We start from the raw sequence: 72,089 nt of genomic DNA, 5'->3' as shown, positions 1-72,089 counted from the left end.
AATATCCGTTAAGTCTAATTGTTCTATTGCATCATTTAGGATCTCTGTTGCCATATTGATTTTCTGTCTAGAAGTTCTGCCACTGATGTGAGTGGGGTGTTAAAGTCTCCTACTATTATTGTATTTCCATCAATTTCTCCCTTTATATCAGTTAGTATTTGTTTTACGTATTTGGGTGCTCCTATATTGGGTGCATATATATATGTTGACAAGTGTAATATCCTCTTCTTGTACTGATCCTTTTATCACTATATAGTGTCCTTCTTTTTCTTTCTTAATGGCCTTTGTTTCGAAGTTTATTTTGTATCATATGAGTATTTCAACCCCCAATTTATCGTTTCCATTTGCATGAAGTATCTTTTTCCATCCCCTCACTTTCAATCTATGTGTGATCTTTGACCTAAAGTGGATCTCTTGTAAGGAGACTATTGTAGGCTCTTATTTTTTTTAATGCAATCTGTTACTCTATGTCTTTTGATTGGAGTGTTTAGTCCATTGACATCTAAGGTGATTATTGATAGATATGTATTTATTGCCATTTTAAACCTTGCTTTCCAGTTGATTCTGTATTTCTTTGTTTCTTTTTGTTTTTTCTTTTGTACTTTGATGCCTTCCTTTTGTATTATGTTTGTGTTCTTTTTTGGTTTCTGTGAACCTATTGCATGTTTTTGATTTGTGGCTACCTGTTTTTCAAAAATGTTAACCCCTTGCTATATCTACTTGCTTTAGACTGATAGTCATATAGGCTCAAACACATTCTGAAAAAAAACCCTACATTTTCTTACTCTCCTCCCCAACATTTTATGATTTTGATGTCCTCTTTTAAATCTTCATGTTTATCATCTTGCTGTTCATTGTGGTTACCATTGCTTTCACAAATTTTTTTTGATTTTTTCTTTTTTTAATCTGTATACTAGCTTAATTTAAGTGATATACTTTCCAATTGTGATTTTCTCATTCCTATAGGTTCTTGCTTCTTTTCTATTTAGAAAAGACATTTCAATATTTCTTTTAAGGATAGGTTTAGTATTGCTGTATTCCTTTAGCTTTTGTTTGAGAAATTCTTTATCTCTCCTTCTATTCTAAATGTTAATCTTCCTGGGTAGAGTATTTTAGATTGCAGAATTTTCCCTTTCAAGACTTTGGATATATTTTCCCCCTCCCTTCTGGCATGCAACATTTCTGTAGAGAAATCGGCTGATAGCCTTGAGGGGGTTTCCTTGTAATAAACTCTTTGTTTTTCTCTTGCTGTTTTTTGAATCCTCTCTTTAACTTTTGCCATTTTAATTATAATATGTCTTGGTGTAGGTCTGTTTGGGTTTATCTTGTATGGGTCCCTCTGTGCTTCCTGTACCTGGATATCTGTTTCCTTCTTTAGGTTTGGGAAGTTTTCAGCCATAATTTCTTCAACTACATTTTTGATCCCCTTTTATCTTTCTTCTCCTTCTGGAATCCCTATTATGCATAGACTGGCATGCTTTATATTATCCCATAGGTCTCTTATATTGCTTTCATTTTTTTTTAATTTGGCTTTCTGTCTGCTGTTCTGATTGGCTGATTTCCATTATTCTATCTTCCAGATCACTTATTCCTTCTTCTGCATTATTCATTCTGCTATTCATTGCCTTTAGTTCAGATTTCATCTCTGCAAATGAATTTTCTAATTTTTCTTGGCTCCTCCTTATAGTTTCTAGTTCCTTTTTATAGTAATCCACATTTCTGTCGATAGCTTCTCTTAATTCCTTCAATATTTTCATTATCTCCTTTTTGAACTCAGTTTCTATTAGACTGAAGAAGTCAGTTTGTTCTTTCAGGGGAATTCTCTTGATCTTTTCATTGGGAGTGGTTCCTCATCTTCTTCACTTTACTTTTATTTCTCTTACTCTATGAGTTTAGGAGAAACAGTTATCTATTGTGGTCTTGGAGGGCTATTTTTGCATGGGAACATCCCTGTGTAGCCTGCATGGGTTTAATGTTTTTTGGTGTGAGGGCTGTTTTTAGTATGGATGCCTGTGACCTCTTTTCTCAGTGTGTGCTGGCTGTTATCCCCTCATTCAGGGATGTGACTGTTGTGGTGTCTAGCTAGAGCTTGCACTGAATGTTGAATGGGGCCTCCTCTTTGCTCTATGGTTGTCACAGCCCTGTTGGGGGCAGGATCTGCTCCCTAGTTGTTGGACTGGAAGCCCCCATATCTGTTTGTGAGCTGTGGTTTGAGGTAGGCAGGATTGGAGCACTCCCACTGAGAGAGAAGCCACTAAGTATTCCTCTGCTGGAGCTGTCCACTGGGGAGTGTGCTCTGTGGTGTCACCTACCACCCGCCTCACAAAGTACACTGTTGTTGGCACTTCCCTCAGACCTGCCTCAACTGTGAGAATGCCAGAAATCGGCCCTGGTGTCCCTCAGGTGTTGCTTTCACAAAACCATCAATGCAGATCCATAGGCACAGATCCACTGAAATCAGGTAACAGGGCCACAGTTGTTGCACACTTGGACCCACCATGGGAGCTATGGAAACAGCCCAGACCCTGGCCATGCCTCCACATATGCACGCCCTATAAGCCCACAGATTCTAAAGCCAGACCTGTCCCAGCTGTGGGAGTACCCATTGTCCACTTGGATGTCCTGCAGGTGCAGATTTTACAGAGCTGGTGGTGACAGTTTAAATCTGTGGATTGCATAGCCATGGGGAAAGGGCTCAGATTTCAGCCCTGCTTCCTAAGTTGAATGGCCCCTGGAGATCAGCTCTGATTTCAGCCCCACCTCTGCCTGTGGGCAACATGCTGGCACTTGCACCTGTGTGCTCCCAGAGCTTGTAGAGGTGGGACCAAGCTGGCTGAGAGCTCACTGAGAAAGAGGCTGTTATGGCAGGCCCTGCCCCTCCCTTCACAGGCCGCTTAAAAATGGTATTTCACTTCTATGGCAGGCCCAGTCTTCTTCTGCATACACCCGTGATTGCAGCCTGTGCCAAACTCCAGCCCCTTCAGGCTGTCTCTGTGCAGCCAATCCCAGTCCTGTCCCCAGGTCTGTCCTCTAATACCCGAGTTTCAGCACCCAGCCCCCACCCACACCAGTGGAGGCACTTATCAGGCTAGGGAGTGCAGGGTGGTGGCACGGACCATCTGTGCAGGTCTCTCTCTGTTCTGCCTGCCGAAACTGGTTGCTGCACTTTCCTCTGAGCTTCTGAAGTTCTCTTCCTGTCCCAGCTGATCTTGCGGCCAGCGAGGGGGCTTCCCAGGTTGCAGGAATCTTTCCTGTTTCACAGCTCCCTTCCAGGGGTTCAGGTCCTGTCCTGCTTCCTTTTATTTTCTTTCATCCTACCTGGATACATGGAGATCTTTCTTTCACTTTTGTGTGTCTGAGATCTGCCAGGATTCAGTAGGTATTCTGTGAGAATTGTTCTGCATGTAGATGTATTTTTGAAGTATTTCTGGGAAGAGGTGAGCTCCACATCCTTCTATTCTTCCGTCTTGATTGGAGCCCTCTGGTTGTTTTTGTGATAATGAGTTGTATGAGATGTTTATATATTTTAGATATTAATCCCTTATTGGTCATATCATATGCAGATATTTTCTTCCATTCAGATATTTTGTCAATGTCTTCCTTTGTTGTGCAAAAACTTTTAAGTTTAATTAGTCCCCATTTGTTTATTTTTGCTCTTGTTTCTTTTGCCTTAGGAGATAAATCGTTGCAATATATATTTTTTGGATCTATGTCAAAGAGTGTTCTGCCTTTGTTCTCTCCTAGGAGATTTATAGTTTCTGGTCTTATATTTAGGTAGGTCTTTAATCCATTTTATTTTTGTATGTGGTGTGAGAAAATGTTCTGATTTCATTCTTTTTCATGTAACTGACCAGTTTTCCCAGCACTATTTATTGAAGAGACTTTCTTTTCCTGCCGTATATTCTTGGCTCCTTTCGTAGATTAATTGACCATAGATGTGTGGGTTTATTTCTGGGTCTCAGTTCTCTTCCATTGATCCGTGTGTCTGTTTTTGTGCCAGTGCCATGCTGTTTTGATTATTGTAGACTTGTAGTATAGCCTGAAATCAGGGAGCATGATAATTTGAGCTATCTACTTTTTTTCTCAAGATTGCTGTGGCAACTTGAGGTCTTTTGTGGTTAATTCCATATAAATTTTAGGATTATTTGGTCTAATTTGGTGAAAAGTGTCATGGTTATTTTGTCAGGGATTCCATCAAATGTGTAGATTGCTTTGTGTAGTATGGACACATTTAACTATTAATTCTTCCAATCTAAGAACACAGGATATCTTTCCATTTCTTTGTATCATCTTCAATTTCCTTCATCAGTGTTTAATAATTTTCAGAGTTTAGGTTTTTCTCCTCCTTGGTTAAGTTTATTCCTAGGTATTTTATTCTTTCTGATCCAATTTTAAACATGATTTTGTTCTGCTTTCTCTTTTTGATAGTTCATTATTAGTGTATAAAAAAGCAACAGATTTCTGTATATTAATTTTGTATTCTGCAACTTTACTGAATTCCTTTATTAGTTCTAATAGTTTTTGGATAGAGACTTTAGGGTTTTCCACATATAGTATAATGCCACCTGCAAATAGGATTTTACTTCTTTCTTTACAGTTTGGATGCCTTTTATTTCTTTTTATTGTCTGATTGCTATGGCTAGGACTACCAGTACTATGTATGTTAAATAGAAGTGGCAAGAGTGGGCATCCTTGTCTTGTTCCTGATTTTAGGGGAAACGTTTTCAGCTTTTCACCATTAAATATGTTAGTCGTGAGTTTGTTGTAAATAGTCTTTATTATGTTGAGACATGTTTCCTCTATACCAATTATGATGAGAGTTTTTATCATGAATGGATGTTGAATTTTCTCACATGCTTTTCCTTTGTCTATTGAGATGATCATGTGAATATTCTCCTTCCTTTTGTTAATGTGGTACATCACATTAATTGATTTGCAAGTGTTGAACCATCTTTGTGACCCTAGAATAAACTCCACTTCATCATGGCATATATATCCTTTTTATATATTATTGAATTTGTTTTTCTAATATTGTGTTGAGAATTTCTGCATTTATATTCATCAGATATATTTGCCTACAATTTTCTTTTTTGTAGTGTCTTTCTTTGGTTTTGATATCAGAGTGATGGTGACCTTGTAGAATGAATTTGGGAGTATTCCATCCTTTTATAATTTTTTAGAATAGTTTGAGACAGATAGGTATTAGCTTTTCTTTATATATTTGGTAGAAGTCCCCTGTGAAGACGTCCAGTCCTGGACTTCTGTTTACTGGGAAGTTTTGTTTTTGTTTTTGTTTTTTTATTACAAATTCAATTTCACTACTAGTGATCGGTCTGTTTACATTGTCTATTTCTTCCTGATACAGTCTTGGAAGATTGTATCTTTCTAGAAATTTGTCCATTTCTTCTAGTTTGTCCAATTTGTTGGCATATAGCTGTTCATAGTATTCTCTCATGATTTTATTTTGTATCTCTGTGATATTGGTTGTTATTTCTCCTCTTTCATTTCTTATTTTGTTTACATGAATCCTCTTTTTTCCTGATGAGTCTGGCTAAATTTTTCTCAATTTTGTTTATCTTAAAAAAAAATCAGCTCTTTGTTTTACTGATCATTTCTTTTTTTTTGTCTCTATTTTATTCATTTCCCTTCTGATCTTTATTATTTCCTTTTCTCTACTGATTTTGGACTTTGTTCTTCTTTTTCTGATTCATTTAGATGGTACTTCATCTTGTTTTTAGGACGTGTTTTCTTGTTTCTTGAGGTAGGCCTGTGTCACTATAAACTTCCATCTTAGAACTGCTTTTGCTGCATCACATGAATTTTGGAAAGTTGTATTTCCATTCTCATTTGTCTCAAGGTATTTTCTGATTTCCTCAATGAATTCTTCATTGACCCACTGGTTTTTTAGTAGCATACTGTTTAGTCTCCATGTGTATGTTCTTTTCCCATTTTTCTTCCTGTAACTGATTTCCATTTTTATATCATTTTGATCAGAAAGGATGCTTTGATATAATTTCTATCCACTTAAATTTGTTAAGACTTGTTTTTTGGCCAACATGTTGTCTATCCTGGAGAACATTCCATGCATGCTTGAAAAGAATGTTTCTTCTGCTGTTTTTGTATGGAATTTCCTATAGGTATGTATTAAATCCAACTGGTCTAACGTGTCATTTAAGACCACTCTTTCCTTATTGATTTTCTATCTGGATGATCTGTCCATTGATGTATGTGGTGTACTGAAGTCCCCTGCTAATATTATTGTCAATTTCTCCCTTTATGTCTGTTAATATTTGCTTTTAGTTAGGTGTTCCTGTATTAGGTTCATATATAACAAGTGTTATACCCTCTTCTTTTATTGATCCTTTTATCATTATGTAATATCCTTCTTTGTCTTTTGTTATAGCCTCTGTTTTAAAGTCTACTTTGTCTGATATGAGTATTGCTACCATGCTTTTTGTTGTTTCCGTTTACATGAAATATCTTTTTCCATCCCCTCAACTTTCAGTCTGTGTGTATCTTTAGCTCTGAAGTAAGTCTCTTGTAAGCAGCATTATAGATGGGTCCTATTTTTTTCCCCAATAACCACCTTTTGTCCATTGAAAACAATTTAGCCCACTGATATTTAAAGTGATTATTGATAGGTGTGTATTTATTGTCATTTTTTTAAAAACTTGTTTTCTGGTTCTTTTTTGTAGTTCTGTTTTTAATTCTTTTTCTAGTTTCTTCCTTTTGGTTTGATAATTTTAAGTAGTATATTTGTGTTCCTTACTCTCTAGTTTTTGTGTATCTATTGTAGGTTTTTGATTTGTGGTTACCATGGGATTCATATATGTTGATCTATAACTATATGTTTTAATCAGGTAATCATTTCAGTTCAAACACATTCTAAAAGATTTACATTTTTAACTCCCATCCTCCACATTTTGTGTTTTTAATGTCACGTCTTCATCTCTTTACTGATTATTCTAGATGATTTTACAAATTTTTGCATTTTATTCTTTGCGCAATTTAACTGGCTGATCCTCAGCCTTTACTATATATTTACCTTTGCTAGTGGGATTTTTCATTTCCTATATATACTTACTTCTTATTATAGCCTTTTCATTTCCAGTCAGAGAAAACCCTGTAACATTTCTTTTAGGGTAGGTTTAGTATTCATGAACTCTTTTAGCTTTTGCTTGTCTCAGAATTTCTTTCTCTCTCTTTCAATTCTAAATGATAATCTTGCTGGGTGTAGTATCCTAGGTTGCAGGTTTTTTCCTTTAAGCTCTTTGACTATATCAAGCCACTCCATTCTGGCCTGAGAAGTTTCTGCAGAGAAATCAGCTGATAACCTTTGGGGGACTCCCTTGTATATAACAGTTTTTCTCTTGCTGCCTTTAAAATTCTCTCTTTAACTTTTGCCATTTTAATTATGGTATTTCTTGGTGAGGATCTGTTTGGGTTCATCTTGTTTGGGATCTTCTGTGCTTCCCATACCTGGATATGTTTCCTTCTTCACGTTTGGGAAGTTTCCAGCAATAATTTTATCAAATACATCTTCTACCCCCTTTTTTCTCTCTTCTCTGGGTCTGTGCTGCCTTTGTCCCTAACAGCTGAGCTCTCCTCTTGGCCACTGTATCCCTCACCCTAGTGTGGAGCTGTGCTGTGGAGTAGGTGGGGCTGGTGCAGGTGCTTAGCATGGATTGTTGAGAAGGCTGAGGGCAGTCCCAGACACAGTCAGAGACCTGGATCACTTATGATGCACTGCCTGAGTAAGCACCAGTAATTGTTGCCCTTACCCTGCTCAGATGCAGCTCCTGGTCTGAGCTGCCTTTGTCCCTCACAGCTGAGCTTTCCCTGCAGCAGTGGCAGCCCTTGCCCCAATGTGAACCTACATCATGAGCAGGTGGGGCATGAGTGGACACTCATCTCAGGCTGGGGTGCACACCAGGGTGGTCTTAGGAAACCAGCCTGCATCCTGTGCAGTTTCAATACACTCTCTCCACCCTGTTTCAGAAGTAAGCAAGCATGTGTGCACTCTCATGAGCAGAGTCCAGGCTTCCCACAGCTCTCCTGTTAGTCCCACCAGTCCTCCAACCAGCCAAGGGGACTTGTTTTCCAGGTGTCAGACCCCAGCCCTGGGGCACCCAGTATGTGACTTGAGCCAATCACTCTCTATGGGAGATCTCCACTTGTGTAACCTCCCTCCTCTTCTGAGTCCCCTCCCAGGTGCACAGGTCCAAATCTGATCAGTTCTCTTCCCTTCCTTACCTAATCCTGTGTGGATCTTTCTTACAGCCTTGGCTGTACAGGAGTCTTTCTGCCAGTCTACAGTTAGTTTTCAGTGAGAATCATTCCACATGTAGATATATTTTGGATGTTTTTGTAAGAGGAGGTGAGTTTTGCATCTTCCTACTCTACCATCTTCATCTCCACAATAATTTCAAATTTTAGTTCGATCGCTCTGACCAATACATTAGCATAAGAAAATTCAGGATCCCAATTAGGTAATAACAGCAAATGCCTACATTGCACTTACCATGTTTTGGCCACTTATTCTAATAATATTACATGAATTAACTCATTTTTGTTCTCACAATAAAAATAATTAGAAGAAATTTGGTAATAAAAACTTATCCTCCTTGGCTTCAACTTTTTTCATACCATGACTTTGGCTGTTATCTTTGTTTAATTAATTCTGTGTTGGATGTTATGACATAATTTGTAAAGGACTCTAATGACAACAGAGCTTGTAAGTCACTAATCAGCTGACCTTAGAGGCTAAGTGTGGTTTGTTTTCCCTGTGTCCCTATAAAAAAGAAAAAAAGTAAAGTAGCCTCAAAAGGAAATTTTCTTTCTTGTCTGTCTGAAAGATGGATCACTTGTGTAATAGTTTGCTAGAGCTGCCATAACAAAATATCAGGAATGGGTGGCTTGAACAACTGAAGTTTATTGTCTCACAGTTCTGGAGCCTGGAAGTTCAAGATAAAGGTGTCAACAGGGTTAGTAACCTCTAAGGACCTCTCTCCTTACATTAAAGACAGCCATTGTCTCTCTGTGTCTTTTCACATTATTTTCTCTCTGTACTTGTCTCTCTGTCCAAACTTTTTTCCTTTTCATAAGGATACCGCCCATATTAGATTAGGGCTTACCCTACCCACCACATTTTAACTTAATTACCTCTGTAAAAACTATCTCCAAATAAGGTCACACTCTGAAGCACTGGGGATTAGGACTCCAACATTTGTTGGGGGGAGAACACATTTTCAATTACAACAACTTGGCTTAAGATATGAGGAGTAATATTACTTTAACATGAAACATCTGAAATCTCGCGTCCTTGTGCCTCCAACTAGCCTGTTTTATCTTCACCACTGATTTGTGTTTCCTCTATCTTTTCTATTCTCTATCCCAAATTCCTTTAATTGATATAAAATCAAGACCCCTGGGCACCAAGTGTCTACATTAATCTATTTGTCAGTCCATCATGAGAAGAAAAGTGGTTAAATATCTTCAAAACAGCATACTAAGAAACATTATTAAAATGAGAATAACTTTCATCCAGGACTAAATAAAACAAGGAAAGTAAGGCAGAACTTAGATCAGGCTATATCTTATACCTTATCATTAAAATTTGATTAGACTAAAGTTGCAAGGTTGTGAAAACAGAGGGATGCGTTAATACGATACTTTAGTACTACTTTTTATGATTTTTAAAGCAATATTTGGTAGACTTGAAAGCTAATGGAACTTTCTGTCTCTCTCCCTCTCTCCCCCACTCCCTCCCTTTCTTACTCGAATGGAGTAAAACTTTAAATAGTAAATTTATTTGGAAAAATAAATAAATTAATGAATTGAAGGTTTGGGAGATTTCTTAACTGCAGCTGCATTAATTAGGAAATATCACTGCTTTGACTTCATGTAGCCATTCACTATCTTTTACTGCAAGTAGAATATGTGTGTTGTCCCTGTTTATTTTAACTGAAATTGACCTCAAACTGTGTTCCATAATGTATTTTTTATGGTTCCTAATCATTTATTAAAAGTATAACACTTTGCCATTCTCATACTTGTGATTTTTAAAAAATTTCTATTGCAGTGTAGTTGATTTAAAGTGTTGTATTAGTTTTTGCTGTATAGCAGAGTGAATCAGTTGTACGTATACATATATCCACTCCTATTTAGAATCTTTTCCTGTACAGGTCATTCGAGAGTATTAAGACGAGTTCCCTGTGCTATAGAGTAAGTCCTTATTAGTTAGCTATTATATATATATATATAGTAGTGTGTATATGTCAGTCTCCCAATTTATCCCCCCCGACCCCAGTAACCATGAGTTTGTTTTCTGCATCTGTGACTCTATTTCTGTTTTGTAAATAAGTTCATTTGTACCATTTTTTTAGATTCCACAGGTACGTGATATCTTATGATATTTGTCTTTCTCTGTCTTCACTCAGTATGACAATTTCTAGGCCCATTCATGTCACTGCAAATGATATTATTTCATACTACTTTTATGGCTGCAGTGAACATTGGGGTGCAATGTATCTTTTCGAATTATGGTTTTCTCTGGATATATGCCCAGGAGTGGGATTGCTGGATCATATGGTATCTCTATTTTTAGTTTCTTAAGCAAACTCCATACTGTCCTCCATAGTGGCTGTACCAATTTACATTCCCACCAACAGTGGAGGAGGGTTCCCTTTTCTCCACACCCTCCCTAGCATTTATTGTTTGTAGCTATTTTGATGATGGCCATTCTGACCAGTGTGAGGTGATACCTCATTGTAGTTTTGATTTGTATTTCTCTAATAATTAGTGTTAAGTATCTTTTCATTTGCTTTTTGTCCATCTGTTTGTCTTCTTTGGAGAAATGTCTATTTAGAGTTTCCACCCATTTTTTGATTGGGTTTATATATATATATATATATATATATTGAGCTGCATAAGCTGTTTGTTTGTTTGTATATTTTGGAGATTAGTCCTTTGTCACTTCATTTGCAAATATTTTCTCCAGTCTGGTGTCTTTTCGTTTTGTTTATGGTTTCCATTGCTGTGCAAGTTTTTTTGTTTTGGTTTTGGGATTCTGGGCTGTGCTGCACAGCATACAGGAATTTAGTTCCCTGACCATGGATCGAACTCATGCCTCCTGCAGTGGAAGTGCAGTCTTAACCACTGGACCACCGGCCAAGTCCCCGTGCAAAATCTTTGAATTAGGTCCCATTTGTTTATTTTTGTTTTCATTACTCTAAGAAGTGGGTCAAAAAAGATCTTGCTGCAATTTATGTCAGAAAGTGTTCTGCCTATGTTTTCCTCTAAGAGTTTTATAGTATCCGGCCTTACATTTAGGTCTTTAATCCATTTTGAGTTTATTTTGTGTATGGTGTTAGGGAGTGTTCTAATTTCATTCTTTTATATGTAGCTGTCCTGTTTTCCCAGCACCACTTATTAAAGAGGATGTCTTTTCTCCATTGCATATTCTTGCCTCCTTTGTAGTAGATTAGGGGACCATACGTGCTTGGATATATCTCTGGACTTGCTATCCTGTTCCATTGATCTATATTTCTCTTTTTGTGAGAGTACCATACTGTTTTGATGACTGTAGCTTTGTGGTATAGTTTGAAGTCAGGGAGCCTGATTCCTCCAGCTCCGTTTTTGTTTCTCAAGATTGCTTTATCTATTCGGGGTCTTCTGTGTTTCTGTACAAATTTTAAAAAATTTTGTTCTAATTCTGTGAAAAATGCTATTGGTAATTTGATAGGGATTGAATTGAATCTGTAGATTGCTTTGGGCAGTACAGTCATTTGGACAATATGGATTCTTCCAGTCCAAGAACATGGTATATCTCTCCATCTGTTTGTGTCATCTGTGATTTTTTTCATCAGTATATTTTTTCTTTTTATTGGAGTATAATTGTTTTACAATATTGGGTTAGTTTCTGCTCTAGAACAAAGTGAATCAGCTATATTTATACATATATCCCCACCCCACCCCTCTAGTTCATCACAGAGCACCGAGCTGAGCTCTCTGTGCTATACAGCAGCTTCCTACTAGCTATCCCTTTTACACATGGCAGTGTATATATTTCAGTGTTACTCTCTTAGTTCATCTCACCCTCCCCTTCCCTCCCCCTGTGTCTACAAGTCTGTTCTCTACATCTGTATCTCAGTATCTTATAGTTTTCTCTGTGCAGGTCTTTTGCCTCCTTAGGTAGGGTTATTCCTAGGTATTTTATTCTTTTTGATGCAATGGTAAATGGTATTATTTTCTTAATTTCTTTTGGCAAATTTAAGAAAATTGAAATCATATCAAGCATCTTTTCTGACCACAATGCTATGAGATTAGAAATCAATTACAGGAAAACTTTTCTTCTCAAACTCTTTCAAAAAATTGCAGAGGAAGGAAGACTCCCAAGCTCATTCTATGAGGCCACCATCACCCTGATACCAAAACCAGACAAAGATAGATAGCACAAAAAAGAAAATTACAGGCCAACATCACTGATGCACATAGACACAAAAATCCTCAACAAAATACTAGCAAACAGAATCCAGCAACACATTAAAGGGATCATACACTATGATCAGGCGGGATTTAGCCCAGGGATGAAATGATTTTTCATTATCCACAAATCAACGAGTGTGATACATCACATCAATAATCTGAAGAATAAAAATCACATGATCATCTCAATAGATGCAGACAAAGCTTTTGACAGAATTCAAAACCCATTTATGATAAAAATTCTCCAGAAAGTAGGCATAGAGGGAACCTACCACAGCATAATAAAGTCATAGTCGATAAACCCAGAGCAAACATCAATCTCTGTGGTGAAAAGCTGAAAGCATTTCCTCTAAGATCAGGAACAAGAAGACAAGGATGTCCATTCTTGCCAGTATTATTCAACATAGTTTTGGAAGTCTTAGCCACAGCAATCAGAGAAGAAAAAGAAATAAAATGATCCAAATTGGAAAAGAAGTAGTAAAACTGTCACTATTTGCAGATGACATAATACTATCCATAGAAAATCCTGAAGATGCTACCAGAAAATTACTAGAGCTCATTAATGAATTTGGTAAAGTTGCAGGATATAAAAACCATACACAGAAATCTCTTGCATTCCTAACAACAAAAGATCAGAAAGAGAATTTAAGGAAACCAGTCACTATTTTAACATATTAATCAATAATTTATTTTATTCTTACTTTATAAAGGAGATTTTGTTTCTTTATAAAGGAGATATAGTTTAGGAATATTATCCAGTGTAGACCTTTTAAATATCTCTATGCCAAACCCCTGATTTAGTGTTATTGTTAATAGGTCTTACCTTAAAAATTAAAAGTAACAATAACAAGCTGGTTATGGAGTAACAACGCCACACTCCTTTGTATGACTTACCAAGAGGATCCTATGAGAATTAAAATAATTCATAAGTATACTGTCAAAAGCTCAGAGATAATAGAAGTAAAACCAATGAATCACTGAAGTAGTAATTAGTAAAAGTTTGTTGTGCACACACCAAAAAGATAGTTTGCAAACCAAGCACACTCAAAGCAAAACATAGAGGCTCATAGGTAATTGTTATAAAGCAGTTTAGTGAGAAGACAGTGACTGCTTATTCTTCAGTGATTGGTTATAATATTAGAAGTTAAGTGATAGGGAATTGGTTAGTTGTTACCTCTTATCAAGCTTGAGAAGAAGTTTAAGTCTTGCTTATGATTTGCAGAAGCAGAAACAAGAAATGAGTCAGGTCAAGCTAGTAATTAAGCTTTGTTTGTATGGCTAAATTGGTTTTGTCTTTTCAGGGAATTTTCAAGTTTGGTCTCTTTTTTATTTTAACAATACTTAGCACATAAATTATCTATAAGTCAGTATGCATTGCATATTTAGTAAAAATAGGAGACTGAAGACAATTTTGGATAAAACTTTTTAGTGACTACTATTTTGCAAAAAGAAAAAATGTACTGTTTAACAATTGTAATTTGATATTTTCCACTTTATGATAAATATATTAGTATAAATCAGATATAATCATGTTGGAAACAAGAAAGTGGTTAAAAATAATATCTCACAAAACAGTGATGTATGTGATTTTTTTTTTTTTTTTTTTTTTTTTTGTGGTACACGGGCCTCTCACAGTTGTGGCCTCTCCCATTGAGGAGCACAGGCTCCGGACGCGCAGGCTCAGCAGCCATGGCTCACGGGCCCAGCCGCTCCGCGGCATGTGGGATCTTCCTGGACCGGGGCACGAACCTGTGTCCCCTGCATCGGCAGGCGGACTCTCAACCACTGTGCCACCAGGGAAGCCCGATGTATGTGATTTTTAAAGTAGCTTTATAAAGAAAATACTTCTTGTAAAACTGATTTGTTGTTTACCATACACAAAGGCCAAGGGAAGAGAAGGTAGATTAGTTTATTATTATTCCACATTTTCTACATCTATTTGACAATAGAATGTTTTTCTCCTATAATACATGTAACAAAATTTCACATCACAGACCTTAATTCAGGAAAGGAGAAAATAATTACAAAACATGAGTAGACTAACTGTTCCTGAAATAAAACTAGTAAAAGTGAAATAAGCAATGTGAGAAAAATAGTCTTCTTGCAAGGTTCCTAGAGCTGCCTATTGCCAATTCCTAGCATATAAAATGGAAATAAGGAATCAATATTATAATAAATCTGACCTGTAAAATATTAATCTTTATGAAAATATTTGAGTGAGTAGGACTACCACTGGATAGGGTCAAGAGGGTGGACCCACTGCCCTAGTGGGGTAAGGAGACCAAGCATTAAGCCACAGAGTGTTATTCTCTGTTCTTGGCACCTAACAGAAATTGCTATACTGAGTTTTGGACTTCCTTGAGACCCTTGACTTTTTTTTCCTTCCTATTCATCCCTTTTAAGGTAGGAATATCTACCCTATACATATCCCCCATTATAACTTGAAAGCAGATAACGTTTTTCTAGGTTGGCAGGTCCATGAGTAGAAAACAATTTTTCCCCACAATGAACCATATCAGAGCTTCACCCATGTCTGATAAATTATTTAGAAGATATACAATTTGAGACTTTTGAATTAATTATATTGAGATGGTATTTTGAACTTAGAGTTGATACTGGAATGGATTAAGACTTGGTGACGATGGAATAGTATGAATATATTTTGTATATAGAAATAATGAAAATTTGGAGGGAACAATGGAAGAACTGTACTGGGTTGAATAATTCTCCCCCAAATTCAAACCATCCTAAATGTGCACACGTGGCATTATTTGGAATAGGATCTTTGCAGATGTAATCAAGTTATGATGAGGTCATGTTTGATAAGAATGGACCATAAATCCAATGACTAGTATCTTTATAAGATAAAGGAGAAGGATATGTGAATGCAAAGAATAGAATCATACAGAGAAAAGACGGTCATGTGAAGATGGAGGCAAAAATAGTAACGATGTAGCTATGAGCCAAGGAATGACAAGGACTGTTAGCAAACCACCAGAAGCTAAGAAGAGGCAAGGAAGGATTCTTCCCTGGAAACTTCAGAAAGAATATAGTGCTGCTGACACTCTCATTTCAGCCTTCTAGCCTCCAGAACTGTGAGAGGACAAACTTCCGTTGTTTGAAGTCATCTAGTTTGTGGCAAACTGTTATGGCAGCTCTAGGAAACTAATGCACTGTTCATCCCTCTGGTTTCAACTGACATTGAATAGCCTCTATGAGCCTTCTCTAATAGTCACAAAGCTAAGTGCCTGTCCATAGTACTTCTCACTTTTCCCTTTGCATTGTCATTCATAGCACTGAATATATTATATGAAAGATCTGTTAATGAGTGTATCTACTTACTCTAGTGTGCCTCAAGGTGACAATTATCTTATTGCTCCTTGCAACACTAGCACCTAGGAAATTTCCTGTCACTAGAACAAAGTTAAAAAAAAGAAAAAAAACTACAGAGGATAACTATTTGGTTACGGTACAGTCACCATGCAACAATCTGTAAACATATGAAGTGTACCCTTCAACAGGTACATTCATATGTCAAAACTCAGCAAAGGGTTATGTAATCAAGACACCACACTGTCTGACTGAGTAAAACATTTTATAGTTTTGATGAAACAAATCTTTATAATTTTTCAGTGAAAGTAGAATGATTTTTGTCCACTGGTGTCCTTACTTGTGACAAGAATAACACTGGCAATGATATAAAGTACATATCAAAATAATATGAAATATTAATATTAACTTGATCATTAAAATAGAAAAGGCTTGTACTAACTGCAATTTATAATACATTTTGACTAGTATTAATGGAGATCACTTTGCAAATGAAATGTGTTTGCTATTTGGCTAACAATTTGCATCTCAGTATTAATTGATTGTGAAAGATAAATATGCAAAATAAAAACAAGCTCATTAAAGACAGACTCACTCCATTATTTTCTTAATTATTTTTAACTGTTTTATATTCTCTTTGCAGAAATAAAACTTGAAATTTGCAAATATTTAAATGCTCATTTTCTTCACAGTTTATAGAAGAGCATCACACAGTGCAGTCACACATAAAATGCTTAAAGAGTGCAAACCCACATTTTAATTATACAGTATCAGCTAAGATAACTCAAAAATATCAATAAACTTACAAAACAATTTCAGGAGAAATGTAAAACTCTATTAGAGTTTTAAAATCAAACAATAGATTATCAAATGGCAAAAGGAAGATAATTTACTGGACTGAAATTTGATAAAATTTGTAAATTAAATAAGTATGTAATTATAAAGCATGATATAATAATTTTCACAAAATAAATCATTTCTCAGCTCCATTCCTTTTGCTTTAGATTGAATTCAGACAATCTATTACTAAAATTTTTTCTATTTTATGAATGCTACCATTTTTGCTTTTACCTCATTACTTACTTCAATTACAATTTAAAATATATATCTAACCGGACTTCTGGTTTCAGTCCTAACACATAAAGAATATGGAAATCAAACCTTTAATACTCACAACAACAACAACAAAAACCCTGAAAACCAATGTATCTTTTTGGACTCAACATGGACTAGAGCTTACAGGGCAAATCACCACTCCAAAGTCTAGAAACACAGGTGAACCCACGTAGTCACAGCAAAGATCTGCTTATCTGGAGAAAAAAGTTACAGGAGCCATAAAATGGTAGCGCCCCTTTAATCATAATATTGCTGAACTGCTAGATGAGTATGGAACCAGTGTGAGTGAGAAACTCCCGGGTGCTACAGTTTTAAGGGAATCCCAAAATTTTGTGGGCTTTAACCTACAGAAATACACACAAGTTCTCACAATAAAGAGTCAGGAAAAATTTCCTCCTGGTGTTAGGAGTGGGAGTGGGAAAAGTAAGTCCTTAGGGCTGCTATAACAAATCATTACAAATGTGATGGCTTAAAACAGTAGAAATTTACTCTCTTGCAATTCTGAAGTACTGAAGCTGAAAATCAGTTTCACTGACCTAAAATTAAAGGGTTACCTGGGCCATGCTCCTTCAGGAGACATGAGAGGAGAATCCATTTCTTCCCTCTTCCAGCTTCTGGTAGCTGCTACATTCCTTAACTGTGACCACATCATTCCAATCTCTGCTTCTGTGGCCACATTGCCTCCTCTTTTATACGCCTCTCTTATAATGACACATATAATTGAATTTAAGACCCATCTGGAAAATCCATGATACTCTTCTTGATGTCAATAAATTAACTTAGTCATATCTGCAAAAAGCCCTTTTCCTTATAAGATAACATTTACAGATTCCATGAATTAAGACCTGATATCTTTGGGAGGCCATTATTCCATTACAACACTAAGCATTTTGAAATATGCACAGAATAGTCTCTATAACAATGAGCTAATCCATAAGAAAAGACTTAACTATAGTCTTATCCCACCTGGGGAAGAACATTTATCCCAAAACAGCCCCATTTAGTTTTCCTGTCTCACATAAATGGGAAGAAGAAAAAACTATTCAAATAAAGAAACACTTGTAAAGGTCACAGCTCAGAGACACAGGCCTTTGGAAACACTGAGATTTAATTATAAGATTACAGAACTTGTTCCTTCCCTCATACCATACCACCACACCAACATTGCTCTAGTATAGTAGCAGTGGATTATAGCTGAAACATTCCAAGATGCAGACTCACTGAGGAGGAGTAATTAGAGAAGCCCAAAACTAAGATAAAAACAAGGACACAAAATGAAGGCTCTGGAATCTCTAGTTACAGAAAATATTAAGGGGTCCAAATTCTATCTGTATTAACATAAATCCTCACTTTAGTGGCCTATGTAACTTAGTTCCTATTGCCTGATATATGTCCTACTTTCAATAAAAAATTAAAAGACATTCTAAAATGCCAGAAAAATTAGTCTGCAAGGAGAAACAAGAAGGACCAGACTTATACATGATATAAATGTTGAAATTATCAGCTAGATAAAATGACAATGTTCAATGTGTTTAAGGATCTAATGAAAAAGTAGATCAAATGCAAGAAGAGATGAATACTATAAACAGAAACATGAAAACTCTAAAAAAGAATCAAAAATAAATGTTAGAAATAAAAAGCGGTGTATCATACCCATAACTTTGAAGGACTCATCTGTAGGATGGACATGGTTAAAGGAATAATCAGTGAGCTTGGTCAATAGAAACTTCCCAAACTGAAATGCAAATAGAAGAAAATTTAAATAAAAGGATGCAATGTCCAAAACAGTGGGACAATTACAGAGGTGGAACATAATCATAATTGGTGTACTATAAGGAGAAAAAAGAACATAGAATTATTTGAATTAATGCTGATTGAGAATATTCCAAAAGCAAGGACCATAAGACAGTGAACCTAAAAAAAAAAAAAAAGAGAATCCAAATAATTAAACAACAATAAAGTACATCTAGGATTATCATACTCAAAATGTAGGAAACCAGATGTAAAGAAAATCTTGAAAGGAATTAGAGAAAACAAATACACTCAAAACAAATACATACATTTAGAGTAACATGGATAAGAAACTCATGGGGCTTCCCCCCAAAACCATACAATCAAGAAGAGAATAAAATGAAATATTCAAAGTACTGAAAAAAACCTAGAATTCTATAACCAGTAAAATTATCCTACAAAATTGAAGGAGAAATAAAGACTTTATTAGAAAAAAGCATAAGTAAATAAATTACTGAAGAAACTCATTGCCAGCAGACTTATATGGAAGAAATATTTTAAAAAATTCTCCAGGATTGAAAATAATTAGGTCAGAAATTCAGATCTATATTAAAAAGAAATAGTGTACAAGGGGAATAAATGAAGAGAAAATGAATTATTTTTTTCTTATTCTTAACTGATCTAAAAGATAATTTTAATGTAATTATAATAATCATTTATTAGGTGATTATATCATAAAATATGTGAAACAAATGACAGCAATGTAGTAAAGGAGATAAGGGAGAGAGAATAATATGCTATATCTGCACTACAAGTGAATTTAAAACATTATATATACATATGATTTAAATAAAGCATGTCTAAATAAAACTTGACACTACAAAGTAGAAATCTCAAAAGAAATTTTTAAAATGTGAACTAAATTAAAATGAAGATAGAACATCAAAATTATGGGATGTAGTAAAAGTGGTGCTAAGAGGAAAAATTTTACCATTAAATACATATATTAGAAAACAAGAAAGAACTAATCAGTAATCTTAGTGATCATCTTAGGAAGCTAGGAAAAGAACAGAAATTTAAGTCTAAATCAAGAAGAAGAAAAGAAGTAATAAAAATTGAAGGAGAAATTAATGAAACTGAAAACAGAAAACAATAAATCAAGGAAACCAGAAGTTGGCTCTTTGAAAAGTTCAGTAAAATTGATAGATAACCTCTAGCCAGGGAGAGAGAACAGATTACCTGTATCAAAATTAAAATAATGAAATGGGGGCGTCACTGCTGGTTCCACAGGTATTAAAAGGAAAGACATAGAACGCTATGTACAGTGTATGCAAGCTTATTTGATAACTTAGATAAAATGTACTTATTCCTTAAAAGAGATATGTTACTAACACACACAAAAGGAGGAATAGATAATCTGAATAGGCCAGTAATTATTATTGTAGGCAGAATGATTTTAAAGTTGACACTAAAAGGCAGAAGGTTTAGAAGTGTCAACACAATGCTCAAGAAGAACAAATTTGGAGTACTCACGTTCTCCAGTTTCAAGAGTGATTATAAAGCTACAGTAATCAACATGAGTGAATTGACACATAGACCCATGGCAACAGACTCACACAAATACAGTGAACTAGTCTTTGAAAAGTAGCAAAGGCAATTCAATGGAGCAGGGATGGTTTTTTCAACAAGTAATTCTAGAAAAATTGGATGTCCATAAGCAAAAAAAATAAATAAATCTAGGAACAGATTTTACACCATTCACAGAAACTAACTCAAAATGGATCATAGACCCAAAAGTTAAATGCAAAACTATAAAACTTCCAGAAAAAAATAAAGAGAAAAATCTGTGAGACACTGACTCTTTTAAATAAGTTCTTAGATGCAACACCAAAATTATAAAACATGGAAGAAAAATTAGTAAGTTTCACTTTATTAACTTAAAATCTACTATTTGCAAAGGCACTATTAAGAAGTTGAAAAGACTAGCCACATATCGAGAGAAACTGTTTGCAAAACATATCTGATAGAGAACTTGTACCTATATACAAAGAACTCTTAAAACTCACCAGTAAGAAACCAAAAACTTCAATTCAAACATGCAAAATATGTTAATAGACACCTCTCCAAAACAGATATTCAATGGTAACTAATCATGAAATTATACTCAAAATTATTTCTCGTGAGGGATTTGCACAATACAGCAATAATATAACACATGTACCTATTACAAAGATACCTATTACAACTGCTAAAATCCAAAAACTAGCAATACCAGTTGCTGATAAGCATGTGGAGTAGTAAGAACTATTTATTATTCTAATTACATGATATTCTGGAAAAGGTAAAACTATAAAGATGGTAAACAGATCAGTGGCTGCATGGGGTCCCCATGAGTATGTGGGAATAGGTTGAATAGGGGAAATGCAGAAGAATTTTACTATGGTGAGACTATGTGCATAAGACAGTAATGGTGATTACATGAAACTACAGATTTGTCAATACTCAGAATTTTAGAGCATAAAAATTGAACTTTAATGTATGAAAAAATGTTAAAGTCCTATAGAAGATCAGGGGATTCCAGGATAGAATGCAGAATATTAAAATCAATAACTGTATTAGAAATGCATTAAATAACTTCACTGGAAAGTGTACAAGAGATTAGCAATCCAAGTGACTTTGGAAATGAGTGTAATCCATAAGACTAAAGGTAAAGAAAACTGCACATAAGAACTATATCTAGATGATAGTCATTTCTATCAACTAGAAATGACTATCAAGTGGGGTGTGGGTTAATAATTCTGATACTAAAATACACATATACTAGCATTCAAGAATTAAGTAAATGGGTGGACAATGGTAGGAATCAGTTTCCTCACTTTGGGAATAGGAACTTACAGATAGAGAAAGATGCTAAAATGATACATGTGGTAATGAATACTGATGTCTCTGACTCTAATCAACTCATGCTTAACTTGATGTGAATACCATTTAGAAATATATATAGATCTCTACATACATAGAATTGTATTGTTTAGCACACAGTTGAGCTGGAGAAAGATCTGAGCTGCCAAATATTGGAGTAATTGATTAAAAACAAAAAGCCAATATGAAAGTTAAGGCTTTAATCACTTACTGCCATGAAAAAAGCAAGAATCTAAACAGGAGAAAGTACAAGCACCCCCATTTCGTTTTCCCCCAACAAATGGTTTGCCAGTCAAGGGTCAGATGGCTCAGCAGAGACATGAAGGAATCCTCTCACTGTGGATGGATCCTTAAACAAAAAGTTTTTTGCAGATTTATGAACCCTGAGGCTGGGGGTAGGGGGAGATAAGATAGTAGGAAGAAAGGAGAGGGCTACAGGTAGAAAAGTACTGAGTATTGAGACAGATTCAGGAAACGTGTCTTCAAGGTATATCCCCCTGCTCCCCTGATAAGGAGGTGCCTGAGGAAGACCTTGGCTGAGGACCCCAGGTAAAGAAACCTAGGTATGAATGCACCGGGCATTCAGCATTGTGTATTTTATCTTGTCCTACTATCATCCCTCTCTCTATGTTCTAGAGTAAAAAACCAACAGCCTAAAATTACAGTGAAAAGCAGCAGCATGACAGCATTAAACCTGCAAATGGGATAGAGCTCTTTCAAAGCCTCATTCTCGTCAATATTTGACCTGTCTGGTAATTCCCTAAAAGATGCACTTAAAAGGCTTGTATTTATTTGACCTAAATCCGAGTTAACCAATTGCAAGATAAATTTTCTTGGTGGGCATTTGTTGAAAACGATCAATGGCAATTGTTTAACATTACCGATGCCTGAGGCAGTAACAACTGGGACAAACAATAGACTAACAAAAAGACTTAAATGGAAAAGCTGGGAAAATGAGATGTCCATACAGGGCTTTGAATAGCTTTGACATATTCCTAGAAGGGTATGCACCTGTGAAGTTCTGAGTGCTTGGCTGAGGGTTGCATGCAAGACATAGTCCATGTGCAGAAATCCTCAGCAAAGAATGGAAGCCTAATTAATCACAGACATTTAAGGGATTCTCCATAAAATCATTAGCTGCCCAATAAGGTAAACAAGCAGAAATTTAAGTGGCAATGCAATTACAAAAATTTACATAATTCAGAAAAGTCACTAAACAAACAGCAAAAAACAACAAATGCTAGAGGGGGAAATATCTGATTTCCAGAATTGCCATATTATATTATTTAACAAATATATTTTAAAACACAAAATATAAAAAGAAACAAGAAAGCGTGGCCCATAAAAGGAAAATAAACAGTCAATAAAAACTGTCCCTTAGGAAGCCAGATGTTGGACTTACTAGACAAAGATAGTGAATCAGTTAAACATGTTCAAAGAACTTACAGAAAACATACCTAATACTAAAGCAAAGAATTATGTTTATCAAATATAGAATATCAATAAAGCATTAGAAATCATAAAAAAGAACCAGATAGAAATTCAAGAAGTTAAAAGCACAATAACTAGCACATAAAATTCATTAGAAGCCCTCCAGAGTAATTTTTACTTGGCAAAGGAAAGAAACAGCATACTTGATGAGAGCTCAACAGAGATAATCTCAATTATCTCAGTTAATCAATAACAGATTATGTTACTCAGATAGTCTCAATTATTTTAGTCCAAAAAATGGAAAGAAAAAAGAATTAAGAAAAATATAAGAGTCTCTGAGATCTGTGGTGAACTATGACATGCACCAACATAGACTTATTGTGATGAACAGAAGGAAAGGAGAGAGAAAAGTGCATAGAAAGAATATTTGAAGAAATAATGGACCCAAAGTTCACAAGTTTGACGAAAAATGACAGAAACTATAAAAGCCAGCAGGCAGTGGGATGACATAGTCAATGTAATGGAACAAAAGTCTGTAATTCAATAATTTTATATCCAGAACACCTATCCATCAGAGGAGAGATTTAGGGATTCTCAGATAAAGAAAAACTGAGAATTTCATTGCTAGCAGACTTGCTAGCATTGATAATTGATAATTATCAATTGATAATTGATATCAATTGATAACATTAAGAATCCTTCACACTGAAATAAATGACACTAGACAATTCATAGAATCCACTGGAAGACAAAGTTACCAATAAAGGTAACTATATACATAGATTTTGCAGCTCTTTTTTCTCCTATATGAATTAAATGACAGCTACAAAAAAGCAATATTTATAAATCTTTGTTGATTGCATTGTAGTGTATAAACATGTAATTTGTATGGCAATAGCCACACAAATAAGAAAGAAACAATGAATATAAAGGAAAAACATTTTGTATACTATGGAAAATGTTAGTATTAATTGAAGAAGACTGTTATAATTTAAGATGTAAATTGTAAGAGCTAGGACAACCATTAAGAAAATACCTGAAAAAACATAGTGAATTAAATAACAGGTGAGTGAAAATGGCAAACTAGAAAAACACCCTTGTGATACAAGAGAAAGCAGTAATTGAAGGACAGAGGGAGAAATGGGACATAAAACAGGTAGAAAGCAAATAACAAAATAGAGGATATAAATCCTACCTCATTAGTAATCATGTTAAATTTTAATGGATTAAACTTTACAGTCAAACAGAAAAGACCTGCAGGATGAATAAAAATACAAAATCTAACAATATGTTGCTTTCAGGAGACACATTCTAGACTCAAAAACACAAACAGAATGAAAATAAAATGATAGAAAAAATATTTCATGCAACAGTAATCAAAAAAACCAGGAGTGACTAGTATCAGAAAAAAATAGACTTTAGCACAGAAATTGTAACTAGGGACAAATGGGGTCCCTAGATACATGGGGTTTTAATGTTAATGGGGTCATTTCATTAAATTATGTAAGACTTGTAAACATATATGCACCTAATAATAGATTTCCATAGTACATAAACCAGAAATATAAACTTAAAGGGAAATAATTTAACAGTCACATCTGAACACATAATTCCTCATTGTCAATAATGGATTAATTATATAGGAAAAGGATCAATAAAGGTTTGGAAGACTTGAACTACACTACAGACCAGATAGACATATACATATCCACAGAATACTCTAGCAACATCAGGAGAATACACATTCATCTCAAGTGCACACAGAATATTCTCTTAGATTATATGTCAGGTCATAAAATGTCTCAATAAATTTCAAATAAATTAAAATCATATACGTTCTTCTAATAATAGAAGAAATTATGAGAACCTGAATAATGTTTTCCAAAATAACTGCTGGGTAAAATAAGAAATCACAAGTGAAATCATAAAATAATTTGAGAGGAATGGAAAGGAAAATACAGCACATCAAAACTTATTGGATGCTAATAAAGCATTGTTTATGAGAAATTTATTGTTATAAATGTTATTGTTAAAATTCTTTCTTAAATCAATAACCTAATGTTCTCAATTAAGAACTAGAAAAATAAGGGTAAACTAATCCCAAAGCAAACAGAAGAAAGGATATAAAACAAGAGCAGAGATAACAGAATAGGTGTTATATAAATAAAAGATGAATTCAACAGAACTAAATGTTAGTTCTTTGAGAAGATCACCTAAACTGACAAATATTTAGATGAACTAACCAAGATAAAAAGGGTGAAGACTCTAATTTTATAATCAGACATGAAAGAGGGGACACTGCTACTGACATTATAGAAATAAAAGGGATTATATGGGAACACTATGAATAATTGTATTCCAAAAGTAATAGAAAATCTAAATGAAATGGGGAAATTTCTAGATGAACACAAACAACAAAAACTAACTCAACAAGAAAAAGACAATCTGAATATGCCTGTAAGTAATGAGATTGAATTAGTAATCAAAAAATATTCTACAAAGAAAACCCTTAGACAAGAAGATTACTGTAAAACTATACAAAATATTTAAGATGAATTAATGCTGATACTTAATCTTTTCCAAAAAACAGAAGAGGAAGAAACATTTCTTATCTCATTCTATGGGTCCCCTATTCCCTTGATAACAAAACCAAAGATATGACAAGAACAGAAAGTTATAGAACAGTATCTCTATGATATAGATGTAACAATCCTCAATAAAATGTACAAGCCAAATCCAGAACAATATTAAAAGGATTATACACTATGACCAAGTGGGATTTGTCCAAGAAATACAACATTGTTTCAACACATGAAAATATATAAATGTAAAATACCATGAAAATAGAACAAAAGACATGAAAATGGTCTTAATAAACAATGAACAAATTTTGACAAACTCACAGCAAACTTGATAATTAACAGTAAAAAAACAAAAGTTTTCTTCCTAAAATCAGGAACGAGACAAGAATGTCCTCTCTTGCTACTTCAATTCAAAATTATTCTGTAGGTTCCAACCCAAAAAATTAGAGAGGAGAAAATAAAGAAAACACATTTCTAAAAAACACATTGCTAAAATCACACTTAATAGGATTGGATTTGTTTCCCCTAAGGTCAAGAACAAGACAACAATGTCTGCTCTCAGTGCATCTATTTTATCAAGTCTTGTAATATAGGTTCTAGCCATTAAAAAGAATAGGAATAAAAGGCAACTAAATTGAAAAGAAAGAACTAAAACTATCTCTATTCACAGATAACATGATATTGTGTATGGGAAATCATAAGGATCCTCAAAAAATAATTAGACCTATAAAGAAATTTATCAAAACCTCAGAATACAAGATTAATAAACAAATAAATTGCATTTACATACACTGGCAAAAACTGTCAGAAAATAAAACCAAGTTAACATTTTCATCTATAATAGCATCAAAAAATAAAATATTTAGAAGTAAATTGAATAAAAGTAGTACATGATTTTCATGTGGAAAACTACAGAACACTGTTAAAAGACATTAAAAACTAAAATGAATGTAAGGGCATATTGTGTTCATGGATTGGAAGACTTAGCATTGTTAAGATAGCAAATCCCTTAATTAATCTACAGAGTTAACACAGACTGTATCAAAACTCCAGGTGATTTTTTGCAGAAATTTCTAATCTGTTACTAAAATTCATATAGAATTGCAGAATACACAGAATAGTCAGAACAAACTTGAAAAACAAATTAAAAAGCCAAATAAAAATATTTAGAAGTCTCACTTCCTGATTTTAAAACCTAAGGCAAAGCAACAGAAATCAAGGTTTCATGGATTAGCATAAGGATAGACATACAACAATTAAATAAAATTTAGAGTGTAAAAATAAAGTCATTCATTTATGTTTAATTAATTTTTCCTAGGGTATCAAGACAATTCAATAGGGAAATAATAGTTTTTAATAAATGTTTCTGAGAAACTGGATATACATATTGTATATATGCAAATGATGATGCTGAATCCTTACCTTACACAATATACAAAATAAACCTCTAGATGAATCAAATTATAAGAACTAAAATTATAAAAATCCTTAGAAAATATACACCTGAATCTTTCTGTTGTTGGATTACATGATGCTTTCTTTTATGCAACATCAAAACACAATCAACAAAAGAAAAATTAATAAACTCAGCTGCATCAAAAAAATTTCTTTCTAATATCTGCAAATCAATCCGTCTGATACACCACATTAACAAGTTGAAGATTAAAAGCTATATGATCATCTCAATAGATACAGAAAAAGCTTTTGATAAAGCTCAATATCCATTTATGATAAAAACTCTCTAGAAAGTGGGCATAGAGGGAACATATTTCAACATAATAAAGCCCATATATTCAAGCCCACAGCTAACATCATACTCAAAGGTGAAAATCTGAAAGCATTTCCTCTGAGATCAGGAACAAGACAAGGATGCCCACTCTCACCACTTTTATTCAACATAATATTAGAAGTCCTAGCCATAGCAATCAGACAAGAAAAAGAAACAAAATGAATCCAAATTGGAAAGGTAGAAGTATCAGTAAAACTATCACTGTTCACAGCTGTCATGATACTATACAGAGAAAACCCTAAAGATGCCACCAAAAAACTAGTAGATCTCATCGCTGAATTTGGTACAGTTGCAGGATACAAAATTAATACACAGAAATCTATTTTCCTTTTATGCACACTAACAATGAACTATCAGAAAGAGAAATTAAGGAAACAATCCCATTACAATAACATCAAAAACAATAAAATACCTAGGAATAACCTACCTAAGGAGGTAAAACACTTGTATTTGGAAACTATAAGACACTGGTGAAAGTAATTGAAGATGACACAAACAGATGCAAAGATATAGTGTGTTCATGGATTGGAAGAATTAATACTGTTAAAATGTCCATACCACCCAAGGCAATCTACAGATTCAATGCAGTTCCTATCAAAATACCAGGGGTATTTTTCACAGAAATAGAAAAAATAATTTAAAATTTTGTATGGACACACAAGAGACTCCAAATGGTCCAAACAATCTTGAGAAAGAAGAATAGAACTAGAGGAATCATGCTCCCTAACTTAGACTATACTACAAAGCTACAGAAATCAAAACAGTATGGTACTGGCACCAAAACAGACACATAGAACAATGAAACAGAATTGAGACCCAGAAATAAATCCACAAACTTATGGTCAGTTAACTACAACAGAGGAGGCAAGAATATACTATGTAGAAGACAGGCAGTTCAATAACTGGTGTTAGGAAAACTGGACAGCAACATGTAAAAGAATGAAATTACGACATTCCTAACACTGTATACAATAATAACTCAAAATGGATGAAAGATCTAAATTTAAGGCTGGCAAGGGACTAGAAGGGAACATAGGCAGAACCTTCTTTGACATAATCAATTTTTTAAAAATATGTCCCTTAAAGCAAAGTAAATAAAGCAAAAATAAATGTACAAGCTTTTGCACAGCAAAGGAAGCCATGAACAAAACAAAAAGACAACCTAAGGAATGGGAGAAAATATTTGCAAATATGACTGATAAGGGATTAATATCCAAATATATAAAGCATTCACACAACTCATCAAAAAAACAGCTTGATTTAAAAATGGGCAGAAGCCCTGAATAAACAGTTTTTCAAAGAAGATAAACAGATGGCCAACAGGTACATGAAAAGATGCTCAACATCATTAGACATCAGAGGAATGCAAATCAAAACCACAATAAGATATCACCTCACGCCTGACAGAATGGCTATCATCAAAAAGACTACAAATAACAAATGTCGGCGAGGATGTGGAGAAAAAGGAACCCTCATACACTGTCGGTGGGAATGTAAGCTGGTGCAGCCACTATGGGAAACAGAATAGAGGTTTCTCAAACAACTGAGAAAAGAACTACCATATGACCCAGTAATTCCACTCCTGGGTATATATCGCCCCAAAATGACAACACTATTCAAAAGAATACATGCAATCCAGTGTTCATTGCAGTATTATTTACACTAGCCAAGATATGAAAGTAACCAAAGTGTGCATCAACAGATGAATGGATAATGAAAATGTGGTATTATGTGTATGTGTGTGTGTGTGTGTGTGTGTGTGTGTGTGTGTATATATATATATATATATATACACATATACACACACACACACACACACACACACATACACATACATACCATGGGCTACTACTCAGCCATAAAAAATAATAAAATTTTGCCATTTGGAACAACATAGATGGACTTGGAAGGTATTATGCTAAATGAAATAAGTCAAAGACAAAAACTGTATAATATCACTTATATGTGGGATCTAAAAAATAAAACTAGTGAATATAACAAAAAGGAAACAGACCCACAGATATAGAGAACAAACTAGTGGTTACCGGTAGGTAGTAGGAAGTGGGAAGAGCATGATGGGAGAAGGGTGTTAAGAAGTACAAACTACTATGTGTAAAATAAATAAGCTACAAGGATATATAGTACAACACAGGGAATACAGCCAATATTTTATTATAACTATAAATGGAATATAACCATTAAAATTGTGAATTACTATGTTGTACACCTGAAAGTTACAATATTGTACATCAAATATAATTCAATTAAAAATAGGGCTTCCCTGGTGGCACAGTGGTTGAGAGTCTGCCTGCCGATGCAGGGGACACGGGTTCGTGCCCCAGTCTGGGAAGATCCCACATGCCGCGGAGCAGCTGGGCCTGTGAGCCATGGCTGCTGAGCCTGCGCATCCGGAGCCTGTGCTCCACGATGGCAGAGGCCACAACAGTGAGAGGCCCGTGTACCGCAAAAAAAAAAACTAAATAAATTAAAAATAAATTTTTAAAGTGTGCTTCAAAGACACAATCAAGGATGTGAAAACATAATCCACAGAATAGAAGATGATATTTGAAAATTACATGTCTGATAAGAGGCTAGTGTTCAAACTATATAAAGATATCTTACAAATCAACAATAAAAAGACAACTAATTGAAATTGAGCAAAAAGTTTGAAGAGACATTCTTCCAAGGAAAATTTATAAATGATCAATAATCACATGAAAGAAAGCTCAACATCTTTAGTCATTGGCAAAATAAAAACTAAAATGTGGGTGTGACATCACAAACAATGGCAGATTACGAAGTTCCAGGAGTTGGTCTTAACACCAAAACAGCAATTAAGTTGTAAAAATTATAAGAATCAACTATTTTGGAGCTCCAGAGCCTGATCAGACACTTAGAGCAACCAGGGGAGTGCTTGATGAAGGGAGAGTCTGCATAACTCTGGTAAGAGAGAAGAATGTGCAAACCTGCTACCATTCACCATTTCTCAGGTTTACTCTGGCCATAAGGATGGTGGCCTACATTCTTAGAATGGCTGGTGTCAGAATGGAGAGTAAAAAGACAACCTACAGACTGGGAGAAAATATTTGCAAATGATTTGACCGACAAGAGCTTAATTCCCAAAATATACTAATATACAAACAGCTCACACAGCTCAGTATCAAAAAAAAAAAAAAAGAAAACCAATCAAAAATGGGCACAAGACCAAAATTTCTCCAAAGAAGACATACAGATGGCCAACAGGCACATGAAAAGATGCTCAACATCACTAATTATTAGAGAAATGCACCCAATCAAAAATGGGCAAAAGATCTAAATAGACATTTCTCCAAAGATGACATACAGATGGCCAAAAAGCACATGAAAAGATCATGTCAACATCACTAATTATGAGAGAAATGCAAATCAAAACTACAATGAGGTTATCACCTCACACCGGCCAGAATGGCCATCATCAAAAAGTCTGCAGACAATAAATGCTGGAAAGGGTGTGGAGAAAAGAGAACCCTCCTACACTGTTGGTGGGAATGTAAATTGGTACAACCACTATGGAGAACAGTATGGAGGTTCCTTAAGAAACTAAAAATAGAGCTACCATATGATCCAGCAATCCCACTCCTGGGCATATATCTGCAGAAAAGCATTATTCAAAAAGACACATGCACCCCAATGTTCATTGCAGCACTATTTACAATAGCCAAGACATGGAAACAACTAAATGCCCATTGACAGATAAATGGATAAAAAAGATGTAGTACATAGTTCAATGGAATATTACTCAGCCATAAAAAGGAACAAAACAATGCCATTTGCAGCAACATGAATAGACCTAGAGATTATCATACTAGGTGAAATAAGTAAGACAGAGGAAGACAAACATCATATATTACTCATATGTGGAATCTAATTTTAGAAAATGATATTAATGAACTTATTTACAAAACAGAAACAGGTTCACTGATTTCAAAAACAGACTTATGGTTACCAAAGGGGAAATGTAGTAGGGAGGAATAAATAAGGAGCTTGGGATTAAAATACACACAGTACTATATATAAAATAGATAACCAACAAGGACCTACTTTATAGAACAGGGAACTCTACTCAATATTCTGTAATAACCTATATGGGTAAAGAATCTGAAAAAGAATGAATATATGTATAACTGAATCACTTTGCTGTACACGTGCAACTAACACAACATTGTAAATCAACAATGTTTCAATTTAAAGAAAGAAAAGAATGGAGAGTAAAAACCTGTCCTCCAAAATTGGGGTTGTGTGTTTTGGTGAATTTGTCATTTTCAGTGCATCAGTGTAGGCTCGTGCTTTTGTTTTGGCCTCCTCTGCTGGCAGCAGCTTCCCCGACACTATCTCCTGTAAGATTCAAAGAAACCAACACACTTGTAATTAAATTATGTATACATTTGTTTATGGCTCCAGACATTTAAGGACATCCCTTGTAGGTAACAGCCTGACTGAAGAGATAATGGAACAGAAACATCAGTGATCCATCACAACAATATATACAGACTAGGCAAAATTAGTTTGGAAAGCCACTATACAAATGGGTGACTGCATCCCTCAACAAGTGAAAAAAAAGCAGTCCCTGATGAGGGGGTGAATCTGATTTCCAGAGTTACCACATTAATGATACTCAAAACATCCAGTTATTTAAAAATCACAAAGTATACAAAGAAATAGGAAAATATAAATCACTCACAGGAAAAGACACAAACCACCCCTTAGGAAGCTCTGACATTGACATTACTAGTCAAAGAACCTATATCAACTATCTTAAATATGCTCAGTGTGCTAGGAAAGAAAAATGGGAAAAGAAAGAAACTTAGGGAACAGATGTATGTACAGATAGAGAACGTTAACAAAGAGAAATTGTAAAAAGAGCTAAATAGAATTTCTGGGCCTTAAAGTATAGAATTCTGGAACTGAAAGTAAAATAATTAAAATTAAAAGTTCACTAGAGGGATTCAACAGATTTGAGCAGGCAGAATAAAGAATCAGGAAAATTGAAGATAATAAGACACTCCAAAGAGCAGGCAAAGAAATTAAGAAAAAATGAACAGAACCACAGAACCTGTTGGGTACCACACAGTGCACCAATATATGGATCACTGGAGTTCCAGAAGGAGAAGAGAAAAAGTGGCAGAAAAAAATTTGACAAAATAGTGGAAGGAGACATTCCAACTTGGATGAAATCTATGAATACACACATCCAAGAAGCTCAATGAACTCCATACATGAAAAACTCAAAGAGTCTGATACATAGACATGTTATAGCCAAATCACCACAAGACAAAAACAAGGAGAATTTTTAAAGCAGCAAGAGAAAAGTGAATCATACATCCAGGGGCCATCAGTATGATTAAGAGTTGATTTATCACCAGGAATCATGGAGACCAGAAGAAATGGGATGACATAAAGTGTTTTAAGTTTAAAACAAAAACAAACAAAAGACAAACAAGTACTCTGTATCTGGAAAACCATCCTTCAAGAATGAGAGAAAAATTAAAACATTCTCAGATAATCAAAAGCTAAGAAATTTTATTATTAGTAGACCTCTCATATATTAAATGCTAGAGGCAGCCATTCACACAGAAATGGAATGACACTAGCCACTAATCTGAAGTCATATTAAGAAATAAAGGACTTTAATAAAGGTTACTGTACAGTAAGTCCCCTACATACGAACCTTCAAGTCGTGAACTTTCAAAGATGCGAATGTGCATTCAGATGTCCAATCACGTAAGTTAGTTCACATGTCTGGAGTACATTGTCACATGCGTGCATCCTCTACAAGTGGTTGTGCTTTTGCGTACTTTACTTCTGTGTGAAAAGTATTATAAACCTATCATGGTTCAGTACTATATAGTTGATTGTGTTAGTTGAGTACCTAGGCTAACTTTTTTGGACTTAACGAACAAATTGGACTTACGAACGTGCTCTCAGAATGGAACTCATGTAGCAGACTTACTGTATATGTAAATATGAATGTTAGTATTATTTTACATTTAGTTTATAACTCCTCTTTATTTCCTATATGACTGAAAGGCAAATACATAAAATAATAATTATAAATCTAGATTAATATTCACACATATATAGCATTAATCTGTGAGAATAACAATATAAAGGAGGTAAGAAGGAGATGTATAGGAACAAAATGTTTGTATACTATTGAAATTTAGTTGGTAGAATTCAAACTGTGTTGTTAACACACACACACATAAAAGGAAAGTAGAGGGGGATCAAAATTTTACACAACAAAAAATTAACTATTACAAAAAGACAGTGATGGAGACACTGAGAAACAAAAAAATATACAACATACAATAATCAAATAGCTAAGGCGGAAAGAAGTCCTTAACAGTAATTACTTTAAAAGTAAATGTAATAATTTTTTCAATTAAAAGGAAGAGATTTAGGAATGGATTAAAAAATAAGATCCCTCTATATACTGTCTATAAGAAACTCTGTTTTAGATATGAAAACAGACAGAGGTTGTAAGACTAGCAACCTATTATGAATTTGTCAAGTTAACCTTTATCAAGGGGAGGAGAAGGTGCCAGATGGTACGTCACCATTCAACAAAAGACCACAAGAGGAACTGAAATAGAGAAGTTTATTACTCACAAGTCCTGGAGGGAGTATCTGGTATAATCTGAGGGACCTGAAGGGGAGATCAAGACAGAGTACAGAAAGAGAGAGGCAGGACCTGGAGCACATGCGTTTATTAGAGTCCATGGATAGAGTGCTTTGGGGTTCCTGGGCTAGGGCTGGATTGGTTAATTCAAACTAAAAGGGCAGGGTTTTCGTAAGTTATATGGAGGTCTTACCTAGGGGGACATAAACAAATCGCAGTGGAAGGCAGAAGAGACTGTTTAATCACAAGAGCTGCTGGGAAATCATATAAGGAACTTACATTTGCTTGTGACTCTGCAGGCTGCTGTTTAGGGCATGTGCTTGAATGAGGGGGCTAGTGTCAGTTTAAAGTCACTGCAGGTTTCTTGGCCAAACAAAATGGACACCAAAGCAGTAATACCATGGAGTAGTTTAACTCAACTCTTGACACAATCCTATTAAAAAAGGGACAAAGCCCTTGGGTTAAACATTATCCAAAGAAGATATACAAATGGCCAATAAGCACATAAAAGATATTCAACACCATTAGTTATTAGGGAAATGCAAATGTAAACCACAATGAGATAGCACTTCAGACCTACTAGGATAGCTATAATTTTTTTTAATTCAAATTAAAAAGTTTTGGCAAGGATGTGGAAACATTGGAACCCTCATTTATTGCTTGTGGGAATATAAAATGTTACAGCTGTTTAGAAAATCGATTTGAAAATTCCTCAAAATGTTTATCATAAAGTTACTTAATGGTCCAGCAATTCCCAGAAAGTCCACCAAAAAACACTGAACACATAGGTCCACGCGAAAACTTGTGTACAAATTTTTACAGCAGTCCTTTTCGTAATAGCCAAAAGGTAGAAACAATCCAAATATCTGTCAATTGATGAATCTATAAATAAAATATGGTATATCCATATAATAATGTTATTCAGTCATAAAAATATAGGGATTATTGATAGATGCTACAGCAACAATGAATCTTGAAAATATCATGTTAAGTGAAAGAAGCTAGACATGAAAGGCCAGACATTGCAGGATTCTGTTTATAAAAAATGTCCAGAATAGGCAAGTCTATAGGGATAGAAAGTAAATTATCAGTTGCCAGGCAGAAGAGGGGTATATGGAATAGGTGCTAATGGGTACCTCATTCCTTCTGGGGTGTTAGAAATGGAGAATTAGATAGTGGTGATGGTTACACAACTTTGTGAAGGTACTAAAAACCATTAAATTTTACACTTTAAAAAGGTAAAGTTTATGCTATGGGAATTACATCTCACCTTATATATATGTAAATAAAGTATGTATGAAACAATCTGTATATATTTTCATATATATACACATATATATGAAACAAAACTAAAACTGACAATTGATATGTTTTACCCCTCCATAAAGTTGAGAGAGAGGTTGCATATCCAGAATGGCCACTAATGCTTAATCCTACATCATGAAGATGGTCCTAACCATGAGAATCTTTGTGTTCTGTATTCTGTGTTAACTAAATAGGTATGAGAATGATTGCCATTCTGAGATGTCAGGATGTGAGGTATGATTGGCTTTATATCCTTACAAAGCTGATGTACATGCTTTGGAGCTGGTGATGTTCTTAAGTGAGGGAAGGTATAAAAGATCAATTTCCTTGTTCAAAAATGCACAAGTACCCATTAATCATCTTTCTCTGAGATTAAAATGGATTAGAGGAGAATATTTTTCTTTTAATCCTAAAAACAAATATTCCCCGAGTCCACTAGAGGAAAATTAATTTTACTGCATCTCCTTAAACATTTTCTTAAAAATTTTTTTAAGTATTGCACCTACACAAATACAATGTTTTGATTTCATTCCAGAGATACAATTTATAAAGTTTATAACCTAATAAATATATAAGCATGCATTTAACAAGTTGATTTTAGAGAGACATAGTGTCAATAACCATGTCCTTATGTGATTTCTAAAAAAATAATTCAGTCTGAATTTCTTTACACTGCTTAGATTTCCCATGCTAGAAAATCTGTTTTAAAAATAGCACTTAGTGTTCTAATTCTCCTAATTTAGTGTCTGGCAGCTGCCCACTTGCAACTATGTAAATACCAAATTATTCCATCTGATTATCAATTGCTTCATTAGTTTTCTGCAGGTTAATTGCATTTTAGATCATACTTTCAAGTTTCATATTATATCAGCAATTTTCTAGCTCATATTTAATACAAGCAATTTAATCAAAATGTTGCAAGTGTAATCAGAGTACAGTGATGGACATTTTTTCTTTATTAAATATCTTGCACCCCCCCACAGCTTATACAACATAAAGTGTTCATTAGTTCCTAAACAGTACCTCTGTGTTTTCACATTAATGCAGCTAATATTTGGATGTGATGGCAGGGGAAATAAAACAAGACCTCATAATTGCCATCACATTTCTAGACTCTTCACAATTCACATCTTATTCTGAATATTTATTTATTTCTATAACAGCACCCTTTCTCTCAATAGGAAAGCTGCACTAACCTCTGAACTGATTTCCTGCTTCCATGTTTGTCTTGCAACTCTCCCTACTCCACCCCAGAACTCTTCTCCATTTAGGGTTCTGACTATCAAGTTAAAGATGTAAATGGGATCATGTCATTCCACTACTCAAAATCTTCTAGTCACTACCTATTTTCGAATAAAATCAAAATCTTTCGATGGCCTACAAGCATGGATGTTATCTGCACCTCCTCATGATTCTGATTTTATTACCTTCCCGCTATTTTAGATATACAGTAACCTTTATTTTTTGGACATTAGGCCAAATTTGACAATAAGCCCATTCCCACCTACACCAGTTCTGCTTCCTCTGCCTGGAATTATCTTCTGATATCTACTTAGAGTACTACATCACATCATTTTACTCCATGATATGCTCAAGTAGCTCATTAACAGTGAGGCCACTCCATTCCTAAGCAATTTTACATCTCATAGCTTATGTTCTTTTCCTTGTGTCGATCTTATTTTCAGCAAGCTTCTTCCCTTAGCCCTAGGGTAGCTACAGCAATGTCAAGCGTAATGTCACTTTAACCTCCTATCTAGTAGGAAGAATAAGTAGGTGTCCTGAGTCTGTCTTTCTCTTACACTAATGATAACAGGATGAACTGTGGTCAAGGGGATAGGATTAGAAAAAAAAAATTGCCTGCTTGTGAAATTGAGAACAGGTTAAGTCCATCCAAACTGAGTGAGCTAAAAATGAGGAATAGACAGTTTCCCACAGAGATGAATATATTCTTTTATCAGTATGTGAGTAGATTGAAGACAGGAAGAAACAAACACTTTGGTAAATCGGTAGTGTGCAAATATCCTACTAAAACTAAAAATGTATATGTTTAAATAAAGATAATATTTCAGAATTCCAAACTTTTATAAGCTTATTGGAGAAATATTGGAAGATCAAGGAAATCAGTGTCTTGTTTAACTCAAAAACCTAGAGAAAATTTTTATTAGAATTTTGATACATATGGACAATATAGATACTCTAAAGTGCTTATTTGCCATTTGTGTAAATTTTGGTTTGTCCGTTTTAATTAATGTTTGCTACAGTTTTACTCTTAAAAAGTATAATCTCAAATAATATCTTATATTTTGGCACTAAATTTGAAAACATAAAGAAAACTTTCTTTGCTTTCGTTCATAACAGAAATAATGCTATCTTGTTCACACTCCTTTTTACCACTGTTTTCAGCCTTTTTTCTCAAGAATTACGTTTTCTCATTGTATTCTTGTACATCCAGTCATGAATTTCTGTCTGCCTTAATTTTATTTGTCTTTCTACAAGAGATCTAAAGAACCAAGCCCATCAAAATAGAAGAGTATCAATAAACTATCACCAGCCTTTACAGGAAAAAGTTAGTGTATTTGCCTATTCCGTGTCCTTTTTCGTAGCATATCTGAGAAATGATTATATTAAAAACAGGCCCAGAGTTAGGCAGTAATATTGAAAATGACAGTAGGAAAAGGAAGTAAGTTTGTCATGGAGAAAACACTAGCATGGACTAGTCTTCTGTTCATAACAGGCCTGGCTGGAATGTGGTCGGTGTTCATTTCTATTATGTTTATTTTCTAATTTCCTGAATAGCTATCAGCTTGAACATTCTTTTAAAGATAGAATTATTATTGGAGGAATATGAAAGTTGTTTACTTTCTTTACCTTTTATGATTTTTAGAAAAATCATTTATTTATATAGGTGTGTATATATATATATATATATATATATATATATTTGGCCGTGTTGGGTCTTCGTTGCTGCGCACAGGCTTTCTCTAGTTGCAGTGAGTGGGGGCTACTCTTCGTTGCGGTGCGCGGGCTTCTCATTGTGGTGGCTTCTCTTGTTGAGGAGCACGGGATCTAGGTGCATGGGCTTAGTTGCTCCGCAGCAAGTGGGATCTTCCTGGACCAGGGCTCGAACCCATATCCCCTGCATTGGCAGGCAGATTCTTAATCACTGCGCCACAAGGGAAGTCCCTACTTTTCTTATTTCACCTGTTTTTTCCTTAGGAAATGTATAAAGGCAAAGATAGGAAAAGTATAAATTATTTTTAAAGATATCTCATACATTTATTAAGTGATCTGCACCCTTCAAGTACAGAGATGTGTCATATTATTGCTTTAAGTAAACACTCAATGTACATTTAAAAAACTTGGTTTAGTTTAGTTTTCTTCAACTAAAAAATTACGGATTCATAGTTTTCATATTTGGTAGATGAATATTATACTATTAAGAGCCAAGTAATCTTGAAATACCTGAGTAAATTTATTAAGTGAACAAAACTGGGCCTTTTAATCATTTGCAGTTAGGGAAGAAGAGGAGATCATAGCTAACTAAAAGAAAGATTATTTCCCAATCATCTCTTTCTCAGTCCAATATATTCTTGTATAACAAAAGATGCTGCAGTGGTGGTGGATTACGTGTCCCAGCAATGTCCCACACAAGTGTTGTCAGGTTAAAGGAAATTTTACTGACCTCCTGTCAAGATGCAGGAATAGCAAAATACACGCACAAGGAAGGCTAATCCAGAGAGTAACCTGCAAGTTCTCTCTTCTTGGCTTCTCAAATGCACAAATAGGTGATGAGCTCCCTGCCATCTTGCTTACCTTTCTTTGAATTGACCTTTATTCACAATTACTTTAATATTCCATTCCGAGTTTGTCTTTGACCCCCCTCCAGAAGGAAGCATGAATGTGCACTTCCAGTTCCAAGGTATATGTAAAACTATCACAAAATCCATAATTTTATGCTCATTACTTTCCTGTTTCAGTTATACAGACCCTAAATTCTCTAATCTCATATGCTTGTAAAATGAATTAAGAAAAAGAAGTAACTCACGTTTATTAAATTGGGAAATACTAGTAAACACAAGGGACCCTCACTCTTACCTGTGATTGTAAGATTTCTTTGCTATAATGTAGCCCAAAGCAATAGAGGGAAAAAAGGGGAAAAAAAACCCTGAGTCAATAAGTGTTTTGCTTTTGAAAAAAAGAGATAAACATTATGTACTTCCATGCAGCTGTCAAACAACAGAGAAAACTGACTTAATTAGGATAAACTCAAGGTCAGTTTACAGGGCTAGGCATTGATGACTAAAATGTCACCTATTGACCTCCTCAAATAATTAGATTCTCCATTTAAATAGTCACTGAGAATGCATTTTAAAAGGCAAAATAACTGCCATTAAACCATTCTGTTTTATTTGAGGTCTCAGACACTGTTTTGTCACCTCCATAGTGTGCTGTTAGTAATTTAAATAATTAAGCTTTGGAAGATTGGTATGTTAATTTAAACTTCTCTGACAATTGTTCTTCCTGTTTTTTTGCCATGTGTCATTGCCAGTAATTTCATAAACTGTGGAAGCCGTGAGGAAAGAGTTTATAATTTGCAATGAATTTCTCTTTCTGTTGAAAATGAGAACGATTATAAAATTTTATTTAGCCATTTATCCAAGATGGTAATACACTACACCCAGGATTATAGGCCTGTAAGTTTGAAATCTTTCAGTGATTTAATGCTACTGTCCTCTTCCAGCTCCATGGTAACCTGATTATACTGTCTTGAAGTAGTAAACATACTGCCTGATATCTAAATACATGCAGAACTTTTGCCAAAGTCACAGCATTTACTTATGAATTTCAGTGGTGTCGGTCAGGGGAGTGTCAGTGAAAGCCAAGGCTTTAACTTGAGTCTTGATACTGATCACCAAAAGAACTTGGCTGGAGATAATGTCTTTAAGCCACAGATTTTGCAGGTGAATTAGCAAATTAAAGGTGACAATATGAATTTTTTAAAAGTCTGAATAAATGCAAGTGTAGGCAGTAACCCAACCTAGGAATCAGAAGACCCAGAACTAGGCCATGTTCTATACTTTGAAACTTTGGGGAGAAATACATTTACCTTCCAGAATTTATTTACAGAGATTTTGATTTAATATGAAATGAGAAAGTATAGGACCTACTATAAAATGCAAATATAGTTAGGTACTTTTTTTTTTTTTTTTTTTTGCAGTACGTGGGCCTCTCACTGTTGTGGCCTCTCCCGTTGTGGAGCACAGGCTCCGGACGCGCAGGCTCAGCGGCCATGGCTCACGGGCCCAGCCGCTCCGCGGCAATGTGGGATCTTCCCAGACCAGGGCACGAACCCGTGTGCCCTGCATCGGCAGGCGGACTCTCAACCACTGCGCCACCAGGGAAGCCCAGTTAGGTACTATTAACAGATGGGAAAAGAGGCTTAAAGAAATACAGTATTCAGTACAAGTTAGTAATTGGGAGGATAAGGATTTAATACCAGGCCATTGGATGTCATACATAAGCCACAAGCTTAACTTTTTACACAACATTATATTTGCTCCAAACTGATAATTTAGGGGTCAAGTAGTGGAGGTAAAGAAAACTCAAAATGAATAAGTCATCTCAAATATTCCACTTTCTTCCTTTCCCAGAAGTGACCTAACTCTCTTTATCTCTTACTGGCCAGGGCCATTCACTCTGGTGCCTACTAGAGAGGTCATGGGATCACCCCCTGCTCCATCCACAATAGTCAAAGCCATCTTAGCTATCTTTATTTACACAAGGAAAAAAGAAGGTAACAGTGAATCTATGAAAAAAAAAATCTTTGAAAACATGGGAAAAGAGGGTAAGCCCAAGCTAAGTGTTTTGTAATCATTTTAATTCTAAAGTTGGCTGATGAATTAAAATATTATGAATTATTTGACATGCTTACAGTGAAGAGACCTCTCCCCTTGAATATGGGCAAACTGTGTGACTGCTTTCACCCATTGTATATGGAGGAAATGATGTAGTTCCATCTTCTGGGCCCAGACTGCTTTCACTTTCTGTCTCTTATGACACACATCTTTAGAACCCAACTATCATGCAGTGGGAAGCCCAAGATACACTAGGAGCCATGCAGGACAGTGCATTCTGCAACTCTAGCTGAGCTCACAACCAACAACCAGGAGTGGTTCTCAGCAATGTGAGTGAGACATCTTGGATATCCTGCCATGTTGGACTTAAAATGGCTCTGTTCCCAACTACTCTCCAACTGCATTCACAATGAAAGGCATCAAGCAAGAACTGCCCAGCTGATCCTAGTCAACTCAGAGAAACATGATAGAAAATAATACATTTTTTTGCTTTAAGCCATTACATTTTGTGCTGTCTCAAATAGCAAGAGACAACTGGAGCAGGTTATCATACACCCAGTTATCTATCCAACACAGCAAGTGTAATGCTTTATACCAGCTAAAATATACCTGCACCTGGCATGGCCCAACTCTGGCATCTGTTTAAAACTTGTTACCCAGGATCCTGTCATAACTTGACCCTCAATCAGTATCTTGATGTGCCTCAACTATTTTGGATTTCTCTATGAAGAACTTCTGCAGGCAGTTCAAAATTAAGTAAATTTTACCTTCCTTCACCATGTCCATTTCTTCCTATATTACTTTCTCAGGTTAATGGAAATAGATCTTTAGAGGATATGTGACTCTGAAATTCTGTTACTTTTTGCTTGAAACGTTTTTGGAATCTAACCTCTTTCTATTACCATATATTGATTAAAGTGTTTCATATCCAGAGTTTCTCTGTCCAATTTTCCACTTACCAATTTATCTTCTACATAGTTCCTTGGACTATTTTTCCGGAAGCAAAACGTAATAACGCCATTACTACACTTAGTTGATTCATTGTAGAAAACATTTTTTTCCCTCAGTCTGCAAGATGCCGGGTAGAAGTTGCACTGGACAGATCTCTGAAGGTTCAGACTTCGGGACTAACTAAGATTCAGAGAGCCAATACATGTCTTTGCAGGAATAAAGCCACATTAAAAAAATAGTAAGAAGAAATCCTTAGGTAATATTAACAATGACAGATACTGTTCTAAACATCCTACATATTTTTACTCATTTAATCATCACAATATTTTTATTAGGTAGGTACTATTATTATTCCACAGAGGTTAAATAATTTGGACCTACTGCACACCTATATCCCTTTAGAATATGAATGCTTGATAAGCATTTGAAATCTCTAACAGTTTTCATAGATGTCATGAGATTTATGAAATACATGGAAAAAAGCAAAGCATATAGATTAGGAAATCTAGGTCTGCTTCAAAAAATCATAGTATATAGATATCAAGTTGCTCCATCAAAGCATAAGAGTATACTGGAAAGGACTTCAAAGTCATCTCCAGAGCTAGGAAAATTTTTGAAAGCATACATTTTCATAAAAGGAGGAATTTTATGGGAGCAGCTTCTGTAAAAATGAAATAAATGGTATAGAAGGTGTGTCCTAGAATATAAACTCATGATACTGGTCAATTTTTATTAGCACTTCTCACCTTTTCCCCCTAAATGTGCATAGGTAAAAAGATACATATTAGAACCCAGAGTAAAGGATGTGGGTCACAGTATCTCTTTATTCTGTCCCTCCTAATGTATGTTACATATATTACACATGTATAGCAGAAGTCATAGAAATTTTATTTTTTTTCTGAGACTTTGGACTCAACTCTGAAATTTGAGGACAATAGGAACTCTTGAAAAAGAGTAACCCAGAAGCTGACAGTGTCACTCACCCTCAAGCCTTGCTGAGAAATACACTAACTCCTTAACATCACTTCCTTCACCCCATCCTATCTATATAATCAGAAGAGACTGGATAATCTATATAATCAGAAGACTGGAATTCACTGATAAAGGGAAATCATTGGAGTGGTGAGTCCTTTGACTTTTCCTATGACTCTGTTGAATATGAATAATGAAAATAAGATTTTTCTTATACTTGAAATTTAAAATATAAGAAGGGTGACTTGATATAAAATGGCTGAAAAAATGATGAAGTGACATATAAAGACACTTCTATTTTAACAGAGTCCATATTTTTTAATATATTAGTATCAAATAGTATAGAGCAGTTTAGGAATAACAATCAATAGCACATGTGACAACCCAGTTCTCCACATATTTCTCAAGGTATATTTTCTTTTTAAATTTCTACTTTAGTTTGTTTGAGAATTAGCTCCATACCTTTATATGGTATAATACCACTACTTTTTTATTTTATAAGAGAGTATTGATCCCTACTATGGAAGATGGAAATTCTAACTCACTTGGCATCTCTCCATTGCTGACCTCAAATATGTTTGAAAGTTATAATATTAATTTCCATTCTTGTATTTAATGGAAATATCTTAAAATTAATGTTCTTTTCTGTCTAAGTTACCTTTGCACAGAGTTAATTATTTAGTTCTAAAAAAAATCAGCCTGACCCAGAATCAAATTACTTTCCATTGCCTACAAGCTATAGCTTTCAACAGTTTTAGCTGATCCTTTTGGCATTTTTCCCCCTATCTCTAAATTGCATGCTTATCTTGCTACTCTTTTTTGTATGTTTTAATCACTAATTACATTAATCTGTGAGATACATGAGTTTATTCTACCTTTTCCATTTCTCTGACTTTTCATCTTCCAAGCCTCTCAAAGCTGATATATTGTAAATTTTGTTAGATCACTATTCAGTCATTATAATGTTATTACCACATGAAAATGTCCAGCAATGCTTCATTCTTTCATTTAACAATATTCAGTAAGTGCCTATTATGTGCTAGACAATCTTCTAAGCATTTAAGATACATTGGTGAGTAAAAATATATTAAAATGCTTTACCTTATGGAGTTTACATTAAAGAGAATATAAACAATAAACACAATAAGTAAATTTAAGAGAGTATTGGAAGGTGATAAATACTATGGCCAAAGTAAAAAGTGGAGCAGAAAAAAGGATATCTGGAATTGCCTGTAGGAAATGTAGGATACAATGTAAATAGGGAGCCAGGCAGTGAAAGTGACACTTGAGCAAAGAAGTGAATGAAATAAAAGGATCAGCCATGCAAATACATTGGTCAAATCATTCCAGGCAGAAAAAATGGTGAGCGTTAAGGCTCCTTTGGCTGGAACACATCTAGATTAAATCCAGGGATTTAGCTAACAGGTTAGTAGTGGATGTGGTGTGGGAGAAAATAAACGGCTAGATCATGAAAGGCCTTGTGAACTATTGTCCAAACTTTGGTTTTATCTATGAGGGGAATGAGAAACCGTTGCAATACTGTGAGCAGGTAAATGCTCATACTTAAAAAAAAAAAAAAAAAAAATCAACCTGGCTGCTCTGTTGAAAATGGAACGCTGGGCAGCAGCTGAAGGAGTGGAAAGAACAGTGATAAGCTCACAGCAAATAAAAAATGATGGTAGAACAGACTCAGAGATAGCAGCTGAGATGGTGAGAGGTGCTCGGATCTAGATGCATTTTAAATGTGAGCAAACAGGATTTTCTAAGTGATTGGACATTAAAAAAAAAAATGAGGATTCAAGCATGACATCACAGTTTTTGTGATGAACACTTGGAAAGATGGAGTTGCCATAAAATAAGAGGCATGGCTTCAGGAGGAGCAGACTGAGGTGAAAAAGAAAATTAGCAATTCATCTTTACACATGTTGAGTTGAGATGCTGGACAGATAAACTTGCAAGCTGAAGCTGAGACAAAGGCCAGTATTACCAGTGGAATCATGGAACTTAGAATATAGATGAAATGCATGAGACTGGAAGAGAACACCAAGGAAATGAAAATAGAAAGAAAAGTTCTGAGTATTAAGCCCTGGGACACTTCAACATTAAAAACAAAATGGAGAAAGAAGGAAGAATCAGCATAGATGACAAACCTACAGCTAACATCATACTCAATGGTGAAAAGCTGAAAGCATTTCCTCTAAGATCAGGAACAAGACAAGGATGTCCACTCTCACCACTTTTATTCAACATAGTTTTGGAAGTCCTAGCCACAGTAATCAGAGAAGAAAAACAAATAAAAGGAGTTCAAATTGGAAAAAAACAAGTAAAACTGTCACTGTTTTCAGATGACATGATACTATACATAGAAAATCCTAAAGATGCTACCAGAAAACTGCTAGAGCTCATCAGTGAATTCAGTAAAGTTGCAGGATACAAAATTAGCACACAGAAATCTGTTGCACTTCTATACACTAACAACAAAAGATGAGAAAGAGAAATTAAAGAAACAATCCCATTTACCATCGCATCAAAAGGAATAAAATACCTAGGAATAAACCTACCTAAGGAGACAAAAGACCTGTACTCCAAAAACTATAAGACGCTGATGAAAGAAATCAAAGATGAAACAAACAGATGGAAAGATATACCATGTTCTTGGATTGGAAAAATCAAGTGTCAAAATGACTATCCTACCCAAAGCAATCTACAGATTCAGTGCAATCCCTATAAATTACCAATGGCATTTTTCACAGAACTAGAACAAAGAATATTAAAAATCTGTATGAAGACACAAAAGACCCTGAGTAGCCAAAGCAATCTTGAGAAAGAAAAACAGAGCTTGAGGAATCAGGCTCCCTGACTTCAGACAATACTAAAAAGTTACAGTCATCAAAACAGTATGGTACTGGCACAAAAAGAGAAATATAGATCAATGGAACAGGATAGAAAGTCCAGAAATAAACCCATGCACCTATGGTCTGTTAATCTATGACAGAGGAGGCAAGACTATACAATGGAGGAAAGACAGTCTCTTTAATAAATAGTGCTGGGAAAACTGGACAGCTACATGTAAAAAAATGAAATTAGAACATCCTTTAACACCATACACAAAAGTAAACTCGAAATGGATTAAAGATCCAAATGTAAGACCAGATACTATAAAACTCTTAGAGAGAAACATAGGCAGAACGCTCCTTGACACAAGTTGCAGCAGTATCTTTTTCTGTCTCCTACAGTAATAGAAATAAAAACAAAACAAAAAAACTGGGGCCTAATTAGACTCAAATCTTTTGCACATCAAAGGAAACCATAAACAAAATGAAAAGACAACCCACAGAATGGGAGAAAATATTTGTAAATGATGTGACCGACAAGGGATTAATCTCCAAAATATACAAGCAGCTCATGCTGCTCAATATCAAAAAAACAAACAACCAAGGCAAAAAATGGGCAGAAGACCTAAATAGACATTTCTGCAAAGAAGACATACAGATGGCCAAGAGGCACATGAAAAGATGCTCAACGTCGCTAAATATTAAAGAAACGCAAATCAAAACTGCAAGATATCACCACACACCAGTCAGAATGGCCATCATCAAAAAGTCTATAAACAATAAATGCTGGAGAGTGTGTGGAGAAAAGGGAACCCTCCTACACTGTTGGTGGTAATGTAAATTGGTATAGCCACTATGGAGAACAGTATGTAGCTTCCTTAAGAAACTAAAAATAGAGCTACCATATGATCCAGCAATCCCACTCCTGGGCATATATCCAGAGAATAACATGGTTCGAAAGGATACATGCACCTCAATGTTTATTGCAGAGCTGATTACAATAGCCAAGACATGGAGGCACCCTAAATGTTCATCAACAGAGGAATGGAAAAAGAAGATGTGGTACATTTATACAATGGAATATTACTCAGCAATTAAAAACAATGTAATAATGCCATTTGCAGCAACATGGATGGACCTGGAGATTATCCTACTCCAGGTAAAGTAAATGAAGTAAATCAGACAGAGAAAGGCAAATATCACATGATATAGCTTATATGGGGAATCAAAAAAAAAAAGGATACAAATGAACTTATTTACAAGGCAGAAACAGACTCACAGACTTGGAGAACGAACTTATGGTTAGCAGGGGAGAAGGGTGAGGGGTACAAAGATTGGGAGTTTGGGATTAACAAGTACATACTACTGTAGTTAAAATAGATAACCAACAAGGATCTGTATAGCACAGGGAACTCTGGTCAATATTTTGTAATAACCTAAATGGGAAAATAATTTGAAAATTAATAGATACAAGTATATGTATGACTGAATCATTTTGCTGTACACCTGAAACTAATACAACATTGTTAATCAACTATGCACCAATATAAAATTAAAGAAAAGAAAAGAAAAAGAAAAAGAGACTAAGAATGAGTTTCCAGAGAATAAGAAAAACTGAAGGAGTGTGAGCTGTCTTGGAAGCAGAAGAGGGACATGTATGGATGAAGAGAGTGATAAACTATCAAATTATGTTCCTAGTTTTCTGAAATGTTATGTTGATACGCTTTGCCGTAGGTCTTCATTGATTCATTTGTTGGCACTCTAGGCCTGTCAATCTTCCTTTCTTTGGCTCTGCGAACTCCTCTCAATGTTCTCTCTTCTAAAACTTCTTTTATTTCTGTGTATACTTTGCAGATGGATTGTTTGATGGTTTTGTTACTTTCTAATAATTTCCATTTCATGTTTTCTATTTTATTAGAGATTTCTTGTTCTTTTATTTAATGTCTCAAATTATTTTTTGTCCTCTGAATATTGCTTTTAATGGCATCCACTTGACTAATGCTGTAACTTTTTTTTAATGCCCAGAAGCTGGCCGTTTTATCTTCCTGAACAGTTTCTGATCTTTACCAACTGTTTTTATTATATCCTTTTTTGTTTATTGCAGTCTCAATCTATTACAATAGAGGCTTTTTGGTTTCATTGTTTGTTTTTTAAAGCAAAGTTCTAGTGATCCCTGGTTGTTTTCTTATCTTTAAAAGCAAAGTTATAAAAACATTGTTTGAAAATTCTGCACTTACAGATGGGGTTTCTTTTCTGTGGTCATTATTGAGGTATCACCTAGCTGAGCCATTTCAGTAGGGAATCCTCTATGTCAGAACTTTTAGTCATTCTTTGAGCTAATAAGGTTTTCTAGCTTGGAAGAATATATGCCTGGCTAAGTGCTCTCAAAAGTTGTACAATTGTAGCAGGAAAAGACATTAGTGGGTCCCAACATTTATAATATTGGTATGTAAACTTTCCTTTAAACAACCATACCTGTTATCTGTCAGTCCAGGGCCTTTAATTACCCTCTTCAGAGAATAATGCTTAGTTTCTGCTATATAGAAGTGGAATCATCCCCAGGTTGCATGGAATGAGGCAAGTGAAACATGGGTATAATTTCCTTTTAGATATACTGTCAATCAATCTTCCTGTTTTCATATCAAGTTCACCTCCACTTACATGTTTGTTACAGCCAATTCCAGAAACTTATGGGAGTTCAAACCCACAAGTCAGATTGCTCCTCGGCACACTATACGGTTTCCAGAACATTGTTCCTGATTTTTCCTCCCCTGTTTCCTTTTTAATTTAGTCCTTAAAACTTACTCAATTGGTATATTAGGAAGGTTTTGTGAGTTTGTGGAGGTTAAGTGCTGTCTGACATGAAGATGTCTCCTGTAACATTTTAAACTTTAATATGATACAATATTTGTGTATTTCCTTTCATTTTTGCCTTATCATCCATGTTACTCAAATTAGCAACATTCTTAACTTTACACTAACACTTATATCCTGTACTGAAATTATAATACTTATCACTTTTCTAAGTTTCCTAAAAATACTAGAAAACCATAAAGCTGATTTAATCAGATTTATAGTAACTTTGTCATGTCCTATTGTTTTCTTTCTTTCCCTATGAGTATTTTAAAAGTAGCTCCAGAATATTCGAAGAGAATGTTTTTAGTGTCACCAAAAAGTGGATTTACTTTTCTTACATTCAACTAATTTCTTAAAACCATTCTAAATTATAATGCAGTGATTTATGTTCATTTTTTATTTGGTTGATTGTTTTTGTTATTTATGGAGGTTTATTTGCCCTCTCTGCTAATGGAAATATGAATAGTATGCCTTTTACACATTCTCATGTTTATAAGTTTCATCATTATACCTATTGCATAGAATCCTTTTTATTTCTGGAGATATCCACCTGTGAGACATGTCAAGTGGAACCAAAATGCCCATCTTCCCCTTATCCTTTTCATAATTAAGTATGCATTTCTTTGAACAGAATTCCTTGGTCTGTTTATATTGTACAGACATTTTTGTTCTACTTTTGGAATTTCACATCATTGTTTTCTAACCCTGGCGGTCTTTCTTCCCTGATTGATTGTTAATCTAATATTTCTGTGATTCTATTAAGTACTGTAAGGTAAAAGAAAACCCATAGAGTTTATTCAGTTTTACTAACAGTAACTCATGTACCCTTAGCTTCTTCAAAAGGCTAAAGGGACAGAGATTAGACAATAGCTACTTTCCAGAAATAATCCCATGATCTGACATTTATTGCTAGGACAGCTAATATAGTCTAGTTCCTTATGTCGGGAAGAATTCAGTATTTATGTGGCACTTCATATCTTCACAATGATCTTCAATCATTAATAAAACATTTCCCATGACATTCCTGTCAGAGAGGTCAGTGTAACTATCAGTAACAAGAACCTCTTAATAACAAAATAGTAAAAGAGTTACCATATCCTCTTTGTTTCTTGGTGTTAATTTTTAAGCATGTAAAATTTGAGCATTTATTAAATCCATTGACAATATTGCATTAGATTCATAAATTTTCAGTAAGGATGAGTTACTTTAAGTGATATTCTGAAAAGCTTAAGAAGTAATAATTCCCCTTTCAAAAGCAGGCTGCATTCTATAAAGTCTGCTAATAAACATATAATAAATCCACTCTCAACTAAGGACTATTTGTTCAATTCAGAGAGGAGAGAATTCTAGACTATCTAGTGTTAGCAATGCCTTGTCCAGAACTGAATAATGTAACAGAGATTTATTAGAGGTTAAAATCATATTTGAGAAAGGTTGTTTTTCAAGTCAGTTTAATGAAAACCTAAGTCAGCATTTTGCAAATAGATATTGAAAAATAGTAGGCAGTATACCCAGATGTTGATGAACTAAGACATCTGGCAAACATTATGTTCCTGTGCTCAGTTACCACACAATAAAATTGCTACAAAATTTTATTTTTATCTTGGCTTCATAAAATGACTTTGGAAGTACACCCTCTATTTTTATTTTCCAAAGCTATCTGGACCTGATTTTTTTGTTTGTTCTCTTTTTATTTAATGCAGGGTAATCAATAATAACATTTATTTCTAAGTAGAAATATAGATATTCAGAAATATTTTTTCTTTCTTGGCAGGTTTTTTTTTTTTGACAAATTTGTTCATTTCATCCCATATGTCAATTGTCTTCCCAAAAAGTGATATTAACATATTATTTTCTAATATTTGTATTTGTACAGGTAACTCCACTTTTTCATTCCTAATATTTTTAATTTGTGTTTTCTATTTTGTCTGTGATCAGTCTTTCTCGGGTGTAGTTACTGTAGCAATTCTTTCAAGTAAACAAATTTTGGCTTTAAAATTTTTTTCTATATCAAGAGTTGTCTTTTCTTTTCCTGTAAATGGTTAGATAGGAAATGTTTGGGGCTTCGTTGACCATACAGTCTTTATTGCAACTACTCAAATCTGCCATTTTAGCATGAAAACCATCATAAAACACATAAATGAGTAAGCATGGCTGTGTTCCAATAACACTTTGTTAAAAAAAAAAAACTTCATTGTTGTCATGAGTTCAGTAAACATTTGAAAACAGAAATACCAGTGCTTCTCTGAAACATCTCTGTGCACTGTGTCACATCATCTACCTGAATTTTAGAAGTAAAAACTGGCAGGACTTGGCTTAGAGGATGATTCCAAAGTTTCTGACAATGAAAATCAGAACCTATAACTTTCTTTCTTAAAAATCTCCAATCACCACTTGCTTCTCATTTTTAATTAGAGCAAACCTACTGGCTCACTATGGTCTTTAAAACTCTACATGATCTAATTTCTTTGGACCTTGAGTCAGTCTCCCTCAATAACCACTTGCTAACCACACTGACATGCTCTTTATGCCTTGATACAGCCAGTTTATAGTTACTTGGCTCCTTTTGTCCTTCTGACTGACCCGTTCTTCCTTCATGGCTCTGTTTATCTGGCTTGGGTGTAATGTAAAGGCTAGGACCACTGGTCTACCACCAGACCATTCTCATATCTCATAAATTTGACACCTAGAGGTCATATGTAACATTCCCCTTTCTCCATTTGGCATTTTTAATTTAACTTTATTTTTTTGGTAATAATCATGGGATGAAATAAATAATGATAGTGGCCAGAAAACAAATGTAGGCAGTGAATACTTTCTTTACTGAACTTCATATCTATAATCATGTACTAAATTAGAATTTAAAATAAATAATAAAATAATAATTTCAATATAAAAAAGAAAATGAGAAATGGATTAATATTCTTTAGTTACAAATATGCAGTTCCTGAAAAAAGAAGGAAAAAAAATGAAGACAGCAGCCGTGCTCATGGAAGCCAGCATCATGACCAATTTACCTGTTGACTGAAACACCAGGCCTGCCTGCTTGCCCACAGATCCCTTAGCAGCTGGTCCATCCATGGTCCCTGCCACTTGGCCCACCAGAATCTCTGGCCTGGGCTGACTGTGAAGGGCTTTCCCTTTCAAGGACAATCTGCAAAGATCAGAATTGGTGACTATTTCTTCAAATGTGCAAGCATCAATAAAAGGATACAAAGATCAATAGAATTAGGAAAGCATGATTCTACCAAAAGAGCAAATTACATAAAGCACCAAAGAAATGTTATTGAACTGCCTGAAAAACAAAAAACAAAAAACGAACAATCATCTTAAAGAAGTTCAGTCATCCATTAGATAAAAAAATAAATGAAAGCAGGAAAATAATACATAAACAAATGAAAAGTTCAACAAAGATATAGAAACCATAAAAAAAAAAAGAACCAAACAAATTCTGGAACTGAAGAATAAAGTGTCTGACATAAAAAATTCAACAGAAGGCTTCAAGAGCAGACTTGGTCAACCAGAAGAAAGAATCAGTGAAGTTGATGCCAGATCATTTAAAATTATCTAGTTAGAGGAAGAAAAAGAAAAAAGAATTAAAAAAATAAGGAAGACAGTCTATGGAACTTACGGGACATGATCAAGTGAACCAATATATTCATCAGATGAGTTCCAGGAGAAGAGAAAGAGAAAGGGGCAGAAGAGTTATTTAAAGTAATATTGGATGAAATTTTCCCGAATCTATGGTGAGCAACCAGCTTCATGAAGCCCAAAGAACAAAAACTGAGGGAACTGGTCACTAGACTTGACTTACAAGAAGTGCTAAGGGGACTTTTTCAAATTGAAACAAAAGAAAGCTAAACAGCAACAAGAAAGCATTTGAAAGCTCCCAATTAAAGTAAATATATAGTCAAATTCAGAATACTCTAACATTGTAATGGTGGTGAGTAAATCCCTCTTATCCCTAGTATAAAAGTTAAAAGACAAAAGTATTAAGAATACCTATAATCCAAAAATTTGTTAATGAATATACAATATAAAAAGAAGTAAATTTTGACATCAATAATAAAGTGGGGGAGGAGGAGTAAAATTGTTGATTTTTTTGCATGTGATTATAGTTGTTACCAGCTTTATTTTAACTATTTATATAACTATAAGAAGTTTTATTCAGACTTCATGGTAACCACAAAGAAAAAACCTACAGTAGATACAAAAAAAAAATCAATATATATCATTACCAAAAAGAATCACAAAGGAAGACAGTAAGAGACGAACAACAGAACTACAAATCAGACAGAAAACAACAAAATGACAATAGTAAGTCCTTTCAATTATCTGTCAATAATTACTTCAAACATAAGAGGATTAAACTCAAACAAAAGATAAAGAGTGGCTTAAAGTACTAAAAATAAATAAGATCCAACTGTATACTGTTTACCAGAAACTCAATTTAGATTAAATGACACAAATGGGCAGAAAACAAATAGATGGAAAAAGATATTCCATGTAAATGGTAATCAAAAGAGAGTAGCAATGACTGTAATAATATTAAGACAAAATAAACTTTAAGTTTAAAACTCTCACCAAGAGACAAAGAAGGTCATCACATAATGATAAAAGGTCAAATCGACAAGAAGATAAAAAACATATATACATATATATGTGTGTGTGTGTGTGTGTGTGTGTGTATATATATATATATATATATATATATATAGTTGACCCTTGAACAACATGAGTTTGAACTGTGTGGGTCCACTTATACACAGATTTTTTTCAATAAATATAGTACTTGCATTTTTATGTTTACAGATCTTTTAGTGTGTGGGAATAGTTTGTGTTTGATAAAAGATCACAATATGCAGAATCAAAAGAAATTAGAATTTGAGTCCTGATTATATCCAAACTGCTTCAGCTTCCTGGCCTTGGGTCAGTCATTTATCAACCTTTGCTTTTGAGGCAGAGATAGCAGTATGCAGATTTTCAGCTGTGTGGGGGGTTAGTGCCCTTAACCCCACATTGCTCAAAGGTCAATTGCACATCCAACATCAGAGCCCCTAAATATAGAAAGCAAATATTGAAAGATCTGAATTGAGAAATACACAGTAATACACCAATAGTAGACTTCAGTACCCCACTTTCAATAATAGATCATCCAGAGAGAAAAGTCAATAAGGAAACAGCAGGCTTGAACAATACTATAGACCAAATTTACCTAATAGATGTACACAGAATATTTCACTCAACAACAGCAGAATATGCATTCTTCTCAAGAGCACACAAAACATTCTCCAGGATAAATCACATACTAGGTCACAAAACAAGTCTTAACAAATTTAATAAGATTGAAAACATTTCACATATCTTTTTCCAACCACAATGGAATGAAACTAGAAATCAAACTGGAGGAAACAGAAAAATTCAAAAATACATGAAAATTAAACAGTATACTCGTGAATAACCATTGGATCAAAGAAGAAATCAAAACAGAAATAAATCTTGAGGCAAATGAAAATACAATGTATCAAAACTTACGGGATACAGCAAAAGCAGCACTAAAAGGGATTGTTTATAGTAATAAACACATACATTTAAAAAAGACTAATTTCAAATAAACAATTTAACTGCACCTCAACATGTAAAGAAACTAGAAAAAGAACAATATAAGGTCAAAGTTGGCAAAAGGGAGGAAATATTTAAAAATAAAGAAATAAAGGAAATAGAAAATAGAAAAATAGAAAAAACTGCCAAAACTGAGTTGAACTTTTGAAAACATAAAAATAATTAATAGAAACTTAGCTAGACTAACCACGTAAAAAAAGAGAAAAGACTCAAATAAATAAAATCAGAAATGAGGGCTTCCCTGGCGGTGCAGCGGTTGAGAGTCCGCCTGCCGATGCAGGGGACATGGGTTCATGCCCCGGTCTGGGAAGATCCCACATGCCACGGAGCAGCTAGGCCGGTGAGCCATGGCCACTGACCCTGCGTGTCTGGAGCCTGTGCTCCACAACAGGAGTGGCCACAGCAGTGAGAGGCCTGCGTACCGCAAAAAAAAAAAAAAAAAAAAAAAAAATCAGAAATGAAAGAGGAGACGTTACAACAGATGTCACAGAAATTTTAAAAAGATCAAGGCAAATTATTATAATTAATTATATGCCAACACATAGGATGACCTACCAAAGACTGAATCCAGCAGAAATAAAAAGTTTAAAAAGACCAACAGCAACATAGGAGATGGAATTAGTAATCAAAAACTTCCCAACAAAGAAAAGCCCAGGATAAGATGACTTCCCAGGTGAATTCTACCAAACATTTAAAGAAGAGTTAATACCAATTCCTCTTAAACTCTTCCAAAATATAGAAAAACAAACACTTCCAAACTCATTCTGGAAGGCCAATATCACCCTGATACTAATGCATACCACAAGAAGACAAAACTATAGACCAATATCCCTGATACACATGTAGGCAAAAATTTTCAACAGAATACTAGCAAACGGAATTCAACACCACATAAACATACAGGATCATACACTATAACCAAGTGGGATTTATCCCTAGGGTGCAAAGATGATTCAATATACACAAAACAGTCAATGTGATATGCCACATTAACAGAATGAGGGATAAAAATCAGATAATCATCTTGACAGATACAGAAAGGACATTTGAAAAAATTCAACACACTTATGATAAAAAAAAGTCTCAGCAAATTAGGTATAGAAGGAACTTATCTCAACAAAATAAAGGCCATTTATAATAAGCTTACAGCTAAATTATACTCAATGGTGAGAAACTGAAGGCTTTTCCTTTAAGATCTAGAACCATAGAATTATACCCATTCTCACCACTTCTATTCAACATAGTACTAGAATAACTAGCCAGAGCAATTAGATGAGAAAAAGAAATAAAAATATCCAAATTGGAAAGAAGTAAAATTATTTCTGTTGGCACGTGGCATGATCTTATATATAGAAAACCCTAAAGAATTCCACCAAAAAATACTGCTAGAATAAACAAATTCAGTAAAGTTGTATTATACAAAATCAATATAGAAAATCCAATTGCATTTCTATACACTAAAAGCAAACTATCTGATGAAAGAAATTCAAGTAGACACTAATAAATGGAAAGTTATTCTCTGTGCATGCATTGGAATTACCATCTAATATACGAATCTCACTTTTGGTTATATATCCAAAGGAACTGAAACCAGGATTTTGAAGAGATATATGAACTCCCTTGATCATTTCATCATTATTCACAATAGCCAAGATATGGAAACAATCTAAGTGCCTATATGTGGATGAATGTATAAAGAAAAGAGAGTATGTACATATGATAGAATATTAATCAGCTTTAACAAAGAAGGAAGTCCTGTCATTCACAACAATGTGGATAATCTTGGAGGACATTATGCTAAATGAAAATAAGCCAGAAACAGAAGGACAAGTACTACCTTATACTTAGATTAGGAATCTAAAATAGTCAACTCAGAAGCAGAGAGTAGAATAATTGTTCCCAAGAGCTACAGGTAGGGGTGAATGGGGAAGCATTAGTTAAAGGATACAAAGTTTCAATTATATGAATAAGTACTAGAGATTCACTGCACACTATAGAGCCTATAGTTAACAATACATATTATACACTTCAAAATTTCTCAGAGGGTAAATCTTATGTTAAATGTTCTTACCACAGAACAATGACAGTAATAATAAAGAGATCATGAGGAAACTTTTGGAGATAATGGTTTGTTTAGGTCACATATTGTGGTTATGGTTCTACAGATGAATATTTATCTCTAAACTCATCAAGCTGTATACATTGAATATGAACAGCTTTCATATATATAAATGAAACCTTAATAATGTGGTTTAAACAAATGTAAAGAAGTGTTTCCAAAAGAATAACCTCCACAAAGCTCAGAGAATGATTTGCACATATACTGACAGCTTTAGTGCAAATCAAATTGTTTCTTCATCTTTATGAACACTGAGCTATTATCCTTTCTTTGAAAACTACTGCTTAAGCACACTAAAATATCAGACTATAGGGTGTGGGGACAGGAACTGCAAGTGACTGAAACCAAGTGGAACAGTTTCAAATTATTATGTACTGGCTCTGAAAACAAAGGTCTATGGCTGAAAGTGGTAATGTGTGGGAGAGGCTTATAACTGGGGATTCTCTAAATCAGTTTTCATGTAAATTATAATGTTTATTAAGGAATAAGTAAAATGTATAAATATAACCTGCCTGTATATTACTAAAATCAACATTACTGACAACAATCATTTAGAAATTAGCAGAGCAAAAGTTTTTTTTGCAGGTGATAGTATTTTATCACTGACAATAATTTTGTTTAGATTTATCAGTAGTGCTGATAACAAAAAATAGACTAGTGTTATTTGGTTTTATTATTGTTTTTACATGCAGACAATGCATGCCCTTCATTTCTGCACCCAGAGCAGTACTACTCCCATTATAGGACCTTTGCCCCATTACCTTGCCTTTATTATGCCACTGAGTAGAAGGGAGACTCAAATCCAGGCCCTATCATTTACAACAATATGACTGTAGGAGAGAGATTACTTAACTTTCTGTAAGTGGGGAAGTTTTTTCTCATATGATTAGTGTGAGAACTAAGTTAGTACGTACATACACATATATATGAATATAAATATTCATTTGAGTATTTATATACTTGAGAAGATATGTCTATTCACACATGAATATTTATATACAAATATGTTATCTGTTGTCTGTGGTATACACACACACACACACACACACACACACACACACACACAGATAATTTGGACTATTTTACCAAACCATACATTGTAATTCTAATTCATAATCATTCTCATACTGATATCTTGTTCTATTTATTTTTTTCTATATGAAATTATATAATTACAATATTATGTCTATGCCATTATGATATATTAATCATTATATCACATATATAATTATTTTCTCTTGCTCTTTATAGCATATGCACATGAAATCAATCCTTAGCAGTCCTTATCTGTCTTTTTACCGTTTAGAATGATGTTTGACAAATAGTACAAAAGTACAAACTCAAATATTTCTTGAATTAAACAGTGCACATATATATGTAGAGAGAGAGAGACAAAGAGATAGCAAGAGAGAGACAGAGAATGATACAATTATATAAACACCTGGGCCAATAGCTATGCCATTTGTTGGTTAGGATTAGAAGAGGGCCAGGTTTTAGGGAAGAGTAAGAGTTTTGTTTTGAACCTGGTTTAAGTATTACTAAGGACAGGGTTAAGAAGATATCAGTGATAGAGGGATAAAACTAGACATGAGTGCTGACACATTATTTAAAGAGAAAGAAATTTTAAGGAAATAAGACATTAACTGTGCAACAAGATGATGAGAATTCTAGTTAGAAAACTTTCCATTTGGTTTAGCAACATGGAGATATTAGCAACAGTAGTGATGATGGATTTGTAAGGGTGGAAGCCAGCTGAGAAAGGGTAAAAGAGTAACTGATAGATTAGGAAGTAGAAGTTGTTTGTAGAAAACATTTTCGAGAATAGTAATAGAGAGCCAATCAATATGGCCATGGCTGGAGGAAGATTTTTTATAATGATGCTTTTAATAAAAAAGAGCTACACTGGTCAGTAAGGTAGAAACTGTTCACAGTGCCTCCTGAGAACTGGAAAAAGTCCAAATTGAGATGTGCCATAAATGTAAAACACATACCAGATTTTGCAGACTTGGTAAGAAGAAAATAAAGCAGATTGTTTCTTACACATATCTTCAGTGCATATCAAGGTGATAACATTTTTAATATGTTGAATTAAATAAAATATATTATGAAAATTAGTTTTTTATGTTTGTTTTTACTTTTTAATGTACTTATATATGTGGCTTACATGATATCTCTATTGGACAGGGCTGATGTATAATATATTTGAATGCCTAACTCAGTTGAAGGAGAAAGAAGAAAGGAAGATGAAAATATTCTCTCAAATTCTCAAGACAAAGAGAAGATGAGATTGTGAACAAGGTAGACTGGATTTGATTTTTTTTTTTTTTTTTTTTTTTGCGTTACGTGGGCCTCTCACTGTGGTGGCCTCTCCCGCTGCGGAGCACAGGCTCCGGACGCGCAGGCTCAGCAGCCATGGCCCACGGGCCCAGCCTCTCCACGATATGTGGGATCTTCCCGGACCGGGGCACAAACCCGTGTCCCCTGCATTGGCAGGCAGACTCTCAACCACTGCGCTACCAGGGAAGCCCTGGATTTGATCCTTTAGAGAAGGTAGGGAATGCATATAGATACAGGAAGGCTTCTTGAATTATTGGGGGAAAGTCAAAGGTATATGTATGCTTTCTGTGTGTGATATTTGTGCCAGTGTTTCAGTAGATTGCTTTAATGTGGTTTGGATCCAAGATGCAAGCTGTGGTGGACATATACTAGGGTGGCCCCTCATGATTCCCATGCCTTAGTATTCACGCCTTTTATAATTTCCTTTAGGTGTGGGTGGGATTTGTGACTTGCTTCTAGCTAACAGAGTATGATGACAAAGTTGAGATTTTGCCAATGTAATGAAGATCGCCAATAAATTCTATTAGAATTAATCAGATGAACACCCTTAAAAGAAGCGCTGGGACCTCCTTGAGGTGAGATATTGCCCTTGCTGGATTGATGAAGTAGGCTGTCATGCGGAGGATGCCCACTTGCCAAAGAACTGTGGATGGCCTCTAGGAACGTTAAGCATCTTCTAAGACTTAAGAGTGGCCTCCAGCCTAGGACTAGCAGAAAGCCAATGCCCTCAGTTACACAGTCACAAGAAAATGACTCTTACCAACAACGTGAACGATCTTGGAAGTGGATTCTTCCCTAGTTGAGCCTCCAGATGAGGATGTTATCTGGCTAATAACCTGATGGTAACCTTTTGAAACCCTGAACAGAGTAGCCAGGGAAGCCATGTTTGGACTCCTGACTCACAAATACTGAGAGATAATAAATGCAGATTGTTTAAAATCACCAAGTTGGTGCTCACATGTAACAGAGCAACAGAAAAATAATAAAAAGGCTTTTTCAATTAAACAGTTTGAATGGTGCGCATCAGAGTTCTACAGACCTGAGTTCTAGTCTGAGATGTAGTGTTTAAATATTTTTTAATCTATGCACTTCCCTGTTGTAGATCACTTTCTTCTTCTGCAAAACAAAAACAGAACACTCTGGCCTAAATTAAATCTTTATGATTATCTCCAAGTCCAACATTCTATTATTGTTCAATTGGTAAATATTCAGAGAATGATTCTCAACGGTCATTTTCTACAACTTTCAGAGCCATATTAAAACTTGGCACTTAAACTTTTCTGCAACTTTATACCATCCACAGACATTGGCAACAGACATATAATGTACAAAACAGTGTGCACCAAAAGAATAAATATATAATTAATATGATAAAAATGTCATACAAATCCATTATTTAATTTGTATTTGGAAGTTTGCCAACAATGACTTCTGAAGATCTTTTTGTAAAGAAAAACCTACTGGTGTTTTATATTAATCTTAGATTTTTAAGTGCTTAAAAGCTTGAGTTTTCTTTAAAGTCAATAATACCTAAGCATGAAAATGGAATATTATAGTAGGCATACAACAACATTTTCAATACAAGAAACAACTATTTGTGCCTTTCTAAAATTACCCAGCCAAACCTGTATCACCTGGTAAAAATAAAAACCTGCTTCTCAGCCCTAGAAGTTGAGTCTGATTATGAAGAGACTCAGCTACTTTCTTCCCTTTTTATAAATGTGTCAAATTACAGATGAGCTTACATTTTAATAGCAAACTTAATGGGAGGGTCTTAGACTAAAATGTACACACACACTTCATAAAAGCAACTGGCAGATTTTGAAAATGAATGATGTATAATAAACTCAAGATAGCAAGTACCTTGTAGGGTGGTACCGAGCCCTATATTTATTCCTGTCAGAGTTAATATTTCCATTGATGATCTATAAAAATAAGTAAAGCATACCACTAACCATATTTTCACATGAAATTACATTGATGGAACGCATGGAGGGAAGAGAAACTGTGCAAAACAAATAGACTGTGACAAGATCATAGCAAACCCCTCTACTTGTTGACAGTGTAAAACTTCAATCTAAGAGTTCTTCACACAAATCAGAGTAGAAATGAATGCCAATGGGGTCAGTGATGATTTCATTATTTGGAGCTGAAAAACAGAAAGGCATGTGAGAAAGAAATATTGGAATGTGTCAAAAAATGATTCATTATTGCACAAAAATTTAACACAAATATATTCAGGAAGAAATAGAAAGGAAACACAACAGTATGTTTTCTAACTTGAAAATGAACTGTAAAATTTGAAACAGTAGATCTGCAGAAATTAAATGGCCTAACATATGAATTTGTTTGGGTGGGAAAAAGAACCATGAGGCCTGAATTAGTCACAAAATCACTCCTTATGTCATCTGTTATATATAAACTAAAATAACAACATCATTTTTACATTGTGAATGACGAACAGTTTCTGATAAGTGTAAAGCACATTTGGCACAAAGTTGGGTTCTTCTGGAGATAGGGTCTTTCTTGTGTTTATTCCTATACTTGAAAGAAAACATTGTACTTTCTTTTTCTTTGGGAAGTTAATATTTGTGATACATAGTTTCTTCTATCCTTCCCAGGTATTTATAAAATAAAATTATACAACAGCATTTGCCCTCTTTCCAACAACATTATTCTATGAAACAATAAGTTTTCAGGTACCGTTCATGAATGAACGGTTGCCTTCAGGAATTAGAAAAAGAGATACTTGGAATGAGGTGAACTCCATATTTTCCCAGCTATGCTTCCTAGGGTAAGTAGCTAAATTTCTCTGAACTTCTGTTTCCACAACAAGAAAATGGAAACACTGATATATAATTCAGTGTGTGAAGAGACTCAAATAAGTTAATTTTATCTGCAGAAGTACTAAATGCATATAAATGATATGTATATAAAACGTATGCCAACTACATTTCATCCTATCCAGGCAAAAAATACATAAAGTGCTAGCCATCAATGGCTGGGCTGACAATTACTATCTCTATATCCAATGCATTTCCTTTTTTCATAACCTGCTTCCATCTGCCTTCTATTGATTGTGTGAGCAAGTTGATTGTTTCCTCATACTCTCCCCTGCTCTTCCTCCATGCATCTAAAAGTTGTAGAACAACATGAGAGCCAAGAAAGCAGTTATAGAATTTCCCCCTTGAGCAAAGGTTTTTAAAGTTAAAATCTTAAAAATTGAAAGCAAATTAAAATCATAAAGATGAAAACATAAAACATCAATGACATCACATTCTTTCTTCAGACTTACTGTAGAAACACACAATCCAAACTTTCCTGTTTTGCAATAATCATCAAAATTGGAATTCAAAACAGGACATATGAAGCAAGTTTTGTGAAACTATTATGTATTATTTCTATCATATTATCATATCAAACTTCTGTCAAAGTTTCTGATCATAGGTACAAGAAGAGATGGGGGGAAGGGAGATAAATGTTCTACTTCTTTTCTTCTACCCTTTAAGATTTAAATCACTTTAAGGTAAAGCAATAAAAGTTGTCTAAAGTGGCTTATACACAGTGATGAAACAAGACTACTTCTAATATATCCATGCATTTGAATCTTTTGCAGAGGGTTCATTAATCTTATATCTCTCTCATCTTTCTTTCTTATAATAGTATTTTGGACTAATAGCTGTTCATGATTTACTCACTTACTGAATGTAGACATTGACATCTTTGAGACAAATAATCCTAGGCTGGTTGATTTAGTTACTTATTTGGCAATTATTTAATATTCCTAAACAGTTCGCTTGTTAACAAAATGAAGATATTAATAGCTTTCAGTTCTAGATAAACCCTAAGCCAATTAAAGGTACAGGGTCTGATGAGGGGCATTGGAAAAAAACATTTTCATAGCCTTTTCTATTTAACTACATCAAATAAACCAATATAGTTAAATAGAAACTGATCAAATAAACCTACAAAATCTAACCTTCAAAACAATGACTTATTTATTAGGAAGAGTAGATGATGGGAGAGTACTGAGCCCCAGTCTTAACACTGGGCGGAATGGCCTACTGGTTGCGTGATAGTGTGACACCTAACTTCATTCCTTATCTTCCAACAAATAGGCATTAAAAATAAGTGGTCCCAAGGTAACCAAGCCATAGTCCAAGCAAAAGCACTGAACTTATCACCCGACACATAATTCATAAAGGAATACATCTACTCTAAGAGAATATGTCCAGAGTTTGAGATTATCTAATAGAAAAGTGGAAATTAGGAGATATTGGAAAATCATACGTAGTTTTTGCCTTGTCCACTGTTTTTCTTTCCTTGATAGAATCCAATGTTATTCTGAATATCTATTAAATAATTAGGTATTTTTATAAGGGTTGAACAACAACAAAAACCTCACTTGAAAATGAGAATAAAATTTTTGTTATCATGTAAAGATAGCCATACTAGTAATATAAAGAGCAGGAACCAATAAGAAACTATTTATAAGGTAGTACAACCTTGAGCACTGGCACTTTGGCTTTTCATTATTTTCCTAAGGTGACCCACTTGGACCAACCTTAATTAAGAATTGTACCCTCATAAAATAGATATTACCTTGATTACTATGCATGGAATGTCAATACTCATACTCCCACTTGTTATTTGTAAAGGGATAATAATCAAAACATATTTATTCTGAAGCTATAAAGAAGCATAAAGCTGGAATGCATGGTAAGGTCATTTTGTCTATTTTCTTTTTTTATGTGATTGCAATTAAAATAAATGACTAAAACTCTCCGTTTGAAAAACTTTAGAGCATATTTTTCACCTTTTTAAAGCAATATCAAAAACAATACCACAGGAAAAAATGTGAGCTTAAAAACATTTTTATGGTATGTGTGTTATAATTTGACTCATTTTTTCCCCATTGTTCTTAAAAAGAAGTTTTAATAATCTTCCAAAATTATTTTCCATTTTTAATACCCCCAAGTCCTACATATGCCATGTGAAAGGATTTCAATCTAAAATGGAACCAGAGAATATAAAATGGAAAATCTTCTACACGTGCCCTCAGGAAAACAAAACTTAAGAACTGAGGTACTGATTTCCCATAAATGTCTGATTTACAGAAAACTGATAGTATTGGAATGTTCTTAAATGATAGGAAGTTGGTCAGGGAACCTTGGGAAATTTTGCTTATGGTTTCCAGAGGCATGAACAAGAAATGACTCTGGGTGAGTTGGTCTCATAAATTAAGCTGAACTGAGCTTTGTTTGTGGACTGGGCTGGTTTTGTCTCCTCAGAAATTTTCAGAAATGGTCTCCACTTGTTTTTTTTATTTTAGCAGACTCTAACTGAACTCTCACTTCTTTATACTCCCTGTCCATAAATACAGCATATCCCAAATCCTCAACGACTCATCTGCAGCTTGCTACAGTTTATGTGTTCTGAACTGCAATTCTTCTGCTAATCCTAAATGAAACTCGCCTTTTCGACAATTTTGAGCTTGCCTCATTTTATCTTTTCCTTTAGGTAGGCATTCCTTGGCACTGGAAGTGGGATCCAAAGGAGATGACCCCCCAAAGGACAATGATCCTCAGAATTGTGTGAAGTACCCGCACAAAAGCCCTTGAGCTCGTTGCTTCTGTGAGCCATTGTCTACTTTTGGCTTGGTGATTCTCCTTTCAGATTCATGGTCTCTCCCCATTCGGTTGAGCTTTCTGACTTTGTTAAGGGTCTGTTTAAAGGTTTTATCCTTTTTTGTGAGTCCTTGTTTGTTTTCTTGTAGGAAACATACTAGAATTTCAGTGTAATTCCTTTGGAATGCTAGAGAGCAAAAATTAAAAATTCTGTCAGTGGGCACAGGTTGAGCAAGTAAATGCTGTTAGAGTGCTTGCCACCTCCTTTTAGAGACTTTGGTCTCTAAGGCAAAGACTTATGTGAGAGCACAAATTGGTCACAGACACTGGTCACAAATGTCAGGCCAGACTGACATTAGGTCATCTGCCAACTGCAAGACAATTTACATGTAACAAGGGACAACTGGTCACAGGTCGAACAACTAGGGCAAATGCTGTCTTCCAGGAGAAAAAAAGAGAAAGACAGTATGTATCCCATAAAAGGCACACTGTAAAACAAAACATAACTCCCAACCCTGAGCACACCCATTAGGCTATTTAGGAATTCTTCTTTTGCTCTCAAGAAAACCTCTGAGATATGAGATTCCAGTCATCCCAGTGCTCTTCAGGGATCCTAACTGATTTTATGTTAAAAAATTATGGTCTCTCCTCACGCGCATTTTTGACTAGATGGTCCAGTCTTACTAAAGGTAACGTAGAACTCCAATGGCTGTTATGAAGAACTTTCAGTCTGCCCGAACATGATTTCCTCCAGACTAGAAAGACTGAGGCAACAGAATTAAACAATCTGAGTGGGATAACTATTTTAATCGGTACCTAGAGGCTTCTAAATATATTCAGGATTTTAAAATTACCTCTTTGTAAAATATTATTTCTAAGTTAGCTGAAAGAAATAAACAAAGGAGATAAACAGGCAGCTAAGGCCTCTTCCTTGGTGACATGAGCCAAGGTTCCCCTAAACCCATTACTCTCCCCTCTCTATATCCACCTTTGCCTTCTTCAAACCCCCTTTCTTTATCTAGACTCCCCTTCTTCTCTAGTGAGTAAACTTTACCAACTGAGCCAATTAAAACTTTCCCTTTTAAAATTAGGTCTTCTGGGGACTTCCCTGGTGGTCCAGTGGTAAAGAATCCACCTTACAATGCAGGGGATGCGGGTTCGATCCCCGGTCAGGGAACTAAGATCCCACATGCCATGTGGCAACTAAGCCCGTGTGCCACAACTACTGAGCTCTCGCACCTCAACTAGAGAGCCTGCGTGCTGCTAACTACAGAGCCTATGTGCTCTGGAGCCCATGCACCACAACTAAGAGCCCACGTGCCCTGGAGCCTGCATGCCACAACTAGAGAGAGAAAACCCACATGCTGCAACTAGAGAGAGAAAACCCACATGCCACAACTAGAGAGAAGCCCGCATGCTACAACAAAAGATTCCGCGTGACTCAACGAAGATCCTTCGTGCTGCAACTAAAGACCTGATGCAGCCCAAAATAAATAGAAATAAATAAATAATAAATAAATCTTAAAAAAAATTAAGTCTTCTGAGGATCCTGCTAAACCATTAATTAATTTTGTTCCACGGACGAAAGTGGAACTTGGAGCTATAGTAAACTATTTTCCCAAGGTAACTGGGGATCCTCATAGATTTGCCAAATCAGTATTATAATTCAAACTTAACCTGATTTCTCTGATCTTTATCAGTTAATCCACATGCTTATTGGAGGAGGTCAAGCCCAGCATTGAATGAAAACTGCTTATTGGGAAAGCCCCAAACAATCTTTGAAATTCCAAGTCAGTCAGCCAATAGCTCTTTTATATGACCAAGCTCCTGCCATAACCCAAGGCTACATCTTGTCATCCTGAGGGCTTTCCATAAGCCAGTACCTGGGAACAAAATTAACGCATGCACCCAAAAGCCTGTTGAATCTATTCATGATTACTACAGCAGAATCCAAATTGTTTTTAAGGAAAATATGGACTCCCTATATACATTGCATCTAGCAGGGTGGCCTTTAATTCAATGTTTTAGTTAAAGCAGAGATCTATATCTGTTAGTCAAGAGAACCCACACAGAAGGAAAAATAATGTCCACCCTGAACTTGTCAATGTAGCTAACCAGTTAACCCGCACCCCAGAAGATGATTCCAGAAAAAGGGCAACTAAAATTTTACATCTCCGACTTCAACAGATGGAATCTCCCAAGCAGACTCTTCCTGATTTTGTCATTATGGTTAAAAAAAACAAAACAAAACAAAACAAAAAAACCTGGCAATTGGAAGAAAGACTGCCACAAATTTTTTTTAAAAGTCTAGACAATTACAGCTTTCCAAGACCCAAGGGTCAAACTCATCCCAGTGATGGGACTCCAAAGAAGCACATAGACTGTTCCCATTCTACCATTAAATAGACTGGGGAAACTACTCTCCAGATCCGGTAAAAATCCCTTACATATCAATTGACACAGGAGCTACTCTATCAGTTCTCAACCCTACTACAAATAAACAGTCCCTTCAAATAGTGGGGAGTTCAAATTAACCACAATGTGTCTTTATTTCTCAATCTATACCCTTTTGTTTGGGACCTTTGAAAGATAAACACCTGTTTTTCCTCAGTGATTAGGCTCCTGTTCATTTATTAGGATGAGATTTCCTAGAAAAATATCATGCTGCCATTTCTTTCTCTTGAAAGAGAGAAATAAATCTTGTTAAAATCTCTTGAATTTAAGTCCCTTGAATCTAAGCCCCAAGAAAATCCAAACCTTTTCTCTCTCACATGTACTTTACAAGCCATAGAAGAACAAATTTCAGGTACATCTCTGTTATTAAATTTAGTGTCTCCTAGTCTATGAGCAAAATCTTCCACAGACATAGACAGAATTCATATTGCTTTTCACTATGTTAAGATCCAAGTCAATCCCTCAAAACCTCTCTCCAAAATTAATCAATACCCTATAAACAAAGAAGCTTTACAGGGCATAAGACTTATCATAGATGACTATAAAGCACAGGAACTTATTATCCCTTGCAGTAGTCCTTGTAAAACCCATTTTACCTATAAGAAAACGTAATGGTCAAGAATAAAGATTTGTTCAAGATCTCCATGCAACACATAACATTGTTATTTCTCACCATCCTGTTGTTCCTTATCCCCATACATTATTAGCATTATTCCCTACTGAAAGCAAATTTTTCATCGTGATCAATTTATGCAAGGCATTGTTCAGTATTATAGTTGATGAGGCTGGCCAATATATTCTTGCTTTTACCTTGGAAGGACAACAATATATCTGGACAGAAATGGCCCACAGTTTTTCTAAAGGTCCTTCTTACTTCTCACAAAATTTAAATGCTGACCTCGATGATACAAAATTTTCTGGAGGCTCTACCATACTACAGTATGTAGATGATTTACTTCTCTACTCACCCTCTCAAGCCTCCTCACAAGAAGACAGATTTCACCATTACAGCTCTATCCAATATTTAGGATATTTAATCTCAGAACAAGGATAATACCTAGATGCTGATAGGTTTCATGGCATCTTGAGCTTCCCAAAATCTAAAACCAAATGTCAATTATCAGGTTTTCTTGGGCTAGCTGGTTATTGTCACAATTGGATTCCAAACTTCTCTTTAATGGCCTAGGCTTGTATATCTTACTAAAAACTACTAAGCCTGACCCTGTTATCTGGAAAAACCAAGATGATCTAGCCTTTAAAATCTTAAAGGAAAGCTGAATAAATCCTCTTGCCCTTGGATATACAAACTATATACTACCCTTTTTTCCTTTTAGTTTATGAAAAAGAGGGTAATACCCTCAGAGTACTTACTCAAAACATGGGGGCTACCACAACATCTAGGTTATTACAGCCAACAATTAGATCCCATGACCCAACGTTACGCTTATGACTTAGGGCTACACCTGCTACTGCCTTTCTGGTAAAAGCCACTGAAGAAATAGTCTTAAGATCTTCTTTGACCATCTTTGTACCTCATGCTGTCAAAGCTCTCTTGAACTCATATCATTCCCAACATTTTTCAGCTAGCTGTCTTACTTCTCATGAAATTCTCTTGCAGGACCGGCAAGATGACAGAGGAGTAAGATGTGGAAACTACCTTCCTCCCCACAAATACATCAAGAATACATCTACATGTGGAACAGCGCCTACAGAACAACTACTGAATGCTGGTAGGGAACCTCAGACTTCCAAAAAGGCAAGAAAATCCCCACGTAACTAGTAGGGCAAAAGAAAAAAAGAAAAAGGAAAGGAATTGGGATGGGATCTGCCCCTCTGGAAGGGAGCTGTGAAGGAGGAAAAGTTTCCACACACTAGGAAGACCATTCCCTGGCGGGGACTGCGGGATAGCTCTGGAACCTCAGAGGAGAGGGCAGCAACAGAGGTGCAGAGGCAGAGCGGAGAGATTCCCACACAGAGGATCGGTGCAGACCAGCACTCACCAGCCTGAGATGCTTGTCTGCTCACTCGCCGGGGCGGGTGGGGGCTGGGTGCTGAGGCTTGGTCTTCAGAGGTCAGAACCCAGGGAGAGGACTGGGGTTGACTGCATGAGGACAGCCAGGGGGCGGCTAGTGCGCCAGAGCTAGTTGGCAGAGAGTCTGGGAAAAAGCTGGGCCTGCCAGAGAGGCAAGAGACCTTTGTTGCGGGGTGCTTGAGGAGCGGCCCGCCATAGGAGCTTCCTGCTTCACACACTCACAGACAGCAGGGCAACACCTACGTGAGCACAAGCACAAGCCGTGGCTGTTATATCTGACCCCAGAGGCTGCCGTCCACCGCTGCTACCAAGAGTCCTGTGTGCAAGGCAGGTCACTGCCCACACCTTCCCAGCAGCCTGTGGAGCCCACCACTGCCGAGGGTGCTGCGATTGGGGCCAACTTCCCCAGGAGAACGCACAGCACGGCTCAGGCTCTTGCAGCTTCATGCTGGCCTCTGCCACAGCAGGCACTCCCTGCACATCCAATCTCCCCGTGCAACTGCAGAAGCAGTGGATTAAATCCCTGCAATCGGCTTGGCAAACCCTGCGTCTGTAGAATACCTGAATAGACAACAAGCTTTCCCACAATTGAGGCTGTGGGCTTTGGGGAAAAGTACATGTGGGAGTAAGGTCAGATCAGTCTGAGTTTGCCCCACAGTGCCCACAGTAGGTCCAGAGACCTACCTACAAGTACTGGAGGACTTCCTGTGGAGGCAGGGATTGGCTGTGGCTCACTATGGGGGCAAGGACGCTGACAGCTAAGGCCACAGGAAAATATCACTACTTTTCTTGTTGTTCAGTTGTTCTTTTTTTAATATTCTTTTAATTTTTTACTTTTTCTTTTTTATGGTTTTATTTTAATATATTTTTATTCTATTTTTTCCTATTTCTATTGTAATTTTTCATTACACTGCTTTTTCCTTGTTTGTTTTTTCCTTTCTTTTGCTTTGTTTTCATTTTATTTTTAACTATATTTTACATTTTTCTATTTTTACTTTACTACTTTGTTGTTTTATATTTTTTCTTTTTGTTTTCATCTTTGCATTTTTTTGATTTTTGTGGGTTAGTTTTATGCTTTCATTGCCTTTTTTTAGTTTGCTTTCTGCATTTGATGTGTTTCTGGTTTTATGTGTTTTGTAGTTTTTAGTGTTTGTTTTCATTTTTGGGTTTGTTTATTGATTTCATTGCTCTCTTCTTTGTTTTTGCTTTTTTTTCTTTTCTTTTCTTATTGTGAGTGCGTGTGTGAATGTTTCTTTGTGTAATTTGTCTGTTTAGTTTTGCTTTTACCACTTGTCTTGGGGTTTTGTGTGTTTGTTTGTTTGGGGGTTTTGTTTGTTTGTTTGTTTTCTTCTTCCTTTTCTTCCACACCGTGTGGCTTGTAGGGTCTTGGTGCTCCAGCCGGGGGTTGGGCCTGAACCTCCAAGGAGGGAGAGCTGAGTTCAGGATTTTGGACCACCAGAGAACTCCCAGCCGCATGGAATATTAATCGGTGAGAGCTCACCCAGCAGTCTCCATCTTAACACAAAGACCTGGCTCCACCCAATGGCCAGCAAGCTCCAGTGCTGGATGCCTCATGACAAACAACTAGCAAGACAGGAACACAACCCCACCCATTACCAGACAGCCTGCCTAAAGTAATACTAAGCTCACAGACACCATAAAGCACACCACCAGAAGCGGCCCTGCCCATCAGAAGAACAAGATCTACCTCCAATCACAGAACGCAGGCACCAGTGCCCCCAACCAGGAAGCCTACACAAGCCAGTGGGGACAGACAACAGAAGTGAAAGGAACTACGACCCTGCAGCCTGCAGAAAGGAGACCCCAAACACAGTAAATTAAACAAAATGAGAAGACAGAGAAATATGCAGCAGATGAAAGAGCAAGGTAAAAACCCACCAGACCAAACAAATGAAGAGGAGACAGGCAGTCTACCTGAAAAGGAATCCAGAGTAATGATAATAAAGATGATCCAAAATCTCGGAAAGAGAATGGAGAAAATACAAGAGACATTTAACAAGGACCTAGAAAATCTAAAGAACAAACAAACACTGTTGAACAACACAATAAATGAAATTAAAAATTCTCTAGAAGGAATCAATAGGAGACTAACTGAGGCAGAAGAACGGAGAAGTGAGCTGAAAGATAGAATGGTGGAAATAACTGCCATGAAGCTGAATAAAGAAAAAAGAATGAAAAGAATTGAGGACATCTATCATTGGACATTTAGATTGTTTCCATGTCCTGGCTATTGTAAATAGTGCTGCAATGAACACTGGGGTACATGTGTCCTTTTGAATTATGGTTTTCTCAGGGTATATGCCCAGTAATGGGATTGCTGAGTACAGATGAACCTATTTGTAGGGCAGGAATAGAGATGTAGAGGAAGAGAACGGATATGTAGACACAGTAGGGGAAGGAGAGGATGGGACGAACTGGGAGATTAGGTTTGACATAAATACACAACCATGTGTAAAATAGATAGCTAGTGGAAACCTGCTGTAGAGCACAGGGAGCTCAGATCAGTGCTCTGTGATGACCTAGATGGGTGGGAGGAGGAGGGAAGGGTGGTCCAAGAGGGAGTGGATGTAGGTATACATATAGCTGATTCACTTCATTGTACAGCAGAAACTAACACAAAATTGTAAAGCAATTTTACTCCAATTAAAAAAAAAAATTGAGGACAGTCTCAGAGACCTCTGAGATAACATTAAATGCACCCAAATTCGAATTATAGGGGCCCCAGAAGAAGAGAAAAAGCAAGGGTCTGAGAAAATATTTGAAGAGCTTATAGTCGAAAACTTCCCTAACATGAAAAGGAAATAGCCACCCAAGTCCAGGAAGCACACATTCCCGTACATGGTAAACACACGGAGAAGCACACCAAGACACATATTAATCAAACTATCAAAAATTAAATGCAAAGAAAAAACATTAGCACATATTCCCGTACACGGTAAACACAAGGAGAAGTACACCAAGACACGTACTAATCAAACTGTCAAAAATTAAATGCAAAGAAAAAACATTAAAAGCAGCAAGGGAAAAGCAATTAATAACATACAAAGGAATCCCCATAA

General features: G+C 35.3%; 1 long non-coding RNA gene across 1 annotated transcript; it reads right to left on the bottom strand.

The window, feature by feature from the left end:
* Nucleotides 1-30,841: 30,841 nt before the first annotated feature.
* On the bottom strand, nucleotides 30,842-42,360 carry LOC125961855 (uncharacterized). Its single transcript, XR_007472931.1, has 3 exons — nucleotides 42,165-42,360; nucleotides 34,325-34,478; nucleotides 30,842-31,761 (listed from the first exon to the last, which is right to left on the bottom strand). It is a non-coding gene; the product is annotated as an uncharacterized LOC125961855 (long non-coding RNA).
* Nucleotides 42,361-72,089: the final 29,729 nt, after the last annotated feature.

The sequence above is a fragment of the Orcinus orca genome, chromosome 17 (assembly GCF_937001465.1).
Source record: "Orcinus orca chromosome 17, mOrcOrc1.1, whole genome shotgun sequence".
Taxonomy (NCBI): Eukaryota; Metazoa; Chordata; class Mammalia; order Artiodactyla; family Delphinidae; genus Orcinus; species Orcinus orca.
The sequence above is the reverse complement of the archived record's forward strand: the minus strand, read 5'-3'. Positions and strand labels throughout refer to the sequence as shown.